The sequence below is a fragment of the Crocuta crocuta genome, unplaced genomic scaffold, assembly GCF_008692635.1.
Source record: "Crocuta crocuta isolate KB4526 unplaced genomic scaffold, BGI_CrCroc_1.0 scaffold15, whole genome shotgun sequence".
NCBI classification, from domain to species: Eukaryota; Metazoa; Chordata; class Mammalia; order Carnivora; family Hyaenidae; genus Crocuta; species Crocuta crocuta.
In genome coordinates, this window is record NW_027530508.1 from 77,668 (window position 1) to 149,756 (window position 72,089).

Consider the following 72,089-nt stretch of genomic DNA (forward strand, 5'->3'; position numbering starts at 1 on the left):
TTAAGAAACAAAACAAATGAATAAAGGGGGAAAAAAGAGAGACAAACCAAGAAACAGACTCATAACTATAGAGAAGAAACAGGTGGTTATCAGGGAGGAGGTGGGTAGGGGATGGGTGAAGCAGATGAAGGGGATGAAGAATACACTTATCAGGAGGAGCACTGAGCAATGTGCAGGATTGTTGAGTCTATATTGTACCCCTGAGACTAACATAACACTGTAGGTTAACTCTTCTGGGATTTCAACACTTACTAAAATAATTTTTATATAAGTTTTTCTTATCTTGAACCAAAGCTCACATCTCCGTAACAATGGCGCATTCATTCCTGTCTACACATGGCAAGATGTGGAACATGTTTACATCCCTTGGATTTTCACTCATTAGTACATTCCACAGGTACTTCCTGATTGTCTACTACTCCAAGCTCTGGGATGCAGCAGTGAACAACAGCGGGCGGTTGTTGAAGAGGTGATATCCCAGGAGCAAGAGACAGAAAATACACAAGCAAAGACATAACTACGTAAGAAATGACAACCGTTGGCCAGGTAGCCCTTGGATGTCCCCAATATTGTGTGGTCTTGGCATAAAGGCTTTTCCAGTGCCAGCCTCCCTCTGCCTCCCCTTGGGTCCCCAGTGGAGAAAGGGTCCAGCATGTGACTTGCTTTCTTGCTCCAGGACTTGGGCCGGTGAAATACTTGGAGACTCTAGCAGCCTTTGTACCATATCTTTCCTATGTCCTGAACAGGGCGCACCCCCTCCATTCTGCCCATTCCTCAACCCTACCTCCTGTTATATAAGTCCAAATCCCCTTTTCATTAATACCAATTTGTTGGTTGAAACCAAGTTTTCTGACCGGTACAAAGAAAATTATTTCCTACCCAAATCTCCTCTTCTTTAGATTGTGATAGGTTAGCATCTTCAGCCTTTCCTTGAATCAGTTGATATCCTGATCACTCTCCATCTTGACCTCTGACTATTGTAATCGGATATAATTCATAAAGAGTCCCCAGAGGTGCCTGGGTGGGGGGCTCACTTGGTTAAGTGTCTAACTCTTGATTTCAGCTCAGGCCATGCTCTCAACGGTTTGTGGGATCAAGCCCTGTGTTGGACTCTGTGCTGATAGCGTGGAGCCTACTTGAGATTCTCTCTCTATCCCTCCCTCTCCCCGTCCCTCTCTCTCTCTCAAAATAAATAAATAAACATTTTAACAATGCTTTTATAAATAGGCTCCATACTTTCCCTCCTTCAGTGGGGATATGGGAAGGGTTGAACACAGAATTCTATGTACGTTTGACTTCTTTAGTATTTGTTCCAGAACATCTTATAAAACAGATCATTTGAATTATGCAAGAAGTAAGTATGTCTTTCTATTTTAACACTTAAAAAATTGAATATTCTAATCAGATTACACCCAGAGGTTTGTTATATGCCTATAAGAGCACACAAAAGTGAGGCTGAAGACTTTTTGAGGACAGCAACAATCTTTAAAATTTCCCTTGTATTTTTCTGAATGGGAATTACTATGCAAATAATTGCTTGTGCTTTACTTGTCTCCTAAAATATGTTTAATTTGGTTTGAAGTAGTTTAGGCATAAAAAATAATTATTGGCTCATAGTCCTGGGAGTCGAGCAGTTCAGGCCTCTGAGGGACAAAGACTCAGAAGTTTCCTTGGCAGTGACACTGTGTCTCTTGAATCCATCTGCCTGGGACAGTGCTCCCAGCCCAGCATGGCTCCTGGTCCTTCTTGATTAAAGCCAAGTCATCCTGCCGTTCTTGGATTCTCGGGAGCCTTTCTCGGTCACCCCGGACTAGTTCAAGACCCTGTTCTAAAGCTCTCAACACCCTGCTTTTCCACTGCGGGTGATTTTTGTAACATCTGTTCTTCAACACCACGAGAGTAGGGACAGCGTTGTTCATGGCCAAATAAATCTTCAACATCTAACTAAACGCCTGGCGCAAAGCTCTCAAAACCTCATGCACTGGACTGAATTAGTAGAGAAAAGTGGAAAGAGGAAGAAAATCCACAGGATACAAAAGAAATCCAATCTGATTATGCTCCAGGAAAAACAGTCTAGGAGGCAGAACTGGAATGCCCCAGGCTTGCATTGTGAGCACAGCCCAGTTCTGAGCAGAGGCTTGCTTCTCCTTTAGGCCCTTGGGGTTCACCTCCCCTCCCCTCCTTCCTCACCAGGGACCAGCTCTCTGCTGGGCTTTCAGCGAGTCCCTGGCAAGAGCCCTGACGGACTAGTTCACAGGCTGAGTCCGGCCAAGCTCTTTCACTAACCAGGTGTGTGGACACAGAGAGGCCACCCGGCCTCTACGGGCTTCACTTTATTTACCTGTCAAAGAAGCAAATTGCACAAAAGGATCTTGAATGTTCTTTCCATTTCAAAAGCCCAGGAATCTAATTTGGATAGGGTTGTGGCAGGATTTTCCATTAAACCTGAATCTGGGTAATGGAAATAAAAACCAAGCCTTGCAACTCTTAAAAGGGAACATTATCGTTTCTTCAACTACCTTGTAAAGTATAACGGCAGAGGGGGCGTACCAAGCCCTGTTGAGTCTGAATAAACGCTGATTATGTTGGTGTGTTGGTATGTTTCTCTGTTTCTCCCTTTTTTCTGATTAGTTATCTAAAATGGAGGTTAGGCTGTGAATATGTAATAAGTATTTGTGCTTTTTGGAATGAAGCTGTAATGACTTGCAAACGTCTTTATTATGAGTTTATAACATGTCCTAGATGTTCATCTTACTCCATAAAATTACTTCCTCAAAAAGCTCTGCCCATGTGTTCACTGAGTGCGCTCATGGAGAACAGATAATCACACAGAATTTTCTCTGCACAGAACTCCAAAGGTGATTTGAGAAAGTCCCCCCGGGGAGGGGAGGGGAAAGATGGTCAAATTACTATATCAGAAAAACAATCTGGTGAAATTGTTCATGGATCAAGAAGATACATTGTATTACAAAACTTCACTCAGAAACAAGAGTAAGATGTACTTTAGAACAGTTTATAAACTTGTAATCACTTTCAAGTGTCAACACTGTTCCAACTGAGGTTTGGGAAATTAATGCAGTGTTCCTGAGCCTATGCATTGAAAACAAGAAATTGGACCAAAACCCCAAATTATAGGCTATAAAAAATATCCTGTAGGAAAAATCACATAAGACTCGAACATTTTACAACACCTACCAGTATTTAAAAAAAAAAAATTTACAGAAGTATAATAACATAGATACAAAAATAAAACGCCACTACACAATGGTAAGTGTGTAACAGCTTGATACAATTTTTACAAAATGAACACATCAGTGTCAAGAGCACCCAGAGCAAGAAATAGAGCATTACTAGTTCCCCCAAAGACCTCCTTGTGCCTCTTTCCAGACACTTCTCCCTCCAAGGTGACTTCTGAATGAGGTGGCAGAGAAAGGGACCTGAAAAAGCACATGTAAGCTAAGAGTGACAAAATGAGTGGTGTTGAAATAGGACAGAGCAGAGGGTGGGGACAGTGTCCTGGGGAGGTGGGATATCGCAGGCAAAGCCTGACTTTTCACAACACACATTACTTTTGCCTGTGTTGTTATATAAACAGAGTCATACAGTATGTAGTCTTGTGTGCCTGGCTTCTTTCAGTCAACATCTGTCTGTAGCTGTAAATCCTTTACTCTCATTACTGTATCCCAGTACGTGAATAAACCTCGGTGTGCTTATCCATTCTGTTGTGGTGGGTGTTTGGGTCCTTTTTAGTTTGGGATTCTCACCAAGACAGCTGTCTCGCCAGTGTCTTTATCAAAGGATTAGTTGTGACATCCATGGGTCATTTAGCCAGTAGTTGTGAACGTAAGGGAATGAGCAGTATAAGACCCATGAATTAGAATAATGGTTTCAGGCACTGGTACATACCGGCCTCTCCGGGACACAGACGGCACAGATGGCTGGACCCCACCCCCCCAGAGTGTCCGATTCAATAGGTCTGTGATGGGGCCTGAAGACTTGTATTGCTAACACACTGCAGGGTGATGCTGAAGCCTGCTGGTCCAGGGACCACACTTTGAGGACCACTGAACTAGAGAGATTCACAAAGCCTCTGTGGGACCAGGAATCGTGGAAGACACTGGAGGAAGGGCACGGGCGGTCTGCAGCGATCCCTGATGTTCACACTCGGTTTTAAAACCTCTCCAACTTTATACAGCTCTTACACGGAAAACTGTGTCACCCCTCGTGGGGAAAGATCTTTCAGGTTGCAAGAAACAGAGACTCACTCAGATTCCCTCAGGTAATTCCATTCTTAGAAGGAGAAAGGGGGAGTAAAGGAGCTCAGGAGGGGCGCCTGGGTGGCTTAGTCGGTTAAGCGTCTGACTTTCGCTTAGGTCATGATCTCACGGTTCGTGGGTTCGGGCCCCNTCATACTAGAAGCCGCTCAGCCAGGCTTGACAAAGCTTGTCAGGGCTGTGCTTGACGAAGTTATTGAGGACATGCACCACCTGGTGATCTTGTAAAAACATAGATCCTGAGTCAGCAGGTCAGGGTAGGGCCCAAGGCATTCTTAAGGAGCTCCCAGATGGTGTAGCTGCTGCGGGTCCACAGGCGGACAAAGACTGGAACGAGCATCCTTCATCTTTGCGCAAGCACTGAAGCATTGCTGGTGATTCGTGGGCAGCTCCAAGGAGCCTGTGGCGGCTCACGAGGTCTTCCAGATTCCACATCTCTGTTTCTGCTTTTCTCTGCAGCTCCACTCCCACTTCCCCATCATTGACCCTCCTGCCCTCTGCCTCCCACTTACTCCCATCATCTGCCTTCCTCGTGTGGCTTCTCTTGCTTCAAGCTTGTGCTCAAAGCCTTCTGTCCACTTCTGTGCCTCTCAACAATCTGCTGATACTCTTTCTATATCTCACATTCAAGTTCCCAAGAGAGAAAATCTGACTGGGCCAGAACATCGTCTTGCCTGTACAGGATGTTGGACACAGTCCCTGCACTTCAAAAGCCAAATCATTCCTACCTGTCGTTCAGAGGTTCCAATCAGTAGCCTCATTAGCAGAAGCTGGAGAAAACGGGCATGGGGTGCAAAGAATGATAGCCTTATTGCTGCTTCTAGCCTTGGGCACACAGAATTAGCTACTGGGGGCAGGAAGCAATACTCAGGCCAAAGCTAACACCCCCCAAATTCTACTGATCTAGCTGGGGGCCAGCATTAGCATTGTCTATGAGCTCCCGGGGCAGGGGGGTGTGGTATTTCGACACCAGCCAGCGTTGAGAGTTGCTGAGTGTATTATGTTCCTAAGGCTGCTGCAACAAAGTAACACAAACTGGCTTTAAACAACAGACACTTACTCTCTCACAGCTCTGGAGGCTAGAAGTCCGAAATCAAGGTGCTGACAAGGCCATGTTCCCAATGAAGTGTCTGGCAGAGGATCCTTTCAGCTTCCGGTGGCCCCACATCTTCCTTGGCTCCGATCCCTGCCTCCATGTTTACATGGCTGTCTACTCCATGTGTGAGTGTATCTGAATTTCCCTCTTCTTTTAAGAACACCAGTTATATTGGATGAGGCCCCACCCATCTTAACTTGCTTTCATCTGTAAGGACTCTATTTCCAAATAAGGTTACATCCACAGGAATCAGGACTTGGGACTTCAACAGATTTTGGGCGGGTGGAGACACAGTTGACTCATAACACTGACCTTTATATGGAAACTTTTCACAAGGGGTTACAGGTTAGGCAGGCATGCTAAGAGGGATCTGAAGGGATAGAGTTTAGATAGTGACTGTCACCTTGTCTGACCTGTCCTTCCTACATTTCTTCCCACCCACCCAAAAGTAAAAAGCCACCTTGGAAACTGCTAGTCTCAATTTGCCCACTCAGTTTTGAGAAAGCCACTCATTCTGTCCACCTCAACCTCAACACTCAAGAAAACAAGATCCACACCCTTGGTGCCTACTTTTGGAAGGTGGTTACCCTCCCCTCCCCAAATTTATTCTCAGATCTATTTACAAAATTGCAAAGAGAGCATTTTGCTATCATGCAATTAGCATCGTATACTTTGTAAGAAAATCACAACTCTTTAAAACACCAGAGTAGATCAAGCCAAAACAAAATTTTATGACCAAAAAAAAAAATCTGTTTTTTTTTCCTTTCCTTTCCTTTCCTTTCCTTTCCTTTCCTTTCCTTTCCTTTCCTTTCCTTTCCTTTCCTTTCCCTTTCTTTCTTTCTTTCTTTCTTTCTTTCTTTCTTTCTTTCTTTCTTTCTTTCTTTCTTTCTTTCTTTCTTTCTTTCTTTCTTTCTTTCTTTTTCTTGCCAGAAAAATCTGGCGGGTTTGCTGGGCTTATCCCATAAATGATGGGCGTTTAAAATTTTGTGGAAATTATGGGCTCCTCCCATTAATATAAAGATATAAATGTGGAGAGTTCTTCACATGGCACTAACTTTTTTCCATATTGGTATTTAAGACATTTGCAAATTTTGTGAAAACTATAAGAATGTTCCAATAGTCCCCCTGAAGACTATGTGAACCATACTTCAAAAGTAAATACAATTACTACCTCCCACTCTTAAGAGTTCTCAGTTATATAAGCAGTGGCCCAGAACTGATTCCAAAAGCCAAAGAGGGATTTTGGCTTAGAGTTGGCCAGCCCACAGCACTACCCAGTTGCCATGGAAATCACATTTTCAGCACAAAGCAAGTCCTAGCTGTGGCATTGGCCAAATAACCCATTCAAAATGTTTAATGGTCACTAAGCGACCTGGTCCTGTGTACGCTGCTGTCGCCTTTTGGGAGACCTTGGAACTCAGTGGTTATCAGAGCATACGTGGCAGCCGGCCAGACCTGGGCGCCTGTCCCAGCTTAGCTGCATCCAGCCCTGTGCACTCAGGCTCATCATCTACCTCTCAGCCTCGGTGCCCTAGCTGAGAAACGAGAATCACACTGCCTCTCTGATGGCACTGTTTTGAACATAAACTGAACCAACAAATTAAAGGGCTTAGCACACAAAAATGAACTATTGGGACCTCATCAAGATAAAAGCTTCTGCATTGCAAAGGAAACAATCAACAAAACCAAAAGGCAACCAACAGAATGGGAGAAGATATTTCCAAATGACAGAATGGTTAAAGGGTTAGTAGCAAAATCTATAAAGAATTCACCAAATTCCATTCCCAAAAAACAAATAACCCAGTGAAGAAATGCACAAATGATATGAATAGACACTTCTCCAAAGAAAACATCCAGATGGCCAACAGACACATGAAAAGATGCTCAACATTGCTAATTATCAGGGAAATACAAATCAAAACCACACTGAGATATCACCTCACACCGGTCAGAGTGGCTAAAATTAACAACTCTGGAAACAACAGATGTCAGTGAGGATGTGGAGAAACGGGAACCCCCTTGCACTGTTGGTGGCAATGCAAACTGGTGCAGCCCCTCTGGAAAACAGTGTGGAGGTTCCTCAAAAAATTAAAAGTAGAGGGGCGCCTGGGTGGCTTAGTCGGTTAAGTGTCCAACTTTCGCTTAGGTCATGATCTCGCGGTTCGTGGGTTCGAGTCCCGTGTCGGGCTCTGTGCTGACTGCCAGCCCAGAGCCTGGAGCCTATTTCAGAGTCTGTATCTCCCTCTCTCCTTGACCCTCCCCTGCTCACGCTGTCTCTCTCTCTCTCTTCTAGAAATAAATAAAAATATTTTTTAAAAAATAAAAAAAATAAAAAATAGAACTCCCCTACGACCCAGCAATAGCACTACTAGGAATTTATCCAAAAGACACAGGAGTACTGATGCATAGGGGCACATGTACCCCAATGTTCATAGCAGCTCTCTCAACAATAGCCAAATTATGAAAAGAGCCCATATATCCATCAACTGACAAGTGGATAAAGAAGATGTGGTTTATATATACAATGGAACACTACATGGCAATGAGAAAGAAGAAATCATGCCATTTACAGCAACATGGATGGAACTGGAGGGTATTCTGTTAAGTGAAATAAGTCAGTCAGAGAAAGACAGATATCATATGTTTTCACTCATATGTGGAACTTGAGAAACTTAACAGAAGACCATGGGGGCGAGGGGGAATAGTACAAGTAGAGATGGAGGGAGGCAAATCATAAGAGAATCTTAAATACAGAGAACAAACTGAGGGTTGATGGGGAGAGAGGGGGACATGGGTGATGGGCATTGAGGAGGGCACTTGTTGGGATGAGCTCTGGGTATTGTATGTAAGCAATGAACCACAGGAATCTATCCCCCAAAACCAAAAGCACATTGTACACACTGTATGTTAGCCAATTTGACAATAAATTATATTTTTAAAATACATATAAATAAATAAATAAATAAATAAATAGCTTAGCACAAGGGTGCCTGGGTAGCTTAGTCGGTTAAGCATCTGACTTCAGCTCAGGTTATGATCTCATGGTTTGTGAGTTCGAGCCCCGCATCAGGCTCTGTACTGACAGCTCAGAGCCTGGAGCCTGCTTTGGATTCTGTCTCTCTCTCTCTCTCTCTCTCTCTCTGCCCCTCCCCAGCTCACACTCTGTCTGTCTCTCTCTCAAAAATAAATAAACATTTAAAAATATATAAAATAGAGAGCTTAGCACAGTCGCTGTCACATGCAATAGAGACTCAGTAAACAGTAGCTATTAATGGCTCATTATTTCTAAGATCGCAGTCACCATTTGCTCATATCATTTGTGTCTGAATATGTGCAGCGTGTTATCCAAGAAGAAGGTCCCAGTTCCCCATCCTATCCTAACCGGAACCAGGGTTCTATTTTCCTTGTCTATCATGACCTTGCAACATATTTCATGTATCACAATCAACCAATCAACATGTCATGAATGACCTGTGTCCTGCACTGAACTAGGACCTTGAGAAACACAAAGTAACAGAAGATACCTGGTGTGGGGGGAGGGGATATTATTCTGTGTGATCAGAGAACTGGGTATTTTCAATTGGGATCAAAAGATGTCTCATGGGCTCCTGGGTGGCTCGGTTGGTTAGTTACACATCTGCTTTGGCTCAGGTCGTGATCCTGTGGTTTGTGAGTTCAAGCCCTACATTGGGCTCACTGCTGTCAGCGCAGAGCCCGCTTCAGATCTTCTCTCTCTCTCTCTCTCTCTCTCTCTGCCCCTCCCCCCCTCAAAAATAAACTTCAAAAGATGTTTCATGGAAAAGGAGTTATTTTAGTTGAACCTTGGAGGAAAAGGGGAGCGCATTTGGTAGGAAGTGCATTCCAGACAGAGGGAACAGCATAAGAAAAAGCCCAGATCACAGAAAGCAGAAACAACATAAACTGAAAGAAAGTAGAAGGAAGATAATAAAAACTCAGAAAAAAATGCTGCAGAAGTATTACTGAAGAGAAAATGGCTGAGAATCTCTCAGCATTGAAGACATGAGTCAACAGATTAAAATACTGTGACAAGCACTCAGTGACATCAGTCTAGCTTCTGGTTGTCTGGCTGTTTCGTTTGAAATTCGTACACACACAATTTAAAACCAGAGGCTATGTTGGCGGTGGATGTCTCAGCTCATGTGTCCCTGAAGGACCACAGATGCACCACCTGTGAGAATTACTGTGTGCTGAGGTTGAACACAGACTCTTTGAAAGCGTTTGCAGCCCCAGGCTACACCCGGGGCTTAGTGAAAATAAAAATTAAAAAGAGTAAAGATAAAACCCAAACGCAGTCAGACTGGAAAATAGCACGTTAGCTTCCAAGGACCAAGAATCAGATGGCCTCGAGTTTGTCCTTAGCACTTTGGCGGCAGGAGTCACAGCAGTGATAAATGCCTTCAGAGGGCTGGAGGGAAATGATGGAAACAAATTGAAACGTTGTACAAATGGCTCAATTCTGGAGCATTTGGTCGTTTGCCAATTTTTGATGATTTCCTTGTCTTGTCAGAGAAAGAAATCAATAGCCTACTATTATTTATATTTTAAAACCCACATCCAAGGGTTATAGTAGGATATGAAGAACAGTCTGGAACTGAATCCAGCCGAAGAGCAGATACGAATCCAGTCACATCTCCCTCCCAGGTGGAAACACTCAACTCTCCAGCCTTTGAGTGTGGCGCTCTGGTTGGCCTTGCGTCCCACAAAGTGCTGCGTGTGGTCTTCCCGGAGAACCCTCCATGATTTCGGTCTCTGCAACCCACATATACAGATTCATTGGAAAGAACGGCCAGATATTGGCTGCCATTCCCAGGCTGTATTGTGAGTTGGGAATCTCTAATTTTAGAAAGACTAAGAAAAGAAACTGATGGAACACGATGGCACAACTTTTCTATTCTTGAGCTTTGATAACAGCACAGAAGATGCCGTCTCACTGATACAAAACAATTATTCTCATTTCTTTAGAAAATCCATATGCTTCAGTTGTATTATTTTACGATGGTATTGAATCGTTTCTTCTTAATTTACCTATAATCAGTGATCAGTGATCCTTTAGAATAATGGCAGCCAATAAATGATTCACAAGTGACAAAAATGAAAAACATCTGACTTCGAGATAAAGCCTAAACTCCTAATGTACCAGGAGGGGAGACTGCCTGTGGTCTGTCCCTTGGCCGCCTCTTCAAGATTATCTGCTTCTTGCCCTACCCTCCAGCCTCGCCTATGGTTTCCAGAATGCTGCCCCCTATCTCCACTCCAATGGCCATCAGCCTGGAATGTCCTCCCCTCTCCTATCCATTTCCTTTCCTCCCCTAGGCTACCAACTTATTATCCAAAACCAGTGCAGTCACCTCTCCTACCTAGTTTGGCGAACAGGCAACACTTGATGATGCTTTTGTCAGAGAAATCAATAGCATACTATTATTTGTATAATATACAAACACATCCAAATGTTACAATAAAATATGAAGAATATTATAGAACTAAATTCAGAGCTGGGTTCTGTCAGCTCTGGGCTACTGGGGTTCAGACCGGGGGCTGCTGCATTGGACAGTGGACATACGTGGGCAGCAGCAGCCCAGCCTTGGAAAGTTCCCATGAGACCCTAGAATGTGCCGAGAGTTACAGTAGAGCATCTGGAATTCAAGGCACAAGTGGGTCTGCCCTTGGAAGGAACCATAGGAGAGAGAAGTTTTTTAATCTTACATTTCAGGTCTTGCTTAGGAATAATTTTAAAAAGTAATGAACGGGGGCACCTGGGTGGCTCAGTCAGTTAAGCGTCTGAATTCGGCTCAGGTCATGATCTCACGGTTTATGGGTTCAAGCCCCGCGTCGGGCTCTGTGCTGACAGCTAGCTCAGAGCCTGGAGCCTGCTGTGTCTCCCTCTCTCTCTGACCCTCTCCTACTCACACTGTCTCTCTCTCTCTCTCTCAGAAATAAATAAAGCATTAAAAAGATTTTTTTAAAGTAATGCATGCCTAGCCAACATGGGGCTCATGAGCCTGGAATCTACTCAAAGTAGAACTAGCCACTGTCACAGAACAATATCTGCCTCCTGTTTCCCAGCCGAATCTAAGATGAGTGGTTGGAAAGAAGGGAGTGACAAGTAATAATGACAGTTACCATGTTCCCTGTGGCTTCCTGGGGGAAGGCACCGGGCACCACAGTGGAGTGACACCAAGACATTCCCGGAAAGGGTAGTCGAAGGATGAGCAGGGTACCTTCTGTGGCAAAGCTGATTTCAAAGCCAAAGTGTGCTTTCAGACCTGGTGGTCTGCACATAGCAGAGAAGTCCCACCTTTAAAGCAGGAAGACGTCCCTGGGAAGGGTGGGGGCAAGTTTCCTGGGCTCTTCCAGCCCCAACCTCCTGAGAGGCTTGTGTCCCAAGACTCCGTGTCACATAGTATGAGATAATCTCTGTGAGTTTTGCTCTTGTTCTTGTTCCCCACCCCCACCCCCACCCAACACAACCTCAGAAAATCCAGACCGTGGGGTACCTAGGTGGCTCAGTTGGTTAAACATCGGACTTTGTCTCAGGTCATGATCTCAAGGCTTTTAAGTTCGAGCCCCGTGTCAGGCTCATTGCTCACAGCTCGGGGCATGGAGCCTGCTTTGGATTCTGTCTCTGTCTCTCTCTGCCCCTCCTCCACTCATGCTCTGTCTCTGTCTCAAAAATAAATAAACATTAAAAAAAGAAAGAAAGAAAAGAAAGTCCAGACCGTGATAGTGTATCAAAGTTCACCATTTCCGGTTTAGTGTACATATCCAAAACATTTTCTCCAACTTTTTTTCTTGAAACCTCAAACCTATAAGAATTTGAAAGAATAGAAGAATAATAGATCCATACACCGTTTGCTCAGAGTCACTGATTGTTATTTTGTCACACTTGCTTGTTTTTTACTGAAACTGACTGAAAGTAAGTTGCAGACATAGTGACAATCAACCCTGAGATATTTATCTATGTGTCTTCTAAGAGCGTGTGCTCTCCCATACAGTCACAAAGCCATGAACACCCCTTAGAAAACTAGTATGAATTTAATACTATTGAATACACAGTCCATATGCAAATTTTCCCAGATCTTCCCCAAAATGCCCTTATGGCTCCTTTTTCAACTCAGGATTCATTCTGGGATCACATACTACGTTTGCTTTTCATGTCTCTTGAGTCTTCTTTTATCTAGAATAATTCTGCCACTACTTGTCTTCCATGCTGTGGACACTTTTGAACTGTCCAAACCAGTTATTTTGCACAATGTGCCTCAACTGTACTTTTGTGGCTTTTTCCCACATAACAAGATTCAGCTTGGGCATTTGGGGCAGGAATATCCATCTCAGTCACATAGAGAAGGGTGTTAGCTTTGACCCCTTGGCTAAAGGGCTTGCCCTCTAAATAACTCTGTTGTAAAGCTACATATTCTCCTGTGTAAACAGCAGGTAATTTGAGGGCTGGTACTTCAAGGCTGAAGCCTGGAAGAAGATCAATGACTCGATGTGGAGTGAAAACCACGAACCAGAAACAGCTCTGTGAAGGAAGAAAATAAATGCAAAGAATGTTGGGGAGGAAAGGTAGAGCTCCCTTTCTGTACCACTTCCCCTTCTCTCTCTGTCTCTGTCTCTCTCTTACTTCTTCCCTCTCTCCAAGGATCCTTGGAGATGCTGAGAAAAGGAATAATAGAAAACCCCTAGTTTATGGGTTGAGGGTTTGAGCCATTCTGTTTTCAAATTAAAGGAAAAGATGACCCAGAGTGCTCGAAGAAATGGTGGCCTGGTAGCACTGAGGGGGCAGGCACCCTGGTGGATTTGTTGGCAATAATGAACCTGATTTGTTCACAGCCTCCTGTATCCAGGCCCTTTGGTAGTGTCCTCTCATGCGGGCTCTGACCTTTGCCATATGACTTGCTTTGGCCAACAGGACAAATGCAAGCAGAGAATGGGAACGTTCCCGCTCACAGCTTGGGACCTGCCCTCTTGCTGCTCTTGGAGCCTTGAGACTACCGTGTGAGTGAGGCCGGGCTAGCCTGCTGGAGGGTGTGAGACCGCATGGCTCAGTCACTCCTGTCACCCTGTCTTCAGTCGGAAAGCCAGCAGATTATGAATGAAGTCATCCAAGGCCACCTAGCCTACGCCCTGCTCACCAACTGACCTCAGATACATGAACAAGTCCAGATGAGATCAATCAAGCCTGGCCCACATTGCAGAGCTGCCCAGCTGACCCAGAGACTCATGAGAAGTAATAAATATTCTTCTTTTGAGCCACTAAATTTGGGGGCAATTTGTTATGCAGCAAACACTAGATGATGCGCTTGGGAACAACTCTCTAACTCACAAACTGATTCAGCATATAAACTGTTAACTTGTTTTTTAAAAATTCAGATCCCTTTTCCCAGATTATAACCTCCTTCAAAACAAAATTAACACTGAATCCTTATTAGGGTTCTCAAAAACAAAACAAAACAAAACACCAGACCTAATATGGTTCCAGCAAAGTCTAAATCAATTGAACTCAAAATCAATATCTGGTGAATTTCCAAATATATGCCTGTTTTGGTACAAATAGACATACATGTGCAGTTGAAGGATACACTGGAACATTCTAAGTGTTTTTTAGTTGGGTTGTTAACAGAAACACACTGTTCAGTAGAACTCAAAGCCTCAATGAAGGCCTATGAATCCAACCTCAAGGAGTAAATCTGTTAAAATCTGTTTAAAGTAGTAAGAAAATCCCATAGATTGTTCAGGCTTTACTGCATATTAGAATCATCTGGAGAAGCTTTTTAAAAATCCCAGCACCCAGGCCTTACTCCAGACCAACAAAGTCAGACTCCCTAGGAATAGGCCCTCGTATCTTTATTTATTTATTTTTTATGGCTCCTCAGATTCTTCCCGTGTACAGCCAAGCCTGATAAACACACTCACCAAGATGCCTGTTTATTAAGTGTATCAACACATGTAAGTCATTCACAGTCTGGGTAACTGAGAAGCAAGAATACAGCGCAGGAACTACTCACCAATGCACATTCCACAACACCCCTTACAAAAGCATCAGAAGGCATGTTCATTCATCTCCAGTTTCTACTTATGCCAATTTAATATTCGGGGGGGATCATGTAAAATGAGTGATCTGATGACCATATTTCACAATTATCCAATAAAGTTTAATTAAATTTCTCCTTTTCTGGAGTGTCTTCTGAACTCTGGTCAATTACCAAAACAACCCAGAAGGTGTCCAACTGTTTGATTAGAGGATTAAATAATGTAATAACGTTCTCAACAGTCTGCTCCATTCTGAGGATTCCCTATTCTGTCCCTGCCTGCCTGGCAGAAAACACTCTTAAATCTATTTTGAAAATTATTCTTGGCTTGCCATTCTGAGTTCCTTGGCCCCTACCTCCTAACAATTTTAGGGCTCAACCACGGGACTGCTAAACCATGTGCACTAAAAGTCATTGCACCTACGCTGTGAATTTCCCTTGGGTCTCTTGTTGCTCAGGGGTTTTGTCCACGTTTTACAACCTGGCTCCTCCAAGTCCTATGCAGCTTTTTTTAGCCAACAGTCTCTAAAATGAGCCAAGCTGTTGTGCTTCCTAGACTTTTAAAACCTTCCAAGAAAGACACCACCAAAGAGTTAGTTGCTTAAGTCATGTCATGCCTATAGTGTAAGATATTGCATAATCCAATATTTTCTGGACAAGAAGAAAACCCACCAGGATGATGGGGTTAGAAAACCTTCAGAGACTCCACAAACACTGGACAGGACTAATTCAACCAATTATGCCCCAGTTGGTAATCTGACCATCAGCATCTCCTGCTGTGATTGACCCACCCAGCCCAGAGTTTGAAATACTTTGAATCGAATCAAGTCAGCATTACTCTGTGGCATAAAATAGGCAGTAAAATCTGAAGCAGAACACCTAGGAACAGTCCCAAGTCTTAAAAATATTCTAAGATCAATTATAAACATGTCGATCCCTGTCTACAAGACGAGAAAATGCCTTGTCATTTCACAAAGGCTAGCAGAATGACATTTTGCAATGTGTGCCTCGCTACATCAGGTCTAAAGGGATGATGAGGAACTGGGAATGAGCCCTCAGTGGTAGTTGGGGTCAGATGAAATTTGGAAATTCCGTGTCACCAGAAGGGCAGAGAAGTGAAAAGCCTGAGTGAAGGATGGCTCATCAGGGGCGCATGCTGTGCAGAGAGAAATGGGGACCACGAAACAATAACGGTAGTTTCCTCAGACAGGAGAGAGCCGAGAGTGGGGAGGAAAAAACAGATACAGAATAGACCAGGGGCTTTCCCGAAATACAGATGGGGTTTTATGTCTACTTTGGGAACAAGGTTGACAATTACTAACAGATTTCACAAAACCATGAGCCAATTTATAGAGGTGGGTTCAAACAGAGTTCAAAAAGGAAACATCTGATTGCTTTCTCTGAGCCAGGTCTCCTGGCTCCATAGGGGCGGGAGAAGCACTCCAGACCCCATTCATCCTGGCCCCCCTCCCAACAGACATACTCCCTTTCCAGCCCAGGTGCTTCTAAGTTTCTAGAATGAAAACCTCCTTAAGGAGAACTTATATTCCTTCCTTTAATAAACTATTTTTCAGTGGTAATTCTCAAAATTATCTTGTATTTCACTCAGTTATTTGATGGTACAAATTGAGCCTCTATTTTCTTAGCTATATATATTAACACACTTATCAACTTTGACTTAAACATGTCGTGCATACTTAAAAAATTACAGTTTTTTTACCGAATATGCTAGCACGAAGCACCTTCAGCTCCACTGTAACACGATCTGCCTGAAAGAAGTAGAATGGAAAGTGCTAGAGCTGTTTTTGTGTCTGGGGTGGGGGTAGAAGGAAGGAGTGCTTTCTCCCCACCCACATGTGATTATGCCTGCCTTCATCTCAGCCACAGCTGATCAGACCAAAAGTGGATGAGGATTCCCATGTACTATTATTGTCTGGGCTGTGGAAAGGGGTGGTTGGGTGCAAATGATTGTGTGCCCTGGCTCAGGGCTACATCTACCTGGAAAAATGATGCCTTTCCCATATACCAGGTGGGCTAGTGATCACCTGGGCAGATGTTTGACCCCAAGATGGGTCACCTAAATTCTCTGTCTCTCCTAGGCATGTAGGAATCCTGGGCTTTAAAACTGAGAAGTCAGACAGAGCAGGGTCTGGGACAGAGAGAGAGAGAGAGAGGAACAGAACAAACACACAGAGAGGAGAGAGTGCAGAAAGCCAAGCAGAGCCCTCAGAACGTGGAGACACAAATACTGTGATGACTGTCCATTTGCCCCTAAGAGCTCTGAGTAGCTTGCCTACTCAGCATCTCCAATCCAGGAACTGAGAAGCAAGAAGACAGCACATGATATACTCTCTCCACCAGACGCCCCTCCTTGGCCTGGGCTGGTTCAAGTGCATTTCTGGTGGTTGCAACCAGTGATGCTTGACTAAGGCAAAGGCCTGGTGAAAACCCATGCCCAGGGTGCTTGAGATGGATCATTTGAGCCCTGTGCCCTGTCAGAATGACTGTCCCTAATGCTTCTACTGATGGCGCCCTCTGATGTAAGAGGGCTCACCAATGTCTTTGGCTTTCTACCTAGGGAAGGCTTTTCACTGACCACATGGTTCTTAACTAATTGTTTGGCTACTAGAAAACATTTGTGCCAGGGCGCCTGAGTGGTTCAGTGGGTTGAGCATCCGACTTCCGCTCAGGTCATGATCTCACGGTTCGTAGGTTCAAGCCCCATGTCGGGCTCTGTGCTGACAGCTAGCTCAGAGCCTGGAGCCTGTTTCAGATTCTGTGTCTCCCTCTCTCTCTCTCTGACCCTCCCCCACTCATGTTCGCTCATGCGTTCTCTCTCAGAAATAAATAAATCATTAAAAAAAAAAAGAAAAGAAAACATTTGTGCCAAACAATCTGACTGGTTTCATTCATTTCCCAGTTAGCTTTTCAAAAACATTGAAAATATCAAAAAGAAAGGTGTCATGCCGAATATCGGGATAAGGTTTTGCTTTGGTTTTGTGTGTATATTTGTTGTCAGACAAGTGACCCATGTCTTTTGTGCAACAATTTAAAAATAAAGACAAAGTAGGGGCACGGTTAAGTTTCCAACTTCCACTATATGTATTAACAGCCATATAGGTCATGATCTCGCGGTCCGTGAGTTTGAGCCCCACATCAGGTTCTGTGCTGACAGCTCAGAGCCTGGAGCCTGCTTTGCATTCTGTGTCTCCCTCTCTCTCTATCTCTCCCCCATTTGCACTCTGTCTCTCTCAAAAATAAAAAATAAACATTAAACATTCTAAAAATAATAGTAAAGACAATATAAAAATGTATCCATAATTTTACTGCCTAGAAATAATCACTGCTTAGTATGTTGCAATTTCTGTTCCAGAGATTTTTTTTCTACATGTATGAAGCAGTTGGATTATAACCAGCTTTCTACTACAAAGCATTGCCTTCTTGGAGGGCAAGCCTGGATTGATGTGACATTTTCATTAATAATAGTTTTTAAAATAAAGCTGAAACAGCTTGGGGGGAAGTCACAACTTAGGTAACCTATCAGGGCAACCGTCAGGCACGGTGAAGGACCTGCTTTGGGATCTGGGGTAGATGCAAATATGAGAGACTCTAGTCAAAATCACAGAAAGAATGGCGATTGCCAAGGGTTGGGGGGAAGGAGGAGGAATTGGTATAGAATAGGTATAGAGCTTCAGTTTTACGAGATAGAAACATTGGAGGGGTCTGTTGCACAGCAATGTAAACATACTTCACATCACTGAACGGTGTGCTCCAAAATGGTTAAAATGGTAAACTTCATATACGTTTTTTTGCTACCAAAAGGATGTACATATTAAAGATGATAGACTATTATTTACTAGTTCTGGGAGTTGTCAGACTTTTGTCTAAACCAGTTCAAATGCAAAATGACCTCCCCTTAGAACCCGCACTGCCTGCAAAGAAAAAATGGCAAATAATAGTTATCTCACCAGGAACTTTCTACTTTCAGAAAAAGCAGCAGAATCATGAATTCAAGACATAACACAGAAGCCAGATTCTAGCTCTGGGAAACTCAAAGCCACCAGCTGGGCCTCAGGAAGGTCACAGGCCTGAACCGGCGTTGGAAGGTACTTGGAAATGATCGGGAAGATGGTTGACTTCAGAACTCCCTGCAATTCTGCGTCGAGTAGGGGAGATTGAATTAGCCTCCGGCCTTAATTAACAGGAAGGTGGCAGTCTGAACCCTGCATCTGCAAAGGACAAAGTGAAGGGCATCCTCTGGGATTGGACACGCCAAGGGGAAAGCCATAAATATGAAGGGGGGCCTTTGCCATTTAAAAAAAAGGCGGGGGTGGAGGTGGGAGTGGAAATGGAAGGAGGAGAGAGTGCGGGCCCCTCTGGGCCTTCAGACACAGACAATGTCAGTGGTGGGCTCACGCCTCCCCTTCCCTTCCACGGTTCAGTATAAACATGGGCGTTGACAATACCACATGTCAGCAGTCTCGTCTGCTTTTTTCCCATCTTTCTCTAACCCCAACCCCATCTCCAGTTGCCCCCCTAGGGTGGGGGGGGTGTCTCAGTTGGGAGGCTAGCTTTCCCCAAATACAGACTTGTGTGTCTGTGTGGGGCATCTTTTAGCCCCCGCTTTTGCGTTGGGGAAGCCCCATGGTCTCTTCTGGTCCTGCCCACACCCTAATCCTCACCATTTCATTTTTTAAAAATTGTTTTCAATGTTTTATTTATTTCTGAGAGAGAAAGAGAGAGAGAGAGACAGTGTGAGCAGGGGAGGGTCAGAGAGAGAGGGAGACAGACTGAAACAGGCTCCAGGCTCTGAGCTAGCTGTCAGCACAGAGCCCGATGCAGGGCTCGAACCCATGAACCCTGAGATCATGACCTGAGCCGAAGTCAGACGTTTATCCAACTGAGCCACCCAGGCGCCCCACCATTTCATTTTTTTTAAAATGTTTTTATTTAGAGTTGAGAGGGAGAGAGAGAGAGAGAGAGAGAGAGAATGCATACACCAAGCAGAGGAGGGGCAGAGAGAGAGGGAGAGAGAAGATCTAAAGCAGGCTCTGTGAGGACAGCAGAGAGCTTGATGCGGGGCTTGATCTCACAAACCTGAGATCATGACCTGAGCCGAAACCAAGAGTCAGACGCTTAACCCACTGAGCCACCCAGATGCCCTTCTCACCATTTCTTATCAGAAGCCCCTTGTGGGGCAGGGACAGCACTGAGTGGAGGAGAGAACGCAGCTATCCTAAGATGGCACTCAAAGCGGGTGTGCAGTACCTACTAGCACAGCCCCTCCCCCATCTCCCACGTACCATTTCCTCAAAGTCAGAGGCATCAGGACCAATGTTCACGCCCTTGGATGCCTTTGTTCACAGCCATCTTTTATCTCTTCTACTGAGAATGTCTGGGATGGGAGCCGTAAGATTTGGGAGNGCCCACTGAGCCACCCAGATGCCCTTCTAACCATTTCTTATCAGGAGCCCCTTGTGGGGCAGGGACAGCACTGAGTGGAGGAGAGAACGCAGCTATCCTAAGATGGCACTCAAAGCGGGTGTGCAGTACCTACTAGCACAGCCCCTCCCCCATCTCCCACGTACCATTTCCTCAAAGTCAGAGGCATCAGGACCAATGTTCACGCCCTTGGATGCCTTTGTTCACAGCCATCTTTTATCTCTTCTACTGAGAATGTCTGGGATGGGAGCCGTAAGATTTGGGAGCTACAGTCTTCTTTATTCTCAGCTTATGCCAAAGTGGCAGCAACGTGAAAAAGTCTACCAGCTGGACCGTGTAGACTCCTGAGCCTGGGAGCCACCCCAGCACCTCATAGCTTTCATCCCTGTGGAGGCATCTCTGACCTTAAATGCCAATTGCTTTCTATTTAAGAAGAGACACCTGTGCATGATTCAAACCCCTCATGGGGTATACAGTTTCTCAAAACTGACTTCCCATTCCCTGAACAAGCTATACCTTCGTATAAGCTCCCAGTTGCACATAAAGCCTTACAGTGACGAGCAAAGCCTGTTACAAAAAGCACTTTGATTTGTCACTGGTCTTAACTTTCTGTTCCTGGCACTGTGTGTTTTTATAAGTGGCATTTCCAACTAGTAGAGTTTCAAAAATGTCCACACTGAATTAAATAGAGGGGAAATGCTCAAAATTGATTTTTTTATTTAAGAAAAAAAGGTATTCACACAATCTGAGCTGATACAAGAGATTACAAGCAAGAAAGCAAAATGCAGGGGCGCCTGGGTGGCTCAGTTGATTAAGTGTCTGACTTTTTTTTCTTTTTTTTTTTTTTTTTNTTTTTTTTTTTTTTTTTGAGTGAGAGCAGGGGTGGGGCAGGGAGCGGGATATAGGATCTGAAGCCAGCCCTGTGCTGACAGCACAATGCCTGATGTGGTGCTTGAACTCTGGAACTGTGAGATCATGACCTGAGCTGAAGTTGGACACTTACACAACCAAGCCACCTAGGGGCCCCTAAAGCATCCTTCTCTTGATTTCAGGTCATGATCTCATGGTTTGTGAGTTCAAACCCCACATCAGGCTCTGTGCGGACGGTGCAGAGCCTCCTTGAGATTCTCTCTCTCTCTCTCTCTCTCTCTTTCTCTCTCTCTCTCCTCACCCCTCCCCCAGGCACACTCTAACTCAAAATAAATATATAGATAATAATAATAACAAAGAAAGCAAAATGCCATTCTGCTGGGAATGGTTGGCTGTTTTGCATCAGATTTCATTAAGGTCCACTTCTTATAGTCAATGATTTCCATCATTGTTTTTTTATGGGAACCCTGGTAAAGAATAAACACTTGGGGGGAAAAAAACAGTAAAATCTTATTGTTGTATGGAATGAAACTCTACCAGCATGGGGCCCAGTCATGTGTATTTTGAGAAAGGTCGTGACGCACACTCCAACTTGAGAGGTGCGGTCAAGGTCAGCCCAGCGTGGGATGGCGCGCTCCTAGTCCCCGGAGTCAGGCATGGGCCTGGGGGTCGCGTCCATTCTTCCCGNTCTGGAATTTGGAGGCTGGTTTGATTCTGAACTTGGCCACCCCTAGCTGTGTGACCTCTGGAACTTCTCTCTCTGAGCCTGTTCTCTCCCGCATGAAACTACCCGAATCTGATAGGGTTCCTTGATAGCAAGCAACAGTACCCAAGTCTGGGTAAGTTAAGCCGAAAAGGGTAATCACTGAGGCCATGGCTAGCTCACAGAATCCGAGCAGCAGCTGAGGGGGCTGGGCCGGCAGCCCTGCGATCCAGTGGAGCAAACGCGGATTGCGTTGTTTGGTGCCATTTCTTCACCCCTCGCTGCATACGTGCCCTTTGCAGTTCAACTTCGCAGGGCCCTCGCATAGGAGGTGGGGTGCCCCGTTGGGAACCGTGACTCGGGACTCAGCCATGTGACTTGCTTCAGCCCATGGGATGTCAGCAGATGCTCCCCGCCCCCAAGGAGAGGCTTGAAACGGTTTTCTACATTGGGACTTGCTTGTTCCCGTGTCTCTGCCACTACCATGAGGACACACCCAGATGAACCTGCTGCAGGATGAGATGACAACTGGGCCCCCCAAGAATGACAGTACAACCATGCAGTGTAACGCCCGCGTGGCAAATGTTCCGGGCGTTACACGTACACACCCCGTCATTATTTCAGTACACGCTTTCCAGCTGACAGCAAGGACATCTCTTTGCTGGAGGGGTCTCTGACTGCAGGATTCTGCTCTGCCTGGGAGCACCGCGGACCGCACAGATTGGGGAAGTGACACCTTCCGGAACAGTTCTCAGCAGACAACTGCGAGCTCCCTCACCCCCCCTGCTGGTAAAACTCTGGGGTGCGTGTTCCACGCTGGGTCCTAAGTACCGTTTGCCCACTGCCGTAACTTGGGTGGTTTCACACCGTTTTGTTGGCTGCTGTCCCTTCCCTGGGCCACTTGACTACTCTCCTAACATCGCTTCTCGGGATCACCTCCCCAGTAAACTCAGTGCCCTCAAATCATTATCTCAGGATCTGCTTTCAGAGGAACCCACACTCAGCTCGCCTGCTTTCACCTTGGGGCCTGAACCAAGGTCACATTCCTTTTACTATTCAAGTTAAATAACTCACAGACCTAGGTCACCNTTCTGTGTCTCCCTCTCTCTCTGATCCTCCCCTGTTCACACTGTCTCTCTCTCTCTCAGAAATAATTAAAAATATAAAAAAAAATTGGGATCCCTTCTAAGGGGCTAGATTGTGGAGAGGGGACAGAGGAGGCATTTACCTTTTGGCTTTCTACATTATGTGAAAATGTTCCCCATGTTCGCCCCCACACCCTGCCTCAGGTGACATCCACAAAAAGGAATTTGTGGCCTTTCCTGAGCTCAGGGAGAGACAGCATGTGAGCCCTTGAGCCTTCACTTGGAGGGAGACATCCAGGTATCTCCTTATAAAAACCAAACTGTTTCCAAACCCAGCCAAATCTGGCTCTTGGTTTGAAAGCCTTCATTATTTTTCATAAGGTACATTGTAGTCCTCTCTCTCTCTCTTTTTTTTTAATGTTTATTTATTTTGGAGAGAGAGAGAGAGCAAGTGGGGAAAGGGTAGAGAAAGAGAGAGACAGAGGATCCCAAGCAGGCTCCGTACTGACAGCAGAGAGCCCAACGCAGGGCTCAAACCACAATCCTCAAGATCATGACCTGTGCTGAAGTCGGAGGCTTAAACAACTGAACCACCCAGGTACCCCTGTAGTCCTCTTATTCTACTGTCCTTCCAGAAAACAATGGCATTCCCACCAAGGGGACTCTACAGTAACGAAACTTTCCTTTATTGAGTCCGTTGATGACCTGCTTCTTGCAAGGATTTTGCTCGCTCAACCCACCCTTTCCCTAACACTGTCTCCTCCTGAAAACTCTGAAATTTTTCTGAAACAGTTTTAAAAGCAATCACAAATTTCTAACCAAAAATCTAGCCTCCATGTAAATTACCATGTTCTTGTGTCTTCCTCCATAGGTAGAGAGCGTGCTGGTGGGCACAGAGACTGATGCCTCATCTCACTCCCAGCTATCATCTTCCTGGCACTTCCCTGGAAGCAGATGGAAACCAGAGAGAGAAAACTACGCTAGCTGCATGAGGTGAGTCAACCAGTATGTCTTACAGAGTCACTCCTTCCAGAATGCTGTGAAAACCGGGTAGATTGAATGAAAGGTAGAAGCTGGCGCCAGTGCACCTCAAACCATTAATTATGGCCCACCTTTTCCAACAATAACTCATAGAGCTTAATTACACTTACCTTCAAAGTAATTTAAAAGTTTACCTGGGGCGCCTGGGTGGCTCAGTTGGTAAAGCATCCAATCTTGGTTTGGCTTAGGTCATGATCTCTTGGTTCTGGGTTTGAGTCCCACTTAGGGCTCTGCGCTCACAGTGCAGATCATGCTTGGGATTCTCTCTCTCCCTGTCTCTCTGCTCCTCCCCTGTTTGTTTGTTTGTGTCTCTTTCTCTCTCTCTCCCTCAAAACAGATAAATAGGAGCGTCTGGGTGGCTCAGTCAGTTAAGCGTCCGACTTCAGCTGAGGTCACGATCTCACGGTTTGTAGGTTCGAGCCCCGCGTCCGGCTCTGTGCTGACAGCCAGCTCAGAGCCTGGAGGCTGCTTCGGATTCTGTATCTCCCTCTCTCTCTCTGACCCTCCCTTGCTCACGCTGTCTTTCTCAGAAATAAATAAAACATTTTAAAAAATTTAAAAATAAACTTTAAAAAATTATAAAAGTTTACCTAAAAATGTGTCTACGGTTGATAATAAGGGCACATTCATAATTGGATTATTAATGACTCAATGAGAGATACACAGAGACACAGAACGATAACTTAAGGTAAGTTTCTAGGGGACAGAGCCCCTCCCTATCATACTTTGGATGACTAAGAGGGCACCCTGCATTCAGAACTGAGGTCATGAGAGACTGACATTGCTGAGAAATCCTGCTTTTGATTCTTGCCTTCTTATGACCTCAGCAGATATTTGTTTCTTGATTCAGGTACAGCCCGGGGCACTCACTTCCGCCGAAGACTGCTTACCTGGAAAGTGCAAAATGGTGAGACCCTTTACGGGCTTCCGTGTGGCAATATCCACCCAAATTACAAATGCTTTTATGCTTTCACCAATGCCACTCTTAGGAATTTATTATCCAATTTATTATCATTTGTACATATACAAAAAGATGTCACATACAGAGTTATTTGCCGAAGTACCGTTAATTTTTATATTATAGCATTCTGTATAGCACAGTATCAGCTAAAACTCGGGAAATAATCCACTTTGCAATTTAACAGATATAGCTGAAAATATTAAACCAATGTGTCTAGATACAGGGAACATTAAAAAAAAAAGATAGTATATCCACAGTGGACAGCTCTACAATTGTAAGGGTGCAGTAGCACTCCATATTTTGATATGGGAACTTCCTTAATGGGAATAAATGAGAATATATCACTATATTTGTCAAAAGAAACACTAGAAGAAGAATAGATAGGAAACAAAAAAGAGCAAGGGGAAAAAATGGAGGGGGACAAGGGTGTGAGGGATGCTTCTCAATGTATAATCTTGTGTATGTTTTGATTTTTGAATCATATGAATTTGTATTGATTCAAGAAAATGATATCATTATCTGGTATTTCATAAAAGACATTTTATCACATTTTATGCAAGTGTAGGGAGTTCAGTTTCTTGTTATACTAAACTCTGCTGCCATCAACATCTTTGTAGTGAAATCTTTAACTGCTCCATTTATTATTTACGCAGGAAAAACTCATAAAAATATAATTTCTGCATTAAAGACTGTTAAAATTTCCGGGCTTTTGATATGTATTAACAAATCAGGCTCCAGAAAATCTCTACCCATTTTTAAAAATAGACTTTATTCTTTCGAGCAGATTTAGGTTCGCAGCAAAATTTAGCCGAAGGTACAGAGATTTCTCATACAACCCCTGCACCCACACATGCATAGCCTCCCCGGTTACCAACACCCCACACAAGAGTGGGTACATTTTGTTGTAATGGATGGACCTCCACTGAAACATTATTATCACCCAAAGTCCATAGTTTAGATTAGCATTCACTACGCTGTTGTACATTCTATGGGTTTGAACAAACGTATATACTGACATGTCTCCACCATCACAGTATCGTATAGAATAGTTTCACTGCCCTAAAAATCCTCCATGCCCCAACTGTTTATCTCTTTCTCTTGTCTAACCTCTGACAACCACTGGCCCTTTTACTATCTTCATAGTTTTGCCTTTTCTATGATGTCATATAGTTGGAATCACACGGTATGGAGCCTTTTCAGATTGGATTCTTGCACTTAGTAATATGCACTTATGATTCTTCTGTGTCTTTTCATGGCTTGATAGATAGCCCATTTCTTTTTAGCACTGAATATTCTGTTATCTGGATGTCCTCCCGTTTATTGATCCATTCAGTTACTGAAGGACATCTTGGTTGCTTCCAAATTTTGGTGATTATGAATAAAACTGCTATAAATGCCCATGTGCAGGTTTTTGTGGAGACCTATGTTTTTTTTTTTAATTTTTTTTAATGTTTTATTTATTTTTGAGAGAGAGAGAGAGAGAGACAGCGTGAGCGGGGAGGGTCTGAGAGAGAGGGAGACAGAATCGGAAGCAGGCTCCAGGCTCTTGAACTAGCTGTCAGCACAGAGCCCGACGCGGGGCTCGAACCCACGAACCGTAAGATCATGACCTAAGCGAAAGTCGGACGCTTAACTGACTAAGCCACCCAGGTGCCCCGTGGAGACCTATGTTTTAAAATACCAAGCAATGTGACTGCTGTACCTTATGGCAAGAATATGTTTAGCTTTGCAAAAAAACAAAAATGAACAAAAACACAAAAAAGCAAAAAAAACATACAAAAAGCAAAAAACACCAAACCTCCAAAGTGGCTGTACCATTTTGCATTTCCACCACAAATGAATGAGTTCTCCTTTTGCTTCATACCCTCACCGGCATTTGGTGTTGTCAGTGTTCTAGACATTGGCTATTCTAATAAGTATGTAGTGGTATCTCATTAATGTTCTAACTTGCATTTCCCTGATGATATATGATGTGGAGCATCTTTTCATGTGCTTATTTGCCCTTTGTATATCTTGTCATGAGGTGCCAGTGAAGGTCTTTGGCCTATTTTTTAATTGGTTTGTTTTCTTACTGATGAGTTTTAGGAGTTCTTTGTGTATTTTGGGTAAATGTCCTTTATCAGATATGCCTTTTGCAAATATTTTCTCCCAGTCTGTGATTTGTCTTTTAATTTCTCTTGACAGTGTCTCTTGTAGAGCAGACATTTATAATTTTAATGAAGTCCAGCTTATTAATTCTTTCTTTTATGGCCCTTGCCTTTGTTGTTGTATCTAAAAAGCCATCACCTGGGGCGCCTGGGTGGCTCAGTCAGTTAAGCATCTGACTTTGGCTCAGGTCATGATCTCACGGTTCGTGGGTTCGAGCCCTGTGTCGGCCTCTGTGCTGACAGCTCAGAGCCTGGAGCCTGTTTCAGATTCTGTGTCTCCCTCTCTCTCTGACCCTCCCCTGCTCACGCTCTCTCTCTCTCTCTCTCTCTCTCTCTCTCAGAAATAAATGAAAAACATTAAGAAAATAAAAAGCCATCACCAAATCCAAGGTCATCTAGATTTTCTCCTATGTTGTCTCTTAGGCATTTTATCGTTTTGCATTCTACAGTTGAGTCTGTAATCCCTTTTGAGTTAATTTTCGTGACAGCTATAAAGTCTGTTTCTAGACTGACATGGAGATGCCTAATTGTTCCAGCACCATTTGTTGAAAAGACTATCTTTTCTCCATTGTACCGCCTTTTCTCCTTTGTCGAAAATCAAAAGACTATATTTATGTGGACCTATTTCTGGGCTCTCTGTTCCCTTCCATGGGTCTTTCTCTATTCTTTCACGCATACCACACTGTCTTGATCACTGTAGCTTTATAGTAAGTCTTGAAGTCAGGTAGTATTGGTCCTCCAACTTTGTTCTTCTCCTTCAATATTGTGTTAGCTATTCTGAGTCTTCATATAAACTTCTGGGTTTTTTTTTTAATTTTTATTTTTGTAGAGAGAAAGCATGTACAAGTGGGGGAGGGGCCAAAGTGAGAGAGAGGTTTTTTTTAATTTTTAAAATGTTTACTTATTTTAAGAGAGGGAGACAGAGTGTGAGTAGGGTAGAGGCAAAGAGAGAGAGAGGGAAACACAGAATCTGAAGCAGGCTCCAGGCTCTGACCTGTCAGCACAGAGCCTGACACAGGGCTCAATCCCATGAACTGTGAGATCATGACCTGAGCTGAAATCAAGAGTCAGTTCCTTAACCGATTGAGCCACCCAGGCGCCCCAATATCAACAAACATTCTAAAGTCTCTATGAAGGGGCACCTACATGGGTGGCTCAGTCGGTTTGTATATTAACCTTGTATCCTGAAACTTTGCTATACTCACTTATTAGTTCTGGGAAGTTTTTTGTCAATTCCTTCTGATTTTCTGCAAAGACATCATGCCATCTGCAACACAGACCATTCTACTTCTTCCTTCCCAATCCATAGAAGGAATCTTCCCAATCTGTAAAAAGAAAACCTAGGAACAGAGAGGTAATGGAAATTGCCTACAATCAGAACCTGGCAGAAGAAAGGTGGAGGGCTCCGGAAACAGGGCTGTAGATAGACTGGTGGAGACCCAAGCGGGATAATCTTTGAAACGCCGAGGAATCTGGCAGTGATGGGTATCGCAAAGTTTTGATGAGGACTTCAGGGTAGGAGATTTGAGCAGGGCAATCTGCCCGGGATCCCCAGCTTCCTCCCCGAAAGCCTCCTCCTCCATCACCACCCACCCTAGAAGGCCCTCTACGTGCCTCCAAAGTCTCCCCAGCTCCAGCTCTGGGGCACGATGGAATGTACCCCAGCCTCCTCCTAAACGAGCCGCCTTGTATAGGGGGAGCGGACGCTAGGTCGGGGCTCCTGCCAAAGACTGGACACCCAGCTCCCGCATGCGCGACCCCAGCGAGGCACCTCGGCGGGGCACCAAGTGCTTGGAATCCGCACCACCTAACCCCAGCTATTGAGGTCTCGTTCACACTTCGGTGCCAAGACGCAGAAGGCGCTTCGAGCGGCCAACCCGGCGGACTGGGGATCCGTGCCAACGCAGCCAGGACTCCGCGCGCCCGCGCCCAGAGCACACCAGGTGCAGGAGCGGAGCGCCCACCCGGCGCCTCGGCGCGGGGGCAGGCTAGGGACCCCGGGGCGGAGTCGAGCGCGGGGCGGGGCGCACCGGGTAGGGTCCGAGGCGCCTTGCTGAGCTGCAGGGGCGGAGCGCCAACTCCAGCGGGAAGACAGAGACCGCGACGCGCAGGGGAAGCGCGCTGGAGCGAGGAAGAAAGGACACCCCGGACGCAGCGCCACTGCACGAGCAAGTGGCGGTCCCCCAGGACGGAACCCAGCGGCCAGGGCAGCGGAGCGCGCTAGGAAGAGGCGCGCAGGCAGGTAGGTGCTGAGCTCTGCGCGGTCCGGGGGCTCCTTCGGTGCGGTGGGGGCGTCACCCGGGCTGGGGGCGCTGACTCCCACTTCTGTCTCTGGGGATTCGGGTTGCTTGCAAGAAGCACGGGAGGCTCCCGGGCTGGCTCCAGGAGGAGCAGTTTGTGCNTGCCCCTACCCCCAGTTTTCTTCTCGCCCGAAGGCCTCGCATGCTTCGCTTTTTGAGCCTGAATCTCGGACTTGATTCCCGCCCTTGCTGGGCGGCGCCTCCCGGACCGCGCGGCCGCGCCGGGGTGGGGGAGGAGGGCAGGGAGGGGAGAGGGCTCCCGGGGCGGGTTGGTCTAGGGCGGAGGGTGCATCCCTCCCGAAAACGGGGGCCGAGACCTGCGTCACCCGGGCTCACGTCCCCTCCTCGCGGAGCGTGGCAGCCGAGAGCACGCGACTCCCGCTTCTCGGTCTTGGCCGAGCACGGTCTTCGGGGACTGGGGCTTCGCGGGAGAGGGCGAGGCGACCCGGACGGAGGACGCTCCCGGCTGCGGGCGCCGTTGGGACTTGAACGTCGTCTGACGGAGGAGGTTTTAACCTCGGGTACGCAGTTGTCGCACGCGCTGCAGATTCGAGCGCCCTGCCACCCTGCGACTGTCGCCCCTGCTGCCATACAGTTCCTGTCCCTCACTCTCCCCCTCCTCTGACAGGGCCGGGCCAAACCCGCCGTCAACTTTGGTCCACTTCTTGTTACCAACATCCCGCGGCGCCCACACTTGGAGTCGTTTCCACTTGTGTTAAGCCTGGAGACGCAGGTCACAGCTTGATGGCTGGGGTCTTCTTTCTGCTGGTGTTGGGATCTCGGGGTTTTTTTGTTTGGTTGGTTGGTTGTTTCCCAAGGCCCGCCGATGCCTTGAAGCCGGTGGTGCCCCATCTCCTAAGGGCTCAGTAGTTCAGAGACTTTATTTTTCTTTGCTGTGCGCATCTTCAGACCCTAAGAAACATGAAGGACTCAGGCAGTGAGGGGCAGTTTCAGCCCTCAGGCCCTCCTGGGTCCTCTCTGACCCCCCCCCCCCCCCGCACCCCCCCCCGCCCTCGGGCGNCTGTTTTCAATGAAGGGGGGTCTTGGAGCAGGCACCACGTGCAGAAGACACAGACCTTGGTGACAAGATATGGTGCTTCCCAGTCAGGGCCGATTCTGGTGGGGAACCGGGTGAGGTGCTGCTGAAGGAGACAGGGAGCTGATCACAAAAGTGGAAGCGAGGAGGGGAAGCAGACAAAGCGTTTCTTGTTAGATCTGGTTCCCACAGCACAGAGGAGCCAGCAGAAGTCCCTCCCACGCAGAGCCCCCTTCACCTGCAGAATCCTGGGCAGACCCTCAGTCATCCATCCCACAGATGCCTGGCCAGCCTCCGCTACGTCCGGACCCCCACCTAGGCAGCAGGGATTTGGTTTATAGGAAGATCGGGACTCGGACCGCATAAATCACTGGCCCAGGATGACTCAGCCTGTTCGTGTGCACATGGATTCAGTGATGGCCATGTCCAAGGTTTGCCCAGGACAGAGGGAGCAGTTCCCTGCTTTGGAGGAAGGACCTTGCTGTGTGTTCCAGTCCTCCAGCTTCATTGTCCTTGACTAACAGATGACACAACATGGTGGCTGCTGTGGAAGCCTGGGCCAGTCACCTGGAACAAGCTTGTTAAACTTTTCGGAGACCTTGTGGGAGTTGATGGTGGGCAAGAGGAGTGTGACTGGGCAGTCAGACTGGTCCTGGCCCCCGAGACAAGGACAGACATGCGGGCTCTTCATGGGTGTCTGTGGAGAGTCTAGTTCATCCTATCCCACCCAGTACCTCCCGACAGCCAATGGAGGATCTCCCAGTTTCCAAATCTCATGTCCCCTCTCCCCCAAAGCCCAGGTAGTTCTGTCTGAGGGTAGTCACTGGGTCTGGTTGGCCTATACTTGGGGGACTCTGAGAGAATACTACCAGGTGTTTTCCTGCATGTTGCCCACTGATTGTGTCTCCTTCCAGGGTCCAGGATGGCACGGTGACTCTCAGGATGTGGGCAGGGTGCTAGGCTCAGTGACTCTCGACAGCAAGAAGTCTGGATACCCAGCTCACAGTTCTCAGACCCGCACACCGCTCCATCTGCAATCTCCACCATGGCAGCCCAGCGTGGAAACACTACTTTTGCACCCAACGTCAGTCCAGCTCAAGACCATACCTCCTCCCTCCCGTTCAACTTCAGTTACGGTGATTACGACCTCCCTCTGGACGAGGACGAGGACATGACCAAGACTCGGACCTTCTTCGCCGCCAAGATCGTCATCGGTGTGGCACTGGCGGGCATCATGCTGGTTTGCGGCGTCGGCAACTTTGTGTTTATTGCTGCCCTCGCCCGCTACAGGAAGCTGCGCAACCTGACCAACCTGCTCATCGCTAACCTGGCCATCTCAGACTTTCTGGTGGCCATCATCTGCTGCCCCTTCGAGATGGACTACTATGTGGTGCGCCAGCTCTCCTGGGAGCACGGCCACGTGCTCTGTGCCTCTGTCAACTACCTGCGGACAGTCTCACTCTACGTCTCCACCAACGCCCTGCTGGCCATCGCTATTGACAGGTGAGGATGCTGGGCCGGGGTCAAGAGGGGGGCTGGGCCAGACTGCCCCCTTCCTCACTTCAGCCCTGACAGGTTGGCGCTGCTGCAGGTCTAAATGCTGGTTCATAATTCAAGGCAAGCAGAAACCTGGGTTCTCCACTTGGGGCTCGCGTTCCCCCCTAAGGTAGGCAAGAGTGAGGCTCCTGAGCCCCCCAGCTCTGGGCCGTGCCTGCAGATACCACATCTGCCACAGAGTGGGTATAAGCCTGTCACGTGACCGTGAGTAGCCTCAAAGACAAACACGAAAGCGGAAAGTTTAGGCAGCTAACTACGTAGAAACCACGTGAGGCTTCACCAGGGCAGCCTCCGGTCAAGATCACATGTACCAAGTGTTTCCTGTAACCAGTATCCAAGTCAAGACATAGAACATTTCCATCACCTCGAAAACTCCCTTGTGCCCCTTGCCAGTCAGTCTACACACCCCACACAACCATGGATCTGATCTCACTCATCATAGCTTAGTTTTGCCTGTTCTTTAACTTCATAAAAACAGAATCATACAGTAATGTACCCTTTCTGGTGCCTCTGTTGTAGAGCTGATTTTAAAATAAGATAACTGCCTATTTGTAGAAAAGAGGGAAGGACATCCTTGCCTTTGTTTCCTTGCGTACATCCATGGGCTCATTTGCATACATTTGCATGAGATGTTCTGGCAGTCCTTGCTCTATTATAAATTTATAAAATCTATAAAATTTCTAGTAGCAGCTTGTGACAAATCTTAACACGTTTTATTTATGTAAACAGCTATAGAGCTATAGGCCAGCATCAGGCCATCAGTGGCTCTGTTTGAGGGGGACAGTTGGTAAAACATCCTCTTGGTCCATGGTGTGTTGAAACACATTTTTTATTTTTTTTTAATTTTATTAAAAATTTTTTAATGTTTATTCTTTTTTTTTTTTTTTTTTGAGAGAGAGAGAGAACAAGCAGAGGAGNAGGCGCCCCTAAATTCATTCTGATGATGTGTTTTTTAAACATCTTTTTTTCCCTTCTATCTCCTTTGAACTCTTCAGTTTTTTCTTGCTCTCAGTGCTATTTAGGTTTGTTGTCCTTTTTAATCAGACAGTTCATTATTTTTCATAATGAAATACACGCAAAGCTCTAAGAGCCATCTTCTTTTTATAACATATTTCCTGCAGGATAAACAATTTTGTTATCACAGCTCTGAGGCTCTCCAGCCCTAAAACCAGTGTTTATAAAATCTGTTGACCAACTGCACAAAACCCCCCAGGCAAAGGATACAAAGTCAGATTCCTGGGCCCCACCCCAGCTCTACTAAGTCAGAATCCCTTGAGCTAGGTCCCAGGGATCTGCATTTTCATCCAATTCCCTGAGTGATTCTGATGCTCTCTCAGGTGAGAGTTATCATGTCCTCATCCCCTCTGACCCGTGGAAACCTTTGTCGTCATAACGTTGGGGGTTTTGGCGACATAGGAGTTTCTTAGGAAGCAGCCATCCGCTTACAATGCAAAGTGTAGCTCCTTTTTCACCAGCTCTGACGTCAGCTTCCCAGCTCCACCTGCAGCTCTGCCTTTCCACCAATCACCCAAGCGGGAAATATTACCATCGTTCTTGTTTTTTTTTTTTTAAGTTTTTATTTGAATTCCAGTTAGTTAACATCCAATATACTATTAGTTCCAAGTGTACAATATAGTGACTCAGCACTTGCAGACAGCACCTGTGCTCATCGTGACCAGTGCACCCCTTAATCCCCACCACCTATTTCATCCATCCCCCCCACCTCCCCAGTTTGTTCTCCATTGTTAAGAGTATATTTGTTTGTCTCTCTATTTTCCCCCTTTGTTCATTTGTTTTGTTTCTTAAATTCCACACGAGGGAAATCATATGGTATCTGTCCTCTTCTGACTTATTTTGCTTAGCATTATACTCTCTAGCTCCATCCAGGCCATTGCAAATGGCAAAATTTCATTTTTTAAAAATGTTTATTTATTTTGAGAGAGATAAAAAGAGAGAGCGGGGGAGGGGTGAGAGCGAGGGGGAGAGAGAGACAGAGAGACAGAGAGACACTCCCACACAGGCTTTGCACTGTTAGTGCAGAGCCCGATGCGGGGCTCAATCTTATGAACTGTGAGATCATGACCTGAACCAAAAGCAAGAGTCTGACACTTAACCCACTAAGCCACCCAGGCACCCAAGATTNATCCCTTTGAATTAATATTTTTCTATTCTTTGGGTACATACCCAGTATTGTGATTGCTGGATCACAGGCTAGTTCTATTTTTAACTTTTCAAGGAGCCTCCATACTGTTTTCCACAGTGGCTGCACCAGCTTGCATTCCCACCAGCAGTGCATGCAGGTTCCTTTTTTCTCTACATCCTCGCCAATACCTGTTGTTTCTTTGTCTTTTTTATTTTAGCCATTCTGACAGGCATGAGGTTCTATCTCATTATGGTTTTGATTTGTATTTCCCTTATGATGAGTGATGTTGAGCATCTTTTCATGTGTCTGTTAACCATCTGTATGTCTTCTTTGGAGAAATGTCTGTTCATGTCTTCTGCCCATTTTTTAATTGGATTATTTGCTTTGGGAGTGTTGAGTTGTATACGTTCTTTATATATTCTGGATACTAACCCTTTATTGGATATGTGATTTGTAAATGTCTTTTCCCATTGTGTAGGCTGCCTTTTAGTTTTATTGTTGTTGTTCTTGTTGTTGTTTTGAGAGAGAGTGTGTGAGCAGGGGAGAGGGACAGAGAGAGAGAGAGGGAGAGACTCTCAAGCAGGCTCCACGCTCAGTGAGGAGCCTGACTCGGGGCTTAGTCCCATGACCCTGGGATCATGACCTGGGCCAAAATCAAGAGTCAGACACTCAACCACTCAACTGACTGAGCCACACAAGCACTCTGCCTTTTCGTTTGGTTGATTGTTTCCTTTACTGTGCAGAAGCTTTTTATTTTGATGCCGTCCCAAGTTTATTTTTTGTTTGTATTTCCCTTGCCTCAGGAGACATATCTAGAAAAAAGTTGCTACGGCAGATGTCAGAGAAATTACTGCCTGTGCTCTCTTCTAGGATTTTTATAGTTTCAGGTCTCACATTTAGGTCTTTAACCCATTTTGAATTTACTTTTGTGTGTGATACAAGAAAGTCATCCAATTTCTTTCTTTCCCACTGTCCACTGGAGTCCAGGAAGCAGGGCCTGAGATGCCAAGGTGAGGGCTTGCTGTTTAGGTAGCCAGAGGACTCTGGAAGCAGAACTAATTCAGGACTTCATGTCTTTCTCTTCATGTCTCTCTTTCTTTCTCTCTCCTTCCCTCTCAATTCCCCTCCAATATAGTTCCAGCATGAAAAGTATCTCAATAACCAATGCCAGAGAGAATTTCTACATTCCTGCCCCCTCTGTCGTTAACTCTTAAATTCTAATATTTTCAACCCAATAACATCTTCCTTATTACAAAAGAGGTTCCAAAATTCAGAGCTGTCATCAAATAAATCACAAAGGAAGGGTGCCTACGTGGCTCAGTCAGTTAAGCTCTGACTTCAGCTCAGGTCATGATCTCGCAGCCGATGAATTCAAGCCCGGGATTGGGCTCTGTGCTGACAGCTCAGAGCCTGCAGCCTGCTTCGGATTCTGTGTCTCCTCTCTCCCCTCCCCCATGTGCACTCTGTCTGTCTGTCTCTCAAAAATAAATAAGCATTATGGGGCGCCTGGGTGGCTTAGTCGGTTAAGCGTCTGACTTTCGTTTAGGTCATGATCTCGCGGTTTGTGGGTTCGAGCCCGCATCGGGCTCTGTGCTGACTGCCAGCTCAGAGCCTGGAGCCTGTTTCAGTCTGTGACTCCCTCTCTCTCTGACCCTCCCCTGCTCACGCTGTATCTCTCTCTCTCCTAGAAATAAATAAAAAAACATTATAAATAAATAAACAAACAAACAAACAAACATTAAAAAAAAGAAAGCAAGGGACACTGGCCTAGGAGTGACTCAGAACATCTGGGTTCCAAGCTGTTCACCTGGATGAATCCATTATGCTCCTGGGACTTCATTTCTTCGTCTGTGAAGTAGAAATAATAATAACTTGACTGACAACATCTCCAGCTTTTTGTCAGGTCCTGAGAGGGCAAACCTCCCTAAAGCATGTTGGAAGCTATAGTATTTTGTTAAAACTGATCTTTTCCCATGGTTTGTCCATTGGCAAGAGGGACATCTACAAGGTCTTTGTTATCATCTGTCTGCTTGGCCGTGTGCTTCCTGAGATCAGCACTCTCCTAGGGTCTCTATGAGTTGAAATAACATCTCCTGGGTCCTCTTCTGTGAACGTCGCTCTTCTAGCTGTGGCATCCAGAAATGGCAGTAGAGAGCCCTTCTGATATTTCTACATAGAACAGGCATGTTTTACCAAAAAATAAAGTGCACAGGGAGGCCTGTGTCTGTCTCACCGGCCTGTGTCAGGGTTTGTAGGTTTACCTCATTGACTGCCGAGTGGCCCCTATGCTCACAGAGAAAAGCCCTACTATCCAGGACCAGCGCCATCACAATGGAAGTGAGAGCTTGGCCATCCATCTTTATTACCATTTTGCCTTATTTTTCAATTGGTTTAGAACCTGAGTGTTATTTATTAGGCTGCCATATTGTAAAGCCTGAAGCTCCAAATGCTGCTTTGACATCTTTGAGCCCCACAGGGCCCCCAAGGTCCCTTAGCCACGAGGCCCTCAGTTCTCACCAGATCTTCCCCTCCACCTGATGTGTGTCACCTCCCTATCAGGTGGCAAAATTATTCAAACAAGCTGATCACCTCCTCTCGTGGGAACCAAGAACCACTTCATCCTCTCGTCACTAGAAAGCCTGCTGTCCACCACCCCTGCTGGCTCATTCTGTTCCTGAGTGCCACTCCCATGTGGCCCTGCATGGTGGGCAGTGTCCCTCTGCCTGGGCGGTGGGTGTATGTGACTAGTTAACATTCTAGGGCTCATCTGTCCATTGTCAGGTGTTGTGTGCTCACTCACTTCATACGCTGTAGGGCAGGAGAATCTTGCCTTCATCAGTGCAGTGAAAGAAACTGGTCATAATCTCACAAGAATCTCACAAGCTCCATGAAGCGTTCCCAGACAACATGGCTAACGTAATGATTGTGTCTTCCTTCAAGTTGCTTTTGACCTGTCACTTGATTATTCTAGTTTTTGTGGATCTACCAGGCTGTAGCAGATGCTACTGATATGCTCCTCTCACACCCCTTTGCTCTTGTCACCTCTGCGCCCCTGTCCCACCTGCCAACGCCTGCATTTCTTTGTCTGAAGGCCCTCTCTGGCTCCCCCGACAATGATTTAGGAGAGTTGGTGTATAAATACCCCTGCTCCCTCCCACACCTGCTCCAAGAGCTCCTCAGCCAGAATGAGCACCAGCTGCCAATAGCAAAACCTTGCTCAGTAACAGCCTGTACTGACCCCACGAAGGGCCCCAACCTCTTTCCCAGGCAGTGTCGCTCGCTGGAAAGAGCAGGATAAAGTCTAACATTGTGTGCCGCTTTATGGTGTCCAGGCAGTTTCACACACTTCATCTGAGCTTGAGACAACACAGGGAGGTGGGTGTAAAAGCGCTGTATCAGGAGCTTGGATCCTGGTCCTGCACCGAGTGAGGGTGGGCAAGTCATTTGCTTCTCACATTAGATAGATTCCTTAGATTCCACCCCAAGCACACCCCTACACTCCTGCTACGTAATGCAGGATGATCCCTGGGGGGGAGGAGAGAGAAAGCCCTAGTGCACTACCCTGTAAAGACCCTCACCTCTCTCTGAGCTCTGGAGTCTTTTTTTCACCTTGAAACCATACGATATTTGGAATAAAGAGTTTTGAAAGTATTACGTTCTTGGGCAGAATGGCAAGACTGAAAGTGGTATCAATAGGACTAATAATAACAACAATGCCACATATATTTATTGAACACCTACTACATGCAAAGCAGTTTACAAACATCATGTTTAATATTTACAGCAGCCCCACAAGGTAGGTTGTCATTTTATCCCATGTTGCACTTGAGGTAACAAATCTCAGAGAGGCTGAGTGATTCGCTCCAGACCCAAAAGCCACTAAGTGGGAGGAGCTGGGATTTATTGCACCTGTATGCCCAAAGCCTGTGCTGTTTCCACTAAACCGCTGCACTACCCCCAAATGACGTTGCTAAAATAAGATGACGTCTGTTGACGCTGGATAATTACATGGGGACGCACTGAGCCATCCGGTCCGCTTTTGCACCTGACTGGGCTTCGTTCAGTGCGAATGTTTCCAAGCACACATCATGATTACTGATGGCTTTCCTCCCCCACCAGGTATCTCGCCATCGTCCACCCCTTGAAACCACGGATGAATTATCACACAGCCGCCTTCCTCATCACTTTGGTCTGGGTGGTGTCCATTCTCATCGCCATCCCCTCGGCGTACTTCACAACAGAGACGGTGTTGGTCATCGTCAAAAGCCAGGAGAAGATCTTCTGCGGCCAGATCTGGCCGGTAGACCAACAGCTCTACTACAAGTCCTACTTCCTGTTCATCTTCGGAGTGGAGTTCGTGGGCCCCGTGCTCACCATGACCCTGTGCTACGCCAGGGTGTCCCGCGAGCTGTGGTTCAAGGCCGTCCCGGGCTTCCAGACAGAGCAGATCCGGAAGCGGCTGCGCTGCCGCAGGAAAACGGTGCTGGTGCTCATGTGCGTCCTCACCGCCTACGTGCTGTGCTGGGCGCCCTTCTATGGCTTCAGCATTGTGCGCGACTTCTTCCCCTCCGTGTTCGTCAAGGAGAAGCACTACCTCACCGCCTTCTACGTGGTCGAGTGCATCGCCATGAGCAACAGCATGATCAACACCGTGTGTTTCGTGACGGTCAAGAACAACACCATGAAGTACTTCAAGAAGATGCTGCTGCTCCACTGGCGGCCCTCCCACCACGGGAGCAAGTCCAGCGCCGACCTGGAGCTCAAAACCAGCGGCATGCCGGCCACGGAAGAGGTGGACTGTATCAGGCTCAAGTGACTGCTGGTGTAACACGGTGGAAAACCCCAAAGCCAGCGCTCAGAGCACACCGTCCACCAGTAACCAGTAACCAACTTCACACAGGCTGCCCTGGAGGAGGGCAGCTGTGTTCCCACTTCACTGCCCTCAAGGAGCAGTGAGACTCAATGCAGCTGACATTGACTGAATGCCTCCTGTGTGCTGTCCACACCAATGAGATTGGACAAGGCAACGGGAGCTGGCATTTACCGATTACTAACTGTGTGCAAAACTTAAATAACACAAAAAAATGGCAGTAACTATTGGAGTCACCAAGTGATGGCTAGTCAGCAGCCTCAAATAGTTATTGGCACTCACTCTCCATCTACCTACCCTCATTCTCTATCTCATCAGTTTGCAGGAAGTCAAAAGGCTATGGAATAAGCCACTTAAACACAATGGAAAAGCAAGGATAAGTTCATCAGAGTGTGGGTTTACAGCCTCTTGGGAAGAGAGTTCATGCCATCACATTGAACTTTCCCACTCAGCTCCTACTACCTCCCTAAGAATATTCTCTAGGATTCTGGCTGTGGAGAAAGGAATTTTTCTCATAACCAGGCCATTGGTTATCTACAATGGTGCGATTTCAAAGGAAAGGACCAAAAAAATCTCTTTTCCATTGATGCTTGAAAGCTTATTCTTTTGGGTGAAGACATACAGTCTTGAAACGAGGAACATACCCTGTCCCTGATACATTAGTGTAAAGGATTTCAGAGGCTGTAATGTCAGGGAGGAAGGGGACAGAGAAAGGGGTGGAGCTTGCCACTGGCAATGAACATAATCTATGTTGCTCTTTTGCTAAGGTCTGGATCACTTTTCTGGGACAAATCCTCTTTTGAGAACAAAGTGACCTCTACTTGGAACGGAAAAGCCTGGGTTCAAATCTTATTCTAAGATTCACGGGACCTGAATGCTTACTCTGTTTCTTGGTTTTGCTTCAGTGAAATAAGAATGATGAAAATACTTGTACTGTCTACCTTACAGGACTATTAGGGGAGCCCATTAAGGCTATAGTTCATGAAAATGCTTTTTAACTAAACTAGTGATAAGAATGGCTATGTGATATTGAACAGTTTGGATAAGGGAATCCCCGTTCACTGTGACTTAATGTGAAGAAACACTTCCACTTTTTCATTCCTGTTCTTTGGACCAGAGACCCCTGAACTCTTCACAGTGCAGCCCATCTACACTGGGATAAGAAAGGAACCCTTGCCCTGGGTTATAATGAGGAAGATTTCACCTCAGAACTTCAGTGACTGTCCCCGCCTTCAGTCTCCTCAGACATGTCTACAGTCTTCCCCGCATGTTGTCAGGAGCACACCCCAGGGCTGTATAATGTTTGCATTATTATACGTTGGTGGTGATTGTGTATATATGTCTTCAATATTTCCTTGTTCATTTTGAAGCAGAGACTACAAATGGTACCTGGGTTTGGGACTGCCCCAACCACATTTGGACAACTCTGACTTTTTTGTAGAGAAAGGGTTAACAAGTTGTCTGCCTGTTTGTTTTTTCATTAAGTGTTGGTTTACTTCCCCAACAGTGAAGTTTCAACCAATGTTTTCTTCCATCACCACCCGGCTGACTCACATTCAGCCCAATCGCTGTACCCTCAGAAAATGCAAACTCACTTTAATATTAGCTTATGCCAAATGGCTTGTAAAATTAGGTTTACAAAACATACACAATGCATTTGAAGGCCAAGTAGCTAAGTATTGGAGTTATCTGCATTGTTACAAATGGAACAATAACTATGCTTTAATTTATTACCCCCATCCAGACCCTTCTCCTAACCAGAAGATTCATTAAGAGTAGACTGTGCACCAGTTGTGTGTGTCAAAAGAATTCAGCCCTTTTTTCCATTTTACCCTGAAATGGATCATCCTCTTTTCATTGAAACTTAACTGAAATAACTTTTGTAAATATCAGTATGTGTTTGTGATTTTCCAGGGAATGAGTGCTATGTTGTTATCCAATTAAATAATTAACATATGGAATCTTAACCACAGTGTTCAAGTGTTTCCCTTCTCATCTTTTGCATATGTTAGTATATTTAGATATAAATGAAGTAATAGCCACCCAAACAGTTCAACCCTGAAACAGAAGAAACGTGTTGAAGGCATATTTAGAACAGTGGCAGCTGAAACCAGCATCCAGGCTCATGCAGGTTGCATCCCTCAAGCTCACAGCCCAGGATTGTTTTCATGCATGCAGAAACTACTCCATGCCCATGTTACCCCTTCCTGTAAAAGTTGTCTTGTTTGTGTAATGAAAACTATTTGCATGGAGACTGTCCATTCATCTAACTGGTGTTAAGGTAATAAAAAATTAATTGCACTTGTGTTTACCCTCTTCTTCTCAAAACTAATTAACGAGGTGTGCCTGTGTGGCTCAGTCAGTTAAGCATCTAACTCTTGATTTTGGCTTAGGTTATGAGCTCAAGGTCATGAGATCAAGCCCTGAGCCTGCTTAAGATTCTCTCTCTCCCTCTGCCCCTCTCCCCTGCTCATGCTCTCTCTTTCTAAAATAAAAAAAGACTAATTAATGATAAGCTTAAGATACTTTTAATGGGCTAAGATATGTAAGAATGTATCCAATTATATATTGAAAATTTAGTGTTATTGACAAAACAGATCCATTTCCGTGGTCAGAACAAGAGAAAAGATGGCTTTGTGATGCAACTATTAGAGATTTTTCTTTTAGCATCCAATATTCAAATAAGTTGGTTCTCAAATTGAAGAAGTCAAAAGATGGCTTCAAGCACTCAAGCATAAAAACTAATTCCAGACTTGTGAGGGAGAATGTGACATGTGGGAAGTGATTAGAAAAATTAAGAGTTTTATTTCTAGAGGAAAATGATGGCTTTGAAATGTACCTCCTCAGTTTAACCATTCTCTCTCCCTTGAACTCAGAAAGACACACACGCACACACACCTATTGGGCACCAGAGCAGAAAATGGCCTTTCAAGGGCACATGATTCAACTTACTCCTTTCTTAGGTGAGGAGATCTGAACTCCAGATGAAGAAATGACTTGCTTAAGGACGCATAGCTAACACTTGCTAGAGCCAAAACATTGCCCCAAGGTCTAACTGTAGTTCAGGGAACTGCCCTCAGTCACTGTATTCTGGAGTCCAAAGGAGATAACCTTCTCTAAGAATGCTTAAAGGGCCATTTAAACTGGTTTCTGACCTTCTGGGAGAATCTTAAGTTGCACGAAAGATACCTTCCCTCCCTCTGGCAAGCAAAGAGTGCATCCCATCCATGTGACTTTATAACCCAGACTCCACAATTCCAGAGAAACCAAAGAGAATTGTGCCAGGGCCCCTCAAGGGCTCCCGTGTTTCTTTCCCCCAGGAGACACATGCCCTCACTGGGGGAGGTCTGGACACATTGACCTGAATGTACGTGGAGCTGTTGGGAAGTAATACTAGAGCATATGGGAAAGCAGACTGTGAGGAGAGGTGACCCTGACCCAAAGGACAGCAGGTAGTGGGAAAAGGGGTTTGTTCATATTCAAAGACAAAGCAAGTCTGGAGCCACCCAAGACACAGTGTGCAGTTCTTGCCCAAGTCACTACCAGCTGACCCCAAGCAGTGGTCACTCTTCATGCTTCCCAAGAACCAAATGCTTTCTGGTCACCAGGCCACCCTCCCTCCTGAGGCATACCAACCAGGCACACGTTGCTCCCTGGGGTTTCTTGTCCAACCAGTCCTGTGTTCACAGAGTGCCAAATACAGGACAGTTTTTCCAAGAGATTAAACTTGTATGAGAAAAAAAATGTGGTTGTCACTTTCTTCAGATATAACCAACTCATGGGAGGCAAGGGATTTATTGGAACTTAGAACGAAGAAGAAATCGCTGGACAGGGAAATAGGCAGGAAGGAGGCTTGCCTCCAAGAAGCAGGAAGGTCAGCCCTTGGAACAGAAGGCCATGGAGGCAGAAGGTCCTCACATCCTTTTGCTGACTCTTCTACTGAATTCCCACAGATGAGTCACAGGCTGAAATGAAAGTGGTCATTCCTGGAATCTTGTATCAATGTTGTTTAGTGTTGTTTAATGTTAACCCCAGCTCCGGATCCAACACAATCTTTTGACTGAACTTGGCTTTAGGGATGGTCCACTGTGTGTACAAAAGGGTCCTCTGCCCAGTCATCCAGCCTCTGTGCCGCTGGAGGAACAGAGCTGATGGAGATGCAAGCCTGTGTCGCAAGGCGACTCTTGAGACAATACATGAAATGGAGACACTGTAAACACAAAAGTGGAAGGAATTCAAAAGACAGTTTCCTTCCAGCCATGGGGATCAGAGAAGGTCTGGGGTGGTGGGGTAGTTAGGCAGAGCCCTGGATGATGGTGGAGAGAAGGTATCCCAGGCAAAAGGGACAGATGATCAAAGATGCAGAAGAGGGAAAATGAGATGGAATACACATGGAATGATGAATTGTTTGATTTGCACAAAGCATGGGGAGTGTTCGAGTGGGGAGTGTTTAAAGGGAGAACAGACTTGGGCAGTAGGCTGAGGAGCAGGCTGAAGAAAGTGGCCAGGGGGTGGGGATGGACCGAAAGGGTCTGGGATGCACAATCATACAGAATCAGGTTCAGACAGTATTTCCTGCTTAACCGTGTGATACCTTACCCCTTAGCCAGGCTTGGTTCCTCATGTATCAAGTGGGAGTACTGAGAGTACCTACCTCATAGGATTATATGTGGTTTAAATATATATCTTAGAAAAATGCCTAGGACATCATAAGCAGTCAAAAAATATTATCTGTTATTTTTAGAATGATTAATTATAGGAACAATTTCTTCTAGATGAATCCAAAACATTGTGTCATGAATATAATATTTGGGGATTATCAAATCAGAGTATTTTTATTTTCTGTGATTTCAAGTCTGTAGTCCTCTTGGACTCTCAACCATACCAGGCCAGCTCAAATCACAGGAGTTTTTCCATAACTTTGAGAATGCCCTTTCCACCATTAAGCCTGAGCCAGGAAGTTTAATGATCCTCAGGAAGGAGACTATGATGTAGGGGAAGTCCTTTCCATAGAGGAAGAAAAAAACAAGGACCACTCTTTCCAGTCCCTATGATTTTGGGAAAGAAAGAAAAAAAAGTTAATTGAACACCAGAGGTATTTGTCCTTGCTTTTTCCTCTATGGGCTAAATCTAGGTGGTGGAGGTGGGGATGCAATAGAAGTATCTAAGTTATGGGAAAGCCTCGGATCAAGAAGTAGGGACGCACCAGTGGAATGCTTCCCCAGGCTCACTCTTACTCAAGGCCCTCTAAGAGGAGTTCTCCATGTGACCCAGAGAGATTGCGGCCCAGCAGTGGAAGGGGCCACCATCTTGGTTCCCAGGTTCTGTGACAGTCTTGACACGGAAGCATGCTTAAATCTCTATGTCATCTCACTTCACCATTTAAAGGTGGCTAAATCCCGCCACCATTACCCCACCTGGAAGTCCTTGATGTAGAAGTGAAATCAGTGAAATGTGAGTTGTTATTTGGGCTCCCTTGTGAATAGCTGTTGGGAAAACAAGGCACCTAACCTCATCCAGGAATAGTTCAAAAAATAAGTTCTTTCTCCTTAGAGAAAGAAAGAGAAGACAGAGGGAGAGAGAGAGGGAGAAACCAAAATAGAGAACACATAGTCTCATGCCTTTCCAAGCGGATTCAACAGCCACTCACAGGAAAATGTGAAGGATGAAGAGGTGTGCCTACAAAATATGCAGATGGGGAGAAGATTTGGAAGGAAGAGCTCATCCTTGGCTGTTCTGTGGGACCTGGAATGTCAAAAGCCTTGAGCTGCCTTCTGGAACCCCCAGGGCATTCTCATAGATGGAGTTCCTCAACACCAGAGAAAGTACTGCCAGGGAGAGAGGGGTAGACCCTGGGTGAGGCCAATCCTTTGGGTGGACAATGGAGTTTCCAAAACAGTGAGTGGGAATCCCAGGATGAGAATGAGAGAGGAGTTGGTGCTCCCTTCTAACGTAAGAACAGGATTGGGGCACCTGGGTGGTTCAGTCGGTTAAGCGTCCGACTTCGGGTCAGGTCATGATCTCACAGTTTGTGAGTTCCAAGCCCCGTGTCAGACTCTGTGCTGACAGCTCAGAGCCTGGAGCCTGCTTCAGATTCTGTGTCTCCCTCTCTTCCTGCCTCTCTGCTGCTCACACTGTCAATCTCTCTCTTTCTCTCTCTCAAAAATAAATATTAAAAAATATTTTAAGTAAGAACAAGATTAAAAAGGTCTGCTTCCACTGATTATTGCAGAACTTATTTTCAAAACCTATGAAAGTAAGCAAAATATAAATATAAGAAGCAAATAAAATTAAGGTGAAATATTAGAATAATTTTGGACAAGAGTTTTTAAATAATAATACTATAAAATTACATGTCATTACATTTGCAGTGTAACAAACTGTAAAATAATGCCTTGAAAAATGTAAATCAAAGTAAAGAAATGGAAGATATAATTTGACTAATACCCAATAAAAATAGTAGTAATAAAAAATATACCCCTACAATTAAAAAATGTCCGCTTTCATCCCTTCCATTCAACATGTAGTAGAAGTCAGCATCATAAGACAAGAAAAAATATATGAGAATTATAAAAGGCTGTTGTCCTTATTTGCAGGTAATATACTTGTCTACACAGAAAAAACAAAAAAATCTAGTAAAAAATGAATAGAACAATAAAAGTGCACAATAAGGTAGTTGGCTACAAGATCCAGAAACAAAAATCAGTAGCAAACTTGACAAATTTATTCCAAAATTGAAGCCACGTCACCTTTTTGAAGAAGGGACTTATTTTACCAGAGACCAATATTTATTATGAAGCTACAGTCATTTAAGCAGTGAGGTATTCAGGGCCATGATAGACAAATAGGCCAATGAAATAGAATATAAAGCCCCAAATACAGATGCATGTGTATATGGGAATTGGCAAAACATCAAATTTTCTCCAAAATGTGCAAATCAAGACTCAAGATTAATTTAACCTGTTAAAGAGACATCAAGTGAGATTTTACACACTTGACTTTTTTTTTTAACTAAACTTTACACCTCCAGTCTTCTCTTATACTCATTTGTGGAGGTGCTAAAGGGAATAAGGGGACAGATCAGGAAAGGGAAATGTGGTCTGCCCTCCTTTAGCCCTGTGGGAAAGCCTGAAGGGAGGCATCTGGGTCATAGATGGGGAGGGGAGTGCCAGGCATTCCTGGGTCACCAGCAGCAAAGTGAGCAGAGATGGAGATGGAGCCATGATGTCCAGCTACTGCCAGGTAGATGCCTCATGAAGGACTGAAGAGCAACTCCCCTCCACGAGGCCAGGTGGCTGGGGGGCTGGTCCATGGATGACTCTACCCAAGTCTAGTCAGTATCATATACTGCCAACAGAATTCCTCTACCACGCGTAACACACCAGCAACTCACCTCCTAAACTATCTGTGATCTCCCTTCCTGGCACCAGAGAAGTTGCCCACTTTTATCATAATCCTTTCCTTCCCCCTAACATTACTAAAGAAAAAGCCAAAACTACATAATCATGAGTTATGGGATTCTGCCATCATACATTTATCACCACATAAGACAGAAAGTGTAGGCTTCTGTTTAATGTGTCCTTTCCTGCCTGTCTCATCCCTACTCAGACTCCTCTAAGACCGTGAGAGTAATTCTCAACCTCCTCACCTCCATCCTTATTACCTACTCCAAGTTTCTCTGGTGGAAATGACTCTCATGATTCGCAGCTGGTTCTGGTCTTACGTCCAGCTCTGGGCTTCTCACCCTCATTGGGACTGAGCCTTATCGGATGCAGAAGGATTTCCCAGAGTGAACTAAGTCCCCAGTCTCCACTGCTTCTTTCCCCCACCAGAGAATGTCTCCTCAGTTTCAGCACTGGCACAGATCAGAAACAATGACCTATAATTTAGAACCATGTGACCTACCTTGTTCAACTCCTGAGTCCTGCCTTACACGCCCCAAGTTTATTCCACCTCCTCCCCTCTAACCTGCACCACTGCTGCCTCGGAAAATGAATCCCACCCAAACTGGGACACTTGGTACCTTTACTCTTTCCCCATGGGGCCAGTCAGATGGTTCAAAGGAGAAGACTTTAATGGAGGCGCTATTTATAGAAGTGTGGGTGGGGCTAAAGGAACCTACAAGGGGTGATTGGGCTCCCAAACACCAGCAGCAGAGGGCAGCTTTACTGCCCTTACGACTGGAGAGCAAGGCAAGGCAATGGTAACATAGGAGCCTGGTGAGAGCTGCAGGCTGTGGAGGGGCCATTTCTGGAGGGATGCAGCCAGTGTCAAAGTAGGGGGCAGGGATGGTATACTCCAACCTCTCTCTCTTGCTGCCCTCCAGTCTCAGATGCCTCCTATCGGTCAAGCCCAACAAGAATCCAGCTGGCAGGTGAACCCAAAAGAATGCGACCCCTAGGGTCAGTCTCCAAGCACAGAACGGAGCAGAAAATGAATCTAGGGTGGACAGACAGCACAAGTGTCCTTCATGTCACGGTAGGTCCTTCATTTCCCCTGTGACCATGAGAGCTTCAGCTCTATCACGTGGGCTCTCCTGGTCCCTCGAGAAGGGGGTTTCTCTTAAGTCCTTCATGAGGTATCTGCCTGGTACTTGCCAAGGCAGTATGGCTCCCACGATGCTACTCGAGTTACTCAGCTATGAGTGAGACCATCTCTCCGACTTCCTCCCACTCCTGGGGGAAGAGGATCTCTGGTACTTCTCTGATGCCAGGAGCTCCTGGGAACTTACAGAGAGATGACAGGGATGGTGTGGCTCCCGCCAGAGAGCTCCCAGGGGAAATGCAGGCAGGTAGGACAGAAGCAAATGGGGGAAAAAACCACAGGACTTCAAAGCTCAAGCCAGGATTCTTTGGTCCAATCCCTGGGGACATTCTAGGCGGACAGTCCCTTCTCTCCTGCCAGGGGGTGCCCAACAAGCAGCAAAGTGGCTCAGGCAGCCCTGATAGGAAGGGCTATGGACCATGTAGCAATACTTTTTCCAAGTTCACGCCCTCTGCTCTGTCCAGACCAGGCAGAGATTCCCAGCCCCCACTCAGACACGGCTGTCCTTTTCTCACTTAGCGTGCGTTTTCTTGCCTGCATCTCGTATTCCCTGCTCCTTCCTCTCCTTTCTTTCTAGGTTTATTTATGTCATCCCATCACTTTGTGTTGTCACCTAGTCCCAGTTCCATGTTCTTTGCCAGTTTTTAGTGACTTTAAAAAATATGGTTGCTATAACAACACTTGCAAAAATCACGGGCTGGCTGCATTATTTAGCAGTTGGTATGTCCCACCTCAGAATGACATCCTGGTGAAACAGAGGGTGTGGACTTCCATTTTATGTTAACGTTGAGACTTGGGGAGGAGAGCCAGCACTCTCACCACTGGCTGGCAGGCACATACACTAGCTCATTTGACTCTCAACTACACTGTTAGGTACAAACCAGTATCAGTCCCATTTTATGGATGAGGCAGCTAAGGCTCAGAGAGGTTGAACAACTTGCCCCAGGTCATGCTGCTAGTGAGGGTCAGAAGTAGGGCTGGAGCCCAGATCTGTTCAGCCCTAAAACACATGCTCTTAGGGGCGCCCGGGTGGCTTAGTCGGTTAAGCGTCCGACTTTCACTCAGGTCATGATCTCGCAGTTCGTGGGTTCGAGCCCCGCGACGGGCTCTGTGCTGACTGCCAGCTCAGAGCCTGGAGCCTGTTTCAGTCTGTGACTCCCTCTCTCTCTGACCCTCCCCTGCTCACGCTGTCTCTCTCTCTCTCCCTCCTAGAAATTAAAAAAAATAAATAAATAAAAAATAAAAAAAAATAAAACACATGCTCTTAACCAGTAAATTAAGTCTCCTCTATAAACCACCTGAAAGACCTTGAAGTGAAGACACAAACATGAGAGATTGTGACGCAGACCTCCAGGAGCCCTTGCTTCTAGCACCTTCCCCCTGCCCCGAACAAGAATTCTGGTCCATGGCTGGTTCAGGCTGATGCTCCCATGGTTCTCTTCCTTCCTGAAGACCTGGAGTGTTAACTAGAATATCTTCCTGGGGTTCAAACACTGGTTGTCCAGCCCCCTTGTAATCAGATCAGACTCTGCCCCCGGGACTGGAGTTCGGGTATAAGTGGTCAGTTACAAAATAAGTTCCTTAATGAATCAGATGATTAATTCATTAAGGAGAACCCAGTAAGGAAACGAGGGAAGCAGGATATGAAAGGGGAAGAAATTAAGGAGGGGAGCCTTTCTGGTGGGGCCCCAGGCTCAGCCTGATCCCAAGGAGAGATCTGGAGCATACGTTACACCGTGGACTTTGTCTACCTTGGGGGGCTGAGCTCTGTACTTCCACACTTGTCCTTGGTTATGGAGGGAGGAGTTTGAGGGAAGGACGTGGGACTCCCAGGGCGCTCTAGCTCTTGTCACCACCCAAGATGATTTTCCAAAAGACACAGGTGCAAGCATTCACAGCCATGGCAGCTGAAGGTACACACGGACCGCTGGGCAGAAGGACCCCAGGGGATCTGGGTAGCACTACGACAGTGTCCATGACACACACCAGCTCCTCTCCTAAAACCAAGAGCCAACACTGTTCTACTCCAGAGCGACAGCCAGCCCCACCCTCCTGATGCCATCGCTCTGTCTTCCAGGCGGTTCTGAGAATGTGCTGGTTGGATTTCCAGCCCTAGCGTGAGATTTGTCCAACCCCACTCAGTTAATTCTCCATCCAGCCAAGTGTCCATGATCCAAGGGTGAGAGAAAAGAGCAGCATGTTGAAGGGAGGCACTTTTCTCTCCGCTTACTGCTTTCATTTCTCTGCCTTCCCCACAGATTCTGTGTACATCTGCTCCTCATCTTTACCTTCTGTTCCAGAACCAGACTGAATAGATGAATGGCCAGGGCTGTCAGAAGCAGCCTCCCAAATGGGGCGACCTGAGCTCCAGTAGCCTTAGGTAGCTTCGGTGGGAACTGGGCCCCTGTGGCTGGGCCTTTTCAAGCTCAACTCAACAGTCTACCATTGTGTCTTTGTTCCCTTTTATTCCAGGAACAGAGAAAGGAACTTTCGTTTTCTCCAGGGAGTGAGGAGGGATGAAGGTGGGGTTATTCGGAGAGAGTAAATTGAGACAGAAATAGGGCAGGACCCCTCACTGCTCCTCACTCACCCACTGTTTCTGCCAGTACTGGAGTTGGTTCCACACTACAAATCTGAAAAAGCATGGCTGTTCGCACTTAACAAGCCACTTCCTGCATTATCTAGGGCAGTCTGGGATCTCTCATTCATCCCTCAGTGTACACGCACTCGCGTGCACACGCGCGCGCACACACACACACACACACAGAGCCCTGGCTGGGTGTGGAGTGGACAAATGACCAAACGCCCCTGTCCTGGTTGTACTCGGAAGCTAAATCCATATGTGATGCATGAGTGGTCCACAGAACCCGCAGCCATCTTGTTTCCTAAATAGGGAAATCGGGTCCAGAAAGGCAACCCATCCTATGTGAAGTCCCAGAACCTGTAGGGCACAGACCATGATCTAGAACCCTGGTCTCCTGGTCCCCAGTGCCAGGTGTTCATGCTGGGCCATCCCGACTCCCTGTCCTCCATGGAGGCTAGTTGTGGAGAGTCAAGAGCAGTGTCCAGCTGGGCCCAGCCTGCGATGGCTTATTACTTCAAGGTGAGAGGATTTGTAGGGGAAGAGGCTCTTGGAAAGTGAGAAATGAGTCTTATGGTCTTTCTTGGGGCAGAGAGAACCCTTCCCAGGTAGGACTGCTAGATCCACACATTAAAATACAGGGTGTCCAGGTAAATTTGAATTTCAGATAAGAATGAATCATGTTTTGGAAAAAGTACGTTCAAATATTGCAACTCTATCCATTTCCAAGGTTCGGATGGGGTGGAGGGCAGAACACCATATCTGCCACAGAGCCTTCCGCATTTCCTAGGGGTGGGAGTGGGGGGTGGGCAGATCAGGCCCTCAGGGCTCTGACTACAGCCAATTCAATCTGTCCTGTTTTCTAGGTTCAGTTCTGGTGTGAGGTCAACAGAGACTAGGAGGCAACTGGAAAAGTTAGAAAATACAGATTCCAGGGGTGCCTGGGTGGCTCAGTCGGTTAAGAATCTGACTTAAGTTCAGGTCATGATCTCACGGTTTGTGAGTTGGAGCCTCGCATCAGGCCCTCTGTTGTCAGAGCGGAGCCTGCTTCGGATCATCTGTCCCCCTCTCTCTGCCTCCCACCTCAAAAATAAATAAACATTTTTTCAAAAGGAAAATACAGATTCCAGAACGTTTAATCCAAACTACCTATTTGATGTTCTGAATTCCTCAGTGAGAAATAGATGTGTCATGCCGTTCTAAGGGATGTCACTCTAAGATGACCCTGAAATTAAGCAGATGCTCCTCACATATTTCTTTTCCTTTAAACATGTTTTAAATGTTTATTTATTTTTAAGAGAAAGAGANTGGGGCACCTGGGTGGTTCAGTCGGTTAAGCGTCCGACTTCGGGTCAGGTCATGATCTCACAGTTTGTGAGTTCCAAGCCCCGTGTCAGACTCTGTGCTGACAGCTCAGAGCCTGGAGCCTGCTTCAGATTCTGTGTCTCCCTCTCTTCCTGCCTCTCTGCTGCTCACACTGTCAATCTCTCTCTCTCTCTCTCTCAAAAATAAATATTAAAAAATATTTTAAGTAAGAACAAGATTAAAAAGGTCTGCTTCCACTGATTATTGCAGAACTTATTTTCAAAACCTATGAAAGTAAGCAAAATATAAATATAAGAAGCAAATAAAATTAAGGTGAAATATTAGAATAATTTTGGACAAGAGTTTTTAAATAATAATACTATAAAATTACATGTCATTACATTTGCAGTGTAACAAACTGTAAAATAATGCCTTGAAAAATGTAAATCAAAGTAAAGAAATGGAAGATATAATTTGACTAATACCCAATAAAAATAGTAGTAATAAAAAATATACCCCTACAATTAAAAAATGTCCGCTTTCATCCCTTCCATTCAACATGTAGTAGAAGTCAGCATCATAAGACAAGAAAAAATATATGAGAATTATAAAAGTCTGTTGTCCTTATTTGCAGGTAATATACTTGTCTACACAGAAAAAACAAAAAAATCTAGTAAAAAATGAATAGAACAATAAAAGTGCACAATAAGGTAGTTGGCTACAAGATCCAGAAAGAAAAATCAGTAGCAAACTTGACAAATTTATTCCAAAATTGAAGCCACGTCACCTTTTTGAAGAAGGGACTTATTTTACCAGAGACCAATATTTATTATGAAGCTACAGTCATTTAAGCAGTGAGGTATTCAGGGCCATGATAGACAAATAGGCCAATGAAATAGAATATAAAGCCCCAAATACAGATGCATGTGTATATGGGAATTGGCAAAACATCAAATTTTCTCCAAAATGTGCAAATCAAGACTCAAGATTAATTTAACCTGTTAAAGAGACATCAAGTGAGATTTTACACACTTGACTTTTTTTTTTAACTAAACTTTACACCTCCAGTCTTCTCTTATACTCATTTGTGGAGGTGCTAAAGGGAATAAGGGGACAGATCAGGAAAGGGAAATGTGGTCTGCCCTCCTTTAGCCCTGTGGGAAAGCCTGAAGGGAGGCATCTGGGTCATAGATGGGGAGGGGAGTGCCAGGCATTCCTGGGTCACCAGCAGCAAAGTGAGCAGAGATGGAGATGGAGCCATGATGTCCAGCTACTGCCAGGTAGATGCCTCATGAAGGACTGAAGAGCAACTCCCCTCCACGAGGCCAGGTGGCCGGGGGGCTGGTCCATGGATGACTCTACCCAAGTCTAGTCAGTATCATATACTGCCAACAGAATTCCTCTACCACGCGTAACACACCAGCAACTCACCTCCTAAACTATCTGTGATCTCCCTTCCTGGCACCAGAGAAGTTGCCCACTTTTATCATAATCCTTTCCTTCCCCCTAACATTACTAAAGAAAAAGCCAAAACTACATAATCATGAGTTATGGGATTCTGCCATCATACATTTATCACCACATAAGACAGAAAGTGTAGGCTTCTGTTTAATGTGTCCTTTCCTGCCTGTCTCATCCCTACTCAGACTCCTCTAAGACCGTGAGAGTAATTCTCAACCTCCTCACCTCCATCCTTATTACCTACTCCAAGTTTCTCTGGTGGAAATGACTCTCATGATTCGCAGCTGGTTCTGGTCTTACGTCCAGCTCTGGGCTTCTCACCCTCATTGGGACTGAGCCTTATCGGATGCAGAAGGATTTCCCAGAGTGAACTAAGTCCCCAGTCTCCACTGCTTCTTTCCCCCACCAGAGAATGTCTCCTCAGTTTCAGCACTGGCACAGATCAGAAACAATGACCTATAATTTAGAACCATGTGACCTACCTTGTTCAACTCCTGAGTCCTGCCTTACACGCCCCAAGTTTATTCCACCTCCTCCCCTCTAACCTGCACCACTGCTGCCTCGGAAAATGAATCCCACCCAAACTGGGACACTTGGTACCTTTACTCTTTCCCCATGGGGCCAGTCAGATGGTTCAAAGGAGAAGACTTTAATGGAGGCGCTATTTATAGAAGTGTGGGTGGGGCTAAAGGAACCTACAAGGGGTGATTGGGCTCCCAAACACCAGCAGCAGAGGGCAGCTTTACTGCCCTTACGACTGGAGAGCAAGGCAAGGCAATGGTAACATAGGAGCCTGGTGAGAGCTGCAGGCTGTGGAGGGGCCATTTCTGGAGGGATGCAGCCAGTGTCAAAGTAGGGGGCAGGGATGGTATACTCCAACCTCTCTCTCTTGCTGCCCTCCAGTCTCAGATGCCTCCTATCGGTCAAGCCCAACAAGAATCCAGCTGGCAGGTGAACCCAAAAGAATGCGACCCCTAGGGTCAGTCTCCAAGCACAGAACGGAGCAGAAAATGAATCTAGGGTGGACAGACAGCACAAGTGTCCTTCATGTCACGGTAGGTCCTTCATTTCCCCTGTGACCATGAGAGCTTCAGCTCTATCACGTGGGCTCTCCTGGTCCCTCGAGAAGGGGGTTTCTCTTAAGTCCTTCATGAGGTATCTGCCTGGTACTTGCCAAGGCAGTATGGCTCCCACGATGCTACTCGAGTTACTCAGCTATGAGTGAGACCATCTCTCCGACTTCCTCCCACTCCTGGGGGAAGAGGATCTCTGGTACTTCTCTGATGCCAGGAGCTCCTGGGAACTTACAGAGAGATGACAGGGATGGTGTGGCTCCCGCCAGAGAGCTCCCAGGGGAAATGCAGGCAGGTAGGACAGAAGCAAATGGGGGAAAAAACCACAGGACTTCAAAGCTCAAGCCAGGATTCTTTGGTCCAATCCCTGGGGACATTCTAGGCGGACAGTCCCTTCTCTCCTGCCAGGGGGTGCCCAACAAGCAGCAAAGTGGCTCAGGCAGCCCTGATAGGAAGGGCTATGGACCATGTAGCAATACTTTTTCCAAGTTCACGCCCTCTGCTCTGTCCAGACCAGGCAGAGATTCCCAGCCCCCACTCAGACACGGCTGTCCTTTTCTCACTTAGCGTGCGTTTTCTTGCCTGCATCTCGTATTCCCTGCTCCTTCCTCTCCTTTCTTTCTAGGTTTATTTATGTCATCCCATCACTTTGTGTTGTCACCTAGTCCCAGTTCCATGTTCTTTGCCAGTTTTTAGTGACTTTAAAAAATATGGTTGCTATAACAACACTTGCAAAAATCACGGGCTGGCTGCATTATTTAGCAGTTGGTATGTCCCACCTCAGAATGACATCCTGGTGAAACAGAGGGTGTGGACTTCCATTTTATGTTAACGTTGAGACTTGGGGAGGAGAGCCAGCACTCTCACCACTGGCTGGCAGGCACATACACTAGCTCATTTGACTCTCAACTACGCTGTTAGGTACAAACCAGTATCAGTCCCATTTTATGGATGAGGCAGCTAAGGCTCAGAGAGGTTGAACAACTTGCCCCAGGTCATGCTGCTAGTGAGGGTCAGAAGTAGGGCTGGAGCCCAGATCTGTTCAGCCCTAAAACACATGCTCTTAGGGGCGCCCGGGTGGCTTAGTCGGTTAAGCGTCCGACTTTCACTCAGGTCATGATCTCGCAGTTCGTGGGTTCGAGCCCCGCGACGGGCTCTGTGCTGACTGCCAGCTCAGAGCCTGGAGCCTGTTTCAGTCTGTGACTCCCTCTCTCTCTGACCCTCCCCTGCTCACGCTGTCTCTCTCTCTCTCCCTCCTAGAAATTAAAAAAAATAAATAAATAAAAAATAAAAAAAAATAAAACACATGCTCTTAACCAGTAAATTAAGTCTCCTCTATAAACCACCTGAAAGACCTTGAAGTGAAGACACAAACATGAGAGATTGTGACGCAGACCTCCAGGAGCCCTTGCTTCTAGCACCTTCCCCCTGCCCCGAACAAGAATTCTGGTCCATGGCTGGTTCAGGCTGATGCTCCCATGGTTCTCTTCCTTCCTGAAGACCTGGAGTGTTAACTAGAATATCTTCCTGGGGTTCAAACACTGGTTGTCCAGCCCCCTTGTAATCAGATCAGACTCTGCCCCCGGGACTGGAGTTCGGGTATAAGTGGTCAGTTACAAAATAAGTTCCTTAATGAATCAGATGATTAATTCATTAAGGAGAACCCAGTAAGGAAACGAGGGAAGCAGGATATGAAAGGGGAAGAAATTAAGGAGGGGAGCCTTTCTGGTGGGGCCCCAGGCTCAGCCTGATCCCAAGGAGAGATCTGGAGCATACGTTACACCGTGGACTTTGTCTACCTTGGGGGGCTGAGCTCTGTACTTCCACACTTGTCCTTGGTTATGGAGGGAGGAGTTTGAGGGAAGGACGTGGGACTCCCAGGGCGCTCTAGCTCTTGTCACCACCCAAGATGATTTTCCAAAAGACACAGGTGCAAGCATTCACAGCCATGGCAGCTGAAGGTACACACGGACCGCTGGGCAGAAGGACCCCAGGGGATCTGGGTAGCACTACGACAGTGTCCATGACACACACCAGCTCCTCTCCTAAAACCAAGAGCCAACACTGTTCTACTCCAGAGCGACAGCCAGCCCCACCCTCCTGATGCCATCGCTCTGTCTTCCAGGCGGTTCTGAGAATGTGCTGGTTGGATTTCCAGCCCTAGCGTGAGATTTGTCCAACCCCACTCAGTTAATTCTCCATCCAGCCAAGTGTCCATGATCCAAGGGTGAGAGAAAAGAGCAGCATGTTGAAGGGAGGCACTTTTCTCTCCGCTTACTGCCTTCATTTCTCTGCCTTCCCCACAGATTCTGTGTACATCTGCTCCTCATCTTTACCTTCTGTTCCAGAACCAGACTGAATAGATGAATGGCCAGGGCTGTCAGAAGCAGCCTCCCAAATGGGGCGACCTGAGCTCCAGTAGCCTTAGGTAGCTTCGGTGGGAACTGGGCCCCTGTGGCTGGGCCTTTTCAAGCTCAACTCAACAGTCTACCATTGTGTCTTTGTTCCCTTTTATTCCAGGAACAGAGAAAGGAACTTTCGTTTTCTCCAGGGAGTGAGGAGGGATGAAGGTGGGGTTATTCGGAGAGAGTAAATTGAGACAGAAATGGGGCAGGACCCCTCACTGCTCCTCACTCACCCACTGTTTCTGCCAGTACTGGAGTTGGTTCCACACTACAAATCTGAAAAAGCATGGCTGTTCGCACTTAACAAGCCACTTCCTGCATTATCTAGGGCAGTCTGGGATCTCTCATTCATCCCTCAGTGTACACGCACTCGCGTGCACACGCGCGCGCACACACACACACACACACAGAGCCCTGGCTGGGTGTGGAGTGGACAAATGACCAAACGCCCCTGTCCTGGTTGTACTCGGAAGCTAAATCCATATGTGATGCATGAGTGGTCCACAGAACCCGCAGCCATCTTGTTTCCTAAATAGGGAAATCGGGTCCAGAAAGGCAACCCATCCTATGTGAAGTCCCAGAACCTGTAGGGCACAGACCATGATCTAGAACCCTGGTCTCCTGGTCCCCAGTGCCAGGTGTTCATGCTGGGCCATCCCGACTCCCTGTCCTCCATGGAGGCTAGTTGTGGAGAGTCAAGAGCAGTGTCCAGCTGGGCCCAGCCTGCGATGGCTTATTACTTCAAGGTGAGAGGATTTGTAGGGGAAGAGGCTCTTGGAAAGTGAGAAATGAGTCTTATGGTCTTTCTTGGGGCAGAGAGAACCCTTCCCAGGTAGGACTGCTAGATCCACACATTAAAATACAGGGTGTCCAGGTAAATTTGAATTTCAGATAAGAATGAATCATGTTTTGGAAAAAGTACGTTCAAATATTGCAACTCTATCCATTTCCAAGGTTCGGATGGGGTGGAGGGCAGAACACCATATCTGCCACAGAGCCTTCCGCATTTCCTAGGGGTGGGAGTGGGGGGTGGGCAGATCAGGCCCTCAGGGCTCTGACTACAGCCAATTCAATCTGTCCTGTTTTCTAGGTTCAGTTCTGGTGTGAGGTCAACAGAGACTAGGAGGCAACTGGAAAAGTTAGAAAATACAGATTCCAGGGGTGCCTGGGTGGCTCAGTCGGTTAAGAATCTGACTTAAGCTCAGGTCATGATCTCACGGTTTGTGAGTTGGAGCCTCGCATCAGGCCCTCTGTTGTCAGAGCGGAGCCTGCTTCGGATCATCTGTCCCCCTCTCTCTGCCTCCCACCTCAAAAATAAATAAACATTTTTTCAAAAGGAAAATACAGATTCCAGAACGTTTAATCCAAACTACCTATTTGATGTTCTGAATTCCTCAGTGAGAAATAGATGTGTCATGCCGTTCTAAGGGATGTCACTCTAAGATGACCCTGAAATTAAGCAGATGCTCCTCACATATTTCTTTTCCTTTAAACATGTTTTAAATGTTTATTTATTTTTAAGAGAAAGAGAGAGAAGTTGTTGGGGAGGAGCAGAAATAGAGGGAGACACAGAATCCCAAGCAGGCTCCAGTCTCTGAGCTGTCAGCACAGAGCCTGACGTGGGGCTTGAACTCATGAACCACAAGATTAAGACCTGAGCCAAAGTTGGATGCTTAACCAACTGAACCATCCAGGCACTCCAACCTCACATATTGCTTGAATGAGTGAATGAATGAATAAATGAATGAGCCAACAAGGGACAGAGAAGGGTGTCAGGAGGGCCAAAAACTGAGACACAGCACTTCTAATCTTGAATTGACATCCCTTCTCTCCCAATCCAGGCTTGAACTATCTATCCTTCAGACTTGAATCCCCTCCTCTTCTAAGGTCAAGCAGCTCCTGGATATCAGAAGTCTGGCTCACTCATCCAAGACCCATATGGCCTATCTCAATAGTAGCACTAAGTATGAAGCCAATTAAAAGTTTGAATGAATGAATGAATGAATGAATGGCAGATCTAACCAAAAGAACCTCTGGAATCCAAGAAACTAACAGCTCTCTAGAATTTGGAGTGCACAATGACAGGAATCCATTATCACCAATCCTGAATCCATTCATTTATTCAATATTAAATATGCTCATATTTAGCTCATTCCTAAACTGTGGCTCAAGACCCTGTAATGAGGAAGGGTGTTGCAGCTGTCCTTCCCTTCCTCTACTTCCTTCCTGCAGTGGAACAAAGCAGGAGAAGGGAGCATTAGAGAAAATAGGGAAGCACCAATGGACTTTACTAGTGCTGCTTGTGGTTGTGTCTTGACTGTAAAGGTCTTCTATATGTGGAAGGCTCTCAGCCTTGCTCCTGGTGGGGTATATTGGGGAATCCTTTGCAAGTATCTTTACACAAGCCTCCACACTGTATCATTTTCTGACGTGAGCAATAGCAATGTACTCTCTGCATATCCTGCATGCCTCCCCCTCTCTGATTCTTGCCCAACCAGTTCATCCCAAAATTTCTTCCTGCTGGAATCCCCTCACCTCTTGGGCAAGGTCCCATCAAGCTTGCTTACACCTGATGACAGTCCATAGCATCCACTCACCCATCCTTGTTTCTCTAAATGAAGTGTGCTCTCTGCCTACTGATGCCTTCACCCCTAGCCCTGCCATCGATCAATGCCAATGAACAGTCCACCTTTAGCCTAACCCAGTAAGTCATGGACTCCAAAATGTTTCACATAAATCCCCTAGTTCCAGGTTCACCCATGAACTCTCACCTCTCTCCTTCCCCATGGCCACACCAAGATGGGCACACGATTCTGCATCCCAGCAGGCCATCAGTGAGGAAGAGGCCAGGTGGGAGAGTGTGGAAGAACCATGGAAAGTAGAGAGAAAATACCACAGTAGCTCCTGCTAGACTGGACTCTCCTTTCCCCATGACTCCCCCATAATCATTTCAAATAGAGAATTTTCATAAGGACTAGAGGTAGGAAGGGGTTGATGGCCACTGAACTTATTCAAGTATTTTCTAGTAAGTCTGGCATAGGTATGTCTAGGGTCTCTCCTTGTAATGTAGGTAAATACATCTTACATCATTCATTCTAGTACCTCTCTTTGGGAAGTGAGTGTAACTTTCATCTACTATCCTCACCTTCAAGGACTCACCAAAATTCCACGACTTCAGGAAAAGCCCTTTTATTCATTCATTCATTTATTCACTCATTAATCAATCTATTTATTAATTCAACACATTGTAAGAGTCCAGTATTGAGTGTGGCAGAGAGAGACTTGACATAAGAACCTAGATGGAAGATCTCAATGGGAGAGGGCATCTGGTTCCAAGACCACACCAAACCATCAGTAATAATGGGCTTTAAAAGCAAAAATGACACAAACCAGTATAATCAGTGCCCACATTACTATATATGAAGTCTGATTCTGGAGATATACCAACCACCCTTCCCTCTGAACTCACACACTGAGTATTGGATACTGTTTGGGACACCACGTTTCCATGAAAGATGTTGACACGCTAGAGTTGGTTGCCAGAAGTAGCTACATGGGATGGCGAGGATCTGACAATGGTACTCTAGGAAGAAGGGGTAGGTGAGTTTGCCCAAGAAAAGGGAGGCTAAAGGGAGAAGCGAAAACAGTAGCTGCCTTCAATATTTGAATGGTAACCAGGCATGAGGGGAGTAATCTCAAAGAGCAGCACTACAAACAATGACAGAAGTTTTCCTGGAATACAGATTTGAGCTGTGTATATTAAATCACTTCCTAATATTCAGAATCATCTGATTATTTGCACAGTCTGCCAGTCAAGGTATAAACTAAGATCTGGTGGACCATCTGTCAGGGTGTTTTTCTACTGCAATGGTCTTCAGACAGCATTTGTAAAACATGTTAAAATACAGATTCCTGGACCCCACCCTAGGCTTGATCAGAACCTCTGGGGTGAAGCCCAGGTGTCTGTGTGTTTCAATAAGCTCCACAGGTGATTCTGAAAGACCAGTCGAGGACCAAGTACAAGTGTTCTGCGGGGTGGGGATTGAGCCACACTATGGCCACTGCCAACTCCCAGCTTGGACGATTTTAAGAAATACTTGATAAGAAGTAAGTTGGGGTGTTTTAACTTAAAATAAGGGACTGGTGCACCTGGCTGGCTCAGTTGATAGAGCATGCAACTCTTGATCTCACTGTTGTGAGTTCAAGCCCTGTGTTGGGCATGGAGCTTACTTAAAAAAAAAATTAGGGGCACCTGCGTGGCTCAGTTGATTAAGCATCCAACTTTTGATTTCAGCTCAGGTCATGATCTCACAGTTTGTGGGATCAAGGCCCACTTCAGGCTCTGTGCTGACAGCATGGAGTCTGCTTGGAGTTCTCTCTCTGCCTCTCTCTCTCTGCCCCTACCCCCCCCCATAAATAAGTAAACTTTTTTAAAAAGGCTAGATTTCTTTAAAATATTAATTTAAAACAAATAAAGGACTGAATACACACATTATCTCCTAACCCTCCCCAAGTCCTACCTGAAAAATTAACAAAAATGCTTTTTAAAAGGCATAAACCACACAAATAAAGACAGCAGGAGAGGAAATGACAGGCACCACGGTTTGGAAGCTGGGCAGCAGTAAGACGTGTGGTAACTTACTTAGTAGACTTAAGAAAGTAGAATCCACAGTCAACAGTGGGAAAATCCAAGACTCAACCCACTTTGCTCAGCAGAACACCCAAGAGCTTCAGGCGTTATCAGTGTCAGGGTTAAGGGCAATACTGAACACAGAATAAGGTTGAGAGTCTAGTCACAAAGCAAATAGACACCCAGATTCTCCTTGGTACCATCCAAAGACTAAAGGATTTTTGTCCCCAGAGAGAACAAAGTGGAAACCCCAGGCACAACAGAGGGCAGCAAGTACCATCCTAAAAACAGGAACACTGGCGAAAATATGTTCACATACTGACTTTACACCCCAACCCTCTCTCCCCACTTATCCCCTAAATTCTGAACCATCATCACATCCCTAGAACTGGGCAGAGGTTTCTTCTCTGGAAATTGGCCCAGCCCAGAGAGGAAAGACCTAAAGATATGGACGTGTAGTTTCCCTAACAAAATGGCCCAGCCAGATCACTCTACGGTGAGACCCAAAGATCAACAAGTGTTACCCACGAGCACAGACTTCTCATCATTCTTAGTGACATGCACGTCAAGTTGAGAAGACAACCAAATATCTGAGGAAAGCCATGGATAGAGACAAAAACAATAATGAGAAGAATATATAAAAATTATAATATATAATATTATACATAATATATTAAAATATATTATTTAATATCTGCAATATAAATTAAATTAAAAATATTCTCTATATACATCTATATAAATATATAATGTCTATGGCAATTCTGTTCCTCCTACATACGTGTACCGGGAGGCATAAATAGAATATTCAAAGCAAAATTGTTTCTAATTTTATTTTTATTTTTTAAGAGATTTTATTTTTTTTTAATGTTTTATTTATTTCTAGGAGAGAGAGAGAGAGACAGCGTGAGCAGGGGAGGGTCAGAGAGAGAGGGAGTCACAGACCAAAACAGGCTCCAGGCTCTGAGCTGGCTGTCAGCACAGAGCCCGACGCGGGGCTCGAACCCACGAACCGCGAGATCATGACCTAAGTGAAAGTCGGACGCTTAACCGACTAAGCCACCCAGGCGCCCCTGTTTCTAATTTTAAAAAGGGGAGGAGGCCAGACACAACCCAAATGTCCACTGGCAGAAGAATGGATCAACAAATTGTGGTTATATTCATAAAGTGGAATACTGTACGGCAAGGATTTTAATTTTTTTTGTCATATTTGTATTTTGGAATCTACAGCAGGAAAATGATTGGAGCTCAGCTATACATATCAATGGGCAGATCTCAAAATCAATAGTGGCTGAAACGAGTAAGTCACAGAGGGACACACATTTCACCTACAAGACTCCTGGTGAATTCCTCTGTCTGGAAGAAAGGTAACTTTTCTTTCTTTTTTCTTTTCTTTTTTTTTTTTACAGTTTATTGTCAAGTTGGTTTCCATATAACACCCAGTGCTCATCCCCACAAGTGCCCTCCTCCATGCCCATCTCCCCCTCCCCCCACATCCATCAGTCCTCAGTTTTTGTCAGCATTCAAGAGTCTCTCATGGTTTGCCTCTCTCCCTTTCCCCCACCATTTCCCCCCTTCTTCTCCCCCATGGTCCTCCGTTAAGTTCCTCCTAATCCTCCTATATGTGCAAACATATGATATTTGTCCTTCTCTGCCTGACTTATTTCACTCAGCATAACACCCTCAAGGTCTATCCATGTTGCTACACATGGCCAGATTTCATTCTTTCTCATTGCTATGTAGTATTCCATTGTATATATAAACCACATCTTCTTGATCCATTCGTCCGTGGATGGACACTTAGGCTCTTTCCATGTTTTAGCTATTGTGGAGAGTGCTGCTGTGAACATTGGGGTACACGTGCTCCTATGCATCAGCACTCCTACATCCCTTGGGTAAATTCTTAGCAGTGCTATTGCTGGGTCATAGGGGAGTTCTGTTGTTAATTTTTTGAAAAACCTCCATACTGTTTTCCAGAGGGCATCCAGATGGCCAACAGACACATGAAACGATGCTCATCATCCCTCCTCATCAGGGAAATACAAATCAAAACCACACTGAGATACCACCTCATGCCAGTCAGAGTGGCTGAAATGAGCAAATCAGAGGACTCTAGATGCTGGCGAAATGTAACTTTTCAAGCCTGACTCTGCACTTCATGTTTCCATGTGAAGTGGCTTTGGGAAATCTCTCACCACCAACTTCCAGGGGCTTAGCCCATTTGGCCACAAAAGGGAAGAGGTTAGAGAGGGAAGCTTTTAAGGCCAGCTTGTTAAATGAGCACTTGGAAAAGTTTACATGACAGGGTTCAGCTCTGTTCCCAAACACAAACCAGGGTTCTACTCTGAGGGTGTTTATTTATACCAAGTCTTTCACGATGTTCTCAGGGCCCCGCCTTCCCCACCTTGTCATGACCTTTAGATACTGAAAGGCAACTGCTCCTGTAGGCGAGACAGTAATTCCCCCCAACTTTCCGTCCATTGTACCTGTGGCCTGTGCCTGGCCCAGAGGGGTGTACCTCCCACGCTCACTGCTCCGCATGGTGCTGTGACCACACAAGCACTGCCTCATCCCCACCACCGCCAGCCCACCAGGACCCCCGATGCACACATTAGGAGAAACATGGGGTGGGTGGTAGGGGTGAGGGGAGTGAATCCTGAATTGACAGAGTTGAAACCCGAAATGACCAAAAATCTTCAAGTAACTTTATTTGCCTGAAAATGACCGGATTAAGTTGTATGTATTAAGGTGGAAAGTGCTGCTATCATGGTTTGGCCAACTCCAGAAGCAGACCCTGGGGCAAAGATCTAAGTGTAAGTGGCTTATTTAGGGGTGGTCTCAGAAAAATACTGGTAGGGGAGCAGGGAAGTGAGACAGTGAAGGGAAGGAGGCCCGCAAAGAATGTGTTGATGAACAGATTACTGCTTGGAGCTCTTGCCCACCATCAGTGGGAATGAGGAGGCTGGGCCAGTCAGTGGTCAAGTCCGCACCGGGGCAGCCCCTTGGTTCTTGCAGCCCACGCTGAGCAACAGGAGTAGCCAGAGAGCACCCCCGGGGAAAAGGCGCAGTAGGAAGCCATAGGGTTAGCCTGCATTGGGCAGGGAATGCTGAGGCCGGTGTGGGGGCCATCAACAGTGTCTGCTACAGAGGCTCCAGATGACTGAGTTCATTTTTAGAAAACAAAAATTGCAATTTTGCCCTTCGGAGTTCTGTGGCCTTGAAATCGGGTTTCAAGGTCACATGAAAAATCAACAGAAAATACAGGATCCCCATAGACCTCCAGAGCGGTACATTTGTTACAGTTGATGAACCGATCTTGACACATCACTGCCACCCAAAGTACATGGTTTAGATTAGGGTTCACTCCTGACGTGGTATATTCTACGTCTTTAGACAAACGTATAGTGACATGTATCCACCACTACAACATGGTTTCACTGCCCTGAAAATCCTCTGTGTCCTTTTTACTCATCTCTCCTTCCCCCCAACCCGTGGCAACTATGGATCCTCTTACCATCTTCATGATTTTGCTTTTTCCAGGATGTCAAGTAGTTGGAATCATACAAAATGTAGTCTTTTCAGATTGGCTTCCTTCCCTTCGTAATATGCATTTAGTGTTCCCCCACGTCTTTTCATGGCTTGATAACTCATTTCAATAATATTCCATTGTCTGGGTGGGCCACGGTTTAGTCTCTTTCCTACTAACGGACACTGTGGTTGCTTCCACGTTTGGGCAATGAATGAATGAATGAATAAGGGCGCTGTGAATAGACACATGCAGATTTTTGTATGGATGTTAATTTTCAACTTCATTAGGTAAATACCAAGGAAGGAGCCCAGTTGCTGGATCGTATGGTTAGAGTATGTTTAGTTTTAGAGGAAACTGCCATACTGTCTTCCAAAGTGGCCATACATACCCTTTTCCATGCCCACCAGCAAAGAAATGAGAGTTCTTATCAGCACACATCCTTGCCAGCATTTCCTGTTGCCAGTGTTTTGGATTTGGACCATTCTAATAGTTGTTATTGTGATTGTTAATGTAATTTACGATTGTGTTAATTTTTTTTTTTGAAAGAGAGAGAGACAGTGGGGGAAAGGCAGAAAAAGAAGGGGACAGAGATCTGAAGCAGGCTCTGTGTTGACAGCAGAAAGCTTGACATGGAGCTCGAACTCACGAACTGAGAGATGATGACTGAGCTGAAGTCAGAAGCTACACTGACTGAGCCACCCAGGTGCCCATGTAATTTAAGATTTTTAAAAAACGTTTCCTGACATTAAATGTCTCCTCCATAAGGGGAGGAGAAAGTTGGCCTCTGTCCTCAAACCTCTACATAAGAATTAAATGTAAGAAGAGCACCTTAAGCCTGAGGGATGATGGGAAGGGGCAGGAAGCGTCACCTCCTTGAAGAACTGCTGTTTCCGCCTTCCGGCCTCATTCCTCCTCTTCCTCTCTTCTGTCTTCCCTCCTCTGACTGCCACTCAGAAGCTGACATTTATAGAACAGTTACCCTACATCAGACTCAAGAGATGTGAAGTATCACGATTATATTATTATCCCAGAACATTCCAAAACATTTGATAACTTTAAATAGAAATTTGGTGTATTTTAAGTGGCTCCATAAGGAGACAGTGAAAACAGATGCCATGGGGAAAAAGTGTGGGTAGACTATTTATTTATTTATTTTTAAAAATTTTTAATGCTTATTTTTGAGAGGAAGAGAGAGAGAGAGAGAGAGAGAGAGCAAGTGGGAGAGGGGCAGAGAGAGAGGGAGACACAGAATCCAAAGCAGGCTCCAGGCTCTGAGCTGTCAGCACAGAGCCCGAGGCGGGGCTTAAGTCCATGAACCATGAGATCATGACCTGGGCTGAAGTTGAATGCCTAACCGACTGAGCCACCCAGGCGCCCCATTGGCTAGACAATTTAGCAACATGATTCCATTCCAGAGTCCTCTGCTTGTGGGTGACATGGAGTCATTGAAACTGCCTCATTTGATCCACTAGGAAGTGTGCAGTAGTAACACAGACATTTGTGTGCTGCCAAGGATGTTTTTCTGATTTGTGATCCTAAAAGCCTGGAGAGTTCACCGATAGGCTGATGGGGCTAATCCACCAGCTCCCTCAACTGCAGTTGAATGTGAATATGTACCATATAGGAAATGGGAGGAAGTTTGGATAAATTTTTACCTTGGAAACTCTCTCAATTTTAAAAATAGTAAGTGTGGGAAAGGAAACTCAAGAACACATACAAGGGGGTGCCTGGGTGGCTCAGTCTGTCGAGCATCCAAATTCAGCTCAGATCATGATCTCACAGTTCATGTGTTCGAGCCCCGTGTCAGGCTCTGTGCTGACAGCTAGCTCAGAGCCTGGAGCCTGCTTCGGATTCTGTGTCTCCTTCTCTCTCTGTCCCTCCCCTGCTGGCGCTCTCTCTCTCTCTCACTCTCTCTCTCTCTCTCTCTGAAAAATAAATGAACATTAAAAGAACATATACAAGGATGTGCATACACAAACAGACATATATGCATACACACAGGGCTCCTTGGCAATTACTTCATGAAAATGGGATCGCCTTATACATACTTTTCTACATCTAGGTTTTCTCACTCAACAGTGCCTTGGGAAGATACCTCCAGGCCATGAGTGTACTCTGGTCGGCTCCTTTTAATGCCAGTACACTTATTTACCAGTGTGACCCTACCATACTCACCGTGCCTCCATTGGGCATTTTCTCTATTCCCAGTTTCTTTTTTTTTTAATAGCACAAATTTTTTTAATTCTTAAGGATAAATTAAACAAAGCATGTGCAAGACTTGTACTCTGAGAACTACAAAACATTGCTGAATCTGAAGACTTAAATCAATGGAGAGATATACATATTCATGGATCAAAAGACAATATTGCTAAGATGTTAATTCTCCCCAAATTGTTCAGTCGATTCACAATGCAGTCCCAATCAAATTCTCAACAGCCTTTTTTTGTAGAGGTGGATAATTGATAATTCTAACTTTTTAAAATTTTTATTTATTTTTTTAAAATTTTTTAATAGTTTATTGTCAAGTCGGTTTCCATATAACACCCAGTGTTCATCCCCACAAATGCCCTCCTCCATGCCCATCACCCCCTTCCCCTCCCCCCCACCCCCATCAGCCCAGCCCTCNTCCCCCTCCCCCACTATTTCCCCCCTTCTTATTCCCAGTTTCTTTTGGCATAACAATGTTGTGAAAAACACCTCTGCTTTGCATGGACTGGTAGTTTTAGCTCATGGAACAGACTTCCAGGAGAGTGTTACTGGGCAAAAGCAGATGTATCTCAGTAGAGTGCATTCTTTTTCAGGGCATGACGCTATGAATTTTTAAAGGATAAATATGTTTCAATTGTATTAGATGTTGCCAGATGGCTGTTTATAATGCACATGTCCACAGCACTGAGCGAAAGTGCCTTTGCCCTCACATCCCTGCCGGGAATATTTTTTTTCCAGTTTGATGGGTAATAAGTGATACTTGTTACCTTAATTTGTATTTCCCCTGCTGCTGGTGGGTTTGAGCGTCTTGTCACATACAAATTGACAACCTGAATTTGTTGCTCTGTGAATCATCTCTTTTAATATCCCCCATTCTTTCCTGGTGAGTGCTTGATCTTTTCTTTGTGAATTTGTAAGGCCTCTTTGAATATTAATGAATATTAATACTAAATGTCATTATTGATATTTTTCCCAATCTATCATTGATCCACTAATATTTTCCATGGTTCCTTTTTTCCATAGAAGTCTCTTAACAACAGTTAAGGTGGGGAAGAGAAGGAATGTGAATAAAGATATGAGAAGAAAGAAGGGAAGGGACAAGTAAAATGAAGGAAAAAAGACTACATTTGAAATAAACCCTGTACATTCATGTACAATTATGTATATGTTTAAAGAAATTAAATACAAAGATAAAAAGACATGAGACTGCTTTTTTTTTTTCATTTTAGAGAGAGAGAGAGTGAGTGAGAGCAAATGAGCATGAGTCAGGGAGAGGCAGAGGTGACCCACGGATCCCTGACCCAGGGATCATGACCTGAGCCAAAATCAAGAGTTGGATGCGCAACCGACTGGGCCACCCATGCGTCCCAGAGACTGCTTTTCTTTTTAATTAAATTTTTTATTTGAGATCATTGTAGATTCACATGCAATTATAAGAAGTTCAATATACCCTTTATCCTATTTTCCCCAATAAGAACATTTGGCAAAATTATAGTAAAATATCACAAGCAGGGGCGCCTGGATGGTAAGTGTTGACTTCGGCTCAGGTCATGATCTCAGAGCCCGTGAGTTCGAACTCCGTGTCAGGCTCTGTGCTGATAGCCCAGAGCCTGGAGCCTGCTTCAGATTCTTTGTCTCCCTCTCTCTCATTCCTCCTCTGCTCGCACTGTGTCTCTCTGTCTCTCTCTATCTCTCTCTCAAAAGTAAATACAGGATATTTACATTGATATAGTCAAGACACAGAACATTCCCATCATCACAAGATGTTATTCTTTTAAAGTCATACCTACCTCCTCCCATCCTTACCCTTCCTTCACCCCTGGCAACCTCTCCATTTCCATAATTTTGTCCTTTCAAGAATACCATATAAATGCAATTATACAGTATAGAAAGTGGGGTTTACCATAGGATTATGTCATTCTCTGGGGATTCCTCCCCACTGTTCCATGCACTGCCTGTCAACCCTTCTTAGTGCTGAGTAGTATTCCACGGCACGGACACACCACTGTTGAGTCAACCAGTGAAGGGCATTTGGGTTGTTCCGTTTTCAGAGTATTACGAACATGCCAGGAACATTCGGGAGCAGGTTCTTGTGTGAACACATTTTCATGTCTCTGAGATAAATGCCCAGGAGTGCAATAGCTGGATGCTACAGTAATCACATAGTTCTCATATTTTAAGAAACTACCAAACTGTTTTCCAGAATGGCCATACCATTTTCATTCCCAGCAGCAGTGTAGGAATGATCTAATTTTCCTGAATTCTCAGCAGTATTTTGTGCTATCACAATTTAAACATTCTGAGAGGTATATAGCGGAATCTCATTGTGGTTTAGGCATAATTTGGGAATAGGGATCCAAGGCTGTCATGGACTCATAAATCTGCGTCACCCAGCTGGCCTTCCCACTCAGCCCCACACTCACAAAGTCCCCCACTCAGGCCAGAGACACACTGAGCTCTCTACATCATGGTGGCCAGGAATTGCAGGTGCCTGTCCTGACTCTCCCGGGGACTGGGGGGGATAGGGAGGGGGGTGTTGTCATTTTTAAACACCTTCCTTCTCCTGGACACATGGAGAAGAGGTGGGTCACACTAGATATACTTCCAGCTAATAAGAGTTCCTTCAAGATTAAGCAAAATGGAAATCTCAAAGACATGTTACACACTTCCCTGCTTCTTAACGTTTTACGGAAGACTCAGGATCACTTTGTGTGCTCATCCACACCACAAATATTTCTTTTCTACAAAACTAAGGCATTAGCGTGGAGCGTAGTATAATGTAATGGTTAAGATTACACTGGACTACCGAAGGAAGACACTCTGCTTCAGTCAAAATCTCAATTCTCACCTTCCAGCATATTGCCTTGGACAAAGTCCAAGTGTCTCTTTTTCCCCATGGCTCATAAGATTGCTGTCAGCTGTAAGCTGGGACAATTCTTACGAAGAGTTTAGTGCAGTGCATGGCACACAGTAAGACTCATTAAATGTTAACTGTTATGACCATTTTAGGCGGCTTACTCTATGCAAAGCACGGCTCTTGTAGATTTACTTAAATTATCTCTTAATTCTCAGAGTGACCCCATGGAGGAAAGGGCAAATTTTCATAGAAGGTGGAACTCAGTCTTGGGGAGACTCTTCTATGCGCTGGACATTGTGTTAGGTGATGCAAAGAGGGAAAATCAGACACTCTCTCAGCATTGGCAGATTTGTGGAAGAGACAGTAAGAGAACAAAGCAGTGATCATCCGAGTGAAGGATGAGCGTGTTTCCAGACAAAGAACCGGTTCCAAACTAAGGTTAGCCTGACCGCAGATTGAAAATCAACACTCGAGAGACAAGTGACGGTGGGAAAGGCAAGGTTGCTTTATTCAGGAGGCCGGGAACCTGGCAAGTTGGTGGACTAATGTCTCAAAGATCATCTTCCTCATCCAAGGGAAGCTGGAAGGTTTTAAAGAGGAAGGCACAGGAAAAGGGAGGGGGTTATGTGCAGAAGAAGCAGGTGCCCAGGTCCTTAGTCATACGTTGACATGACCCTGAACAGACTTGCTGGCATCCGTGGCAGCCGTTTTCAAATGTAGTCGGGCCTTATCTTCTGGGAAAGTTTGGTCCTTCACTCCTCAAGGCCAGTGGTCTGCAAATCTCAAAGTAAGTTAGTTCTGCTAAAAATCAAAGGACATAAGTCTGCAAGCAAGGAGAGCATAAACTTGAAGCAAGTGAAGCAAGTTAACCCTTGAGACTGGCTGCAGTGCTGTTACAAGCGGCAGTAAAAGCATAGAACACCAAGTCTTCTGTGGGACCATGGAGCCACGTATCAACCAATCCATCCCTTCCTCCTCTTGCAGTGACCTCTCCATGACACATCTCCGGTTTCCACAGACCTGTGTTTCTGTTTCTGCCCCTTCTATTATGTCTCGTGTCTCGTTTTCTCTTCTGTGACAATATCACAGTGCCTTAATGACTCCGACCTTTTAATAAGTCTCAATGCGCGGTAGAGCAGGACCTCCCCACTACCTTGCTCTATCTCTGTCCAGAGTGTCCTGACTATTCTTGGCTCTTTACTCTTCCACGAAAATTTTCATACCAGCTTGCTGGGTTCCAGAATAACTTCGCTGGAATTTTTTGTGGAACTACATTGTATCCATAGCTCAGTTCTGGGGACACTGACCCATGTGCGGCACTGCATCTCCCTAGTCATAGGCATATACAATTATTTAGATATTCTTTAACATCGTTCAGTAAAATTTCATCATTTTTCCCAAAATAAATCTTGCCTTGACAAATGAAAAATCTGAGTTTACATGGAAAGCCTCCTTATCTTAATTTCCAAAATGCTCGTAGAGTTAACACTGATTTTCATTAGTAAATCAGCCGCTGCTAAAGAACTCTCCAGAAGAGCCCTTCAGTCTAAGTTCTCATCAGTGAGGAGCAAAGCCTGGGAGGTAACGTCGCCCCCAAGAAGTTTTTAATTAGTTAATTTTCTCATCTGCTCGTTCAAGGGGCAAAGAAAATGCTCACTGCTTAGGCAGTGCTCCAGGATTTAAATAGATTTTCAAAAGTTTTATTCTTTCGGGGCGCCTGGGTGGCTTAGTCGGTTAAGCGTCCGACTTTCGCTTAGGTCATGATCTCGCGGTTCGTGGGTTCGAGCCCCGCGTCGGGCTCTGTGCTGACTGCCAGCTCAGAGCCTGGAGCCTGTTTCAGTCTGACTCCCTCTCTCTCTGACCCTCCCCCGCTCACGCTGTCTCTCTCTCTCTGTCTCCTAGAAATAAATAAAAAACATTTAAAAAAAAAGTTATATTCTTTCACTTTTCCAACAGACCCTTCTACTCCATGCACTTGGCACCATGCTGGAAACTACCAGGATGCAGACGGGGAGTACATCATACTCGTTCTCTGTCCTCCCAGATTTTACAATGTCCGATAGAGATGAGTCACCCCTGAGTTGTCCTAAACTCACAGTGCAGAGCTTCAACCATCCCAAACACTAACTCCAGTTTGTTCTTCCCATTTGGCCCAAGGCAAAGTGATGATGATGATGCCAAAAAATATGGTTCTTCTTTATTCCCACAATACACATTTTTTATTTTTATTTTTATTTTTTTAATGTTTTTTATTTATTTCTAGGAGAGAGAGAGAGAGACAGCGTGAGCAGGGGAGGGTCAGAGAGAGAGGGAGTCACAGACTGAAACAGCCTCCAGGCTCTGAGCTGGCAGTCAGCACAGAGCCCGACGCAGGGCTCGAACCCACGAACCGCGAGATCATGACCTAAGTGAAAGTCGAACGCTTAACCGACTAAGCCACCCAGGCGCCCCACAATACACATTTTTTAAAAAACTATTGCCACTTGCACCCCTTTTTCTTTTTCTTAAATTTTTAAAATGTTTTATATATTTCTGAGAGAGAGAGAGAGAGAGAGAGAGAGAGAGACAGACAGCATGAGCAGGGGAGGGTCAGAGAGACAGGGAGACACAGAATCTGAAATAGGCTCCAGGGTCTGAGCTAGTTGTCAGCACAGAGCCCAAACTGGGGCTCAAACCCACGAGCTGTGAGATCATGACCTGAGCTGAAGTCAGACACCCAACCGACTGAGCCACCCAGGCGCCCCTGCACCCCTTTTTCTTATTTGAGAGAGAGAGAGAAGGGGAGAAGGGCAGAGGGAGAGACAGAGAATCTCAAACAGGCTCTATGCTCAGCACAGAGCTTGACACGGGGCTTGATCCCACAACCCTGGGATCGCGACCTGGGCCAAAATCGAGAGTCAGACACTCAATCGACTAAGCCA

General features: G+C 45.7%; 1 protein-coding gene across 1 annotated transcript; it reads left to right on the forward strand.

Moving 5' to 3' along the window:
- The first annotated feature begins 31,050 nt into the window (after nt 1-31,050).
- PROKR2 (prokineticin receptor 2) lies at nt 31,051-38,521 on the forward strand. The gene is made up of 2 exons (XM_077766874.1): nt 31,051-31,508; nt 37,825-38,521. Exons 1-2 carry the CDS (start codon nt 31,051-31,053, stop codon nt 38,519-38,521), a joined length of 1,155 nt encoding a protein of 384 aa, XP_077623000.1.
- The last annotated feature ends 33,568 nt before the right edge of the window (nt 38,522-72,089 follow it).

Bases quoted from the DNA above. Each gene is read 5' to 3' on its own strand.
- PROKR2 (XM_077766874.1), top strand. From the start codon at position 31,051: ATGGCAGCCCAGCGTGGAAACACTACTTTTGCACCCAACGTCAGTCCA. The intron at 31,509-37,824 runs GTGAGGATGCTG...CTCCCCCACCAG, and splicing joins CTGGCCATCGCTATTGACAG to GTATCTCGCCATCGTCCACC.